We start from the raw sequence: 72,089 nt of genomic DNA, 5'->3' as shown, positions 1-72,089 counted from the left end.
CAAGTCACGTCTATCATTCAGACAATGCAACTCCGAGTCATACATCCTCCATCCACATCTATTATTCAGAAAATGCAACTCCTAGTCAAAAGTCCTCCATCCACGTCTATCATTCAGACAATGAAACTCCTAGTCATACATACTCCATCCACGGCTATCATTCAGACAATGCAACTCCTAGTCATACATACTCCATCCACGTCTATCATTCAGACAATGCAACTCCTAGTCATATATATTCCATCCAATTCTATCATTCAGACAATGCAACTCCTAGTCATACACACTCAAGTCACGTCTATCATTCAGACAATGCAACTCCTATTCATACATACTCCATCCACGTCTATCATTCAGACAATGCAACTCCTAGTCATACATCCTCCATCCACGTCTATCATTCAGACAATGCTACTCCTAGTCATACATCCTCCATCCACGTCTATGATTCATACAATGAAACTTCTAGTCATACATCCTCCATCCATGTCTATCATTCAGACAATGCAACTCCTAGTCATACATACTCCATCCACGTCTATCATTCAGACAATGCAACTCCTAGTCATACACACTCAAGTCACGTCTATCATTCAGACAGTGCAACTCCGAGTCAGTCATACTCCATCCACAGATATCATTCAGACAATGCAAATCCTAGTCATACATCCTCCATCCACGTCTATCATTCAGACAATGCTACTCCTAGTCATACATCCTCCATCCACGTCTATCATTCAGACAATGCAACTCCTAGTCATACACACTCAAGTGACGTCTATCATTCAGACAATGCTACTCCTAGTCATACATACTCCATCCACGTCTATCATTCAGACAATGCAACTCCTAGTCATACATCCTCCATCCACGTCTATCATTCAGACAATGCTACTCCTAGTCATACATCCTCCATCCACGTCTTTCATTCATACAATGAAACTTCTAGTCATACATCCTCCATCCATGTCTATCATTCAGACAATGCAACTCCTAGTCATACATCCTCCATCCATGTCTATCATTCAGACAATGCAACTCCGAGTCATACATCCTCCATCCACGTCTATCATTCAGAAAATGCAACTCCATGTCAAAAATCCTCCATCCACATCTATCATTCAGACAATGCAACTCCTAGTCATACATACTCCACCCACGTCTATCATTCAGACAAAGCAACGCCTAGTCATACATACGCCATCCACGTCTATCATTCAGACAATATAACTCCTAGCCATACATCCGCCAGCCACGTCTATCATTCAGACAATGAAACTCCTAGTCATACATCCTCCATCCAGGTCTATCATTCAGACAATGCAACTCCTAGTCATAAACACTCAAGTCCCGTCTATCATTCAGACAATGCAACTCCTAGTTATACATACTCCATCCACGTCTATCATTCAGACAATGCAACTCCTAGTCATACACACTCAAGTCATGTCTATCATTCAGACAATGCAACTCCTAGTCATACATCCTCCTGCCACGTCTATCATTCAGACAATGCAACTCCTAGTCATACATACTCCATCCACGTCTATCATTCAGACAATGGAACTCCTAGTCATACACACTCAAATCATGTCTATCATTCAGACAATGCAACTCCTAGTCTAAAATACTCCATCAACGTCTATCATTCAGACAATGCAACTCCTAGTCATACATCCTCCATCCACGTCTATCATTCAGACAGTGCAACTCCTAGTCATACATCCTCCATCCACGTCTATCATTCATACAATGCAACTCCTAGTCATACATCCTCCATCCATGTCTATCATTCAGACAATGCAACTCCTAGTCATACATCCTCCATCCACGTCTATCATTCAAACAATGCACTCCTAGTCATACAACCTCCATCCACGTCTATCATTCATACAATGCAACTCCTAGTCATACATCCTCCATCCATGTCTATCATTCAGAAAATGCAACTCCTAGTCATACATACTCCATCCACGTCTATCATTCAGACAATTCAACTCCTAGTCATACACACTCAAGTCACGTCTATCATTCAGACAATGCAACTCCGAGTAATACATCCTCCATCCACGTCTATCATTCAGAAAATGCAACTCCTAGTCAAAACTCCTCCATCCACGTCTATCATTCAGACAATGAAATACCTAGTTATACATACTCCATCCACGGCTATCATTCAGACAATGCAACTCCTAGTCATACATACTCCATCCACGTCTATCATTCAGACAATGCAACTCCTAGTCATATATATTCCATCCACGTCTATCATTCAGACAATGCAACTCCTAGTCATACACACTCAAGTCACGTCTATCATTCAGACAATGCAAATCCGAGTCATACATCCTCCATCCACGTCTATCATTCAGAAAATGCAACTCCTAGTCAAAAGTCCTCCATTCACGTCTATCATTCAGACAATGAAACTCCTAGTCATACATACTTCATCCACGGCTATCATTCAGACAATGAAACTCCTAGTCATACATACTCCACCCACGTCTATCATTCAGACAAAGCAACGCCTAGTCATACATACGCCATCCACGTCTATCATTCAGACAATATAACTCCTAGCCATACATCCGCCAGCCACGTCTATCATTAAGACAATGCAACTCCTAGTCAGACATCCTCCATCCAAGTCTATCATTCAGACAATGCAACTCCTAGTTATACATACTCCATCCACGTCTATCATTCAGACAATGCCACTCCTAGTCATACACACTCAAGTCATGTCTATCATTCAGACAATGCAACTCCTAGTCATACATCCTCCTGCCACGTCTATCATTCAGACAATGCAACTCCTAGTCATACATACTCCATCCACGTCTATCATTAAGACAATGGAACTCCTAGTCATACACACTCAAATCACGTCTATCATTCAGACAATGCAACTCCTAGTCTAAAATACTCCATCAACGTCTATCATTCAGACAATGCAACTCCTAGTCATACATCCTCCATCCACGTCTATCATTCAGACAGTGCAACTCCTAGTCATACATCCTCCATCCACGTCTATCATTCATACAATGCAACTCCTAGTCATACATACTCCATCCACGTCTATCATTCAGACAATACAACTCCTAGTCATACACACTCGAGTCATGTCTATCATTCAGACAATGCAACTCCTAGTCATACATCCTCCAGCCACGTCTATCATTCAGACAATGCAACTCCTAGTCATACATACTCCATCCACGTCTATCATTCAGTCAATGCAACTCCAAGTCATACATACTCCATCCACGTCTATAGTTCAGAAAATGCAACTCCTAGTCATGCATCCTCCATCCACGTCCATCATTCAGACAATGCAACTCCTAGTCATACATAGTCCAACCATGTCTATCATTCAGACAATGCAACTCCTAGTCATACATACTCCATCCACGTCTATCATTCAGACAATGCAACTCCTAGTCATACATCCTCCATCCACATCTATCATTCATACAATGCAACTCCATGTCATACATACTCCATCCACGTCTATCATTCAGACAATGCAACTCCTAGTCATACATACTCCATCCACGTCTATCATTCAGACAATGCACCTCCAAGTCATACATACTCCATCCACGTCTTTAGTTCAGAAAATGCAACTCCTAGTCATGCATCCTCCATCCACGTCCATCATTCAGACAATGCAACTCCTAGTCATACATAGTCCAACCATGTCTATAGTTCAGAAAATGCAACTCCTAGTCATGCATCCTCCATCCACGTCCATCATTCAGACAATGCAACTCCTAGTCATACATAGTCCAACCATGTCTATCATTCAGACAATGCAACTCCTAGTCATACACACTCAAGTCATGTCTATCATTCAGACAATGCAACTCCTAGTCATACAGCCTCCTGCCATGTCTATTATTCAGACAATGCAACTCCTAGTCATACATACTCCATCCACGTCTATCATTCAGACAATGGAACTCCTAGTCATACACACTCAAGTCACGTCTATCATTCAGACAATGCAACTTCTAGTCATACACACTCAAGTCATGTCTATCATTCAGTCAATGGAACTCCTAGTCATACATCCTCCTGCAACGTCTATCATTCAGACAATGCAACTCCTAGTCATACATACTCCATCCACGTCTGTCATTCAGACAATGCAACTCCTAGTCATACATCCTCCATCCACATCTATCATTCAGACAATGCAACTTCTAGTCATACATCCTCCATCCACGTCTATCATTCATACAATGCAACTCCTAGTCATACATCCTCCATCCATGTCTATCATTCAGACAATGCAACTCCTAGTCATACATACTCCATCCACGTCTATCATTCAGACAATGCAATTCCTAGTCATACACACTCAAGTCACGTCTATCATTCAGACAATGCAACTCCGAGTCATACATCCTCCATCCACATCTATTATTCAGAAAATGCAACTCCTAGTCAAAAGTCCTCCATCCACGTCTATCATTCAGACAATGAAACTCCTAGTCATACATACTCCATCCACGGCTATCATTCAGACAATGCAACTCCTAGTCATACATACTCCATCCACGTCTATCATTCAGACAATGCAACTCCTAGTCATATATATTCCATCCAATTCTATCATTCAGACAATGCAACTCCTAGTCATACACACTCAAGTCACGTCTATCATTCAGACAATGCAACTCCTATTCATACATACTCCATCCACGTCTATCATTCAGACAATGCAACTCCTAGTCATACATCCTCCATCCACGTCTATCATTCAGACAATGCTACTCCTAGTCATACATCCTCCATCCACGTCTATGATTCATACAATGAAACTTCTAGTCATACATCCTCCATCCATGTCTATCATTCAGACAATGCAACTCCTAGTCATACATACTCCATCCACGTCTATCATTCAGACAATGCAACTCCTAGTCATACACACTCAAGTCACGTCTATCATTCAGACAGTGCAACTCCGAGTCAGTCATACTCCATCCACAGATATCATTCAGACAATGCAAATCCTAGTCATACATCCTCCATCCACGTCTATCATTCAGACAATGCTACTCCTAGTCATACATCCTCCATCCACGTCTATCATTCAGACAATGCAACTCCTAGTCATACACACTCAAGTGACGTCTATCATTCAGACAATGCTACTCCTAGTCATACATACTCCATCCACGTCTATCATTCAGACAATGCAACTCCTAGTCATACATCCTCCATCCACGTCTATCATTCAGACAATGCTACTCCTAGTCATACATCCTCCATCCACGTCTTTCATTCATACAATGAAACTTCTAGTCATACATCCTCCATCCATGTCTATCATTCAGACAATGCAACTCCTAGTCATACATCCTCCATCCATGTCTATCATTCAGACAATGCAACTCCGAGTCATACATCCTCCATCCACGTCTATCATTCAGAAAATGCAACTCCATGTCAAAAATCCTCCATCCACATCTATCATTCAGACAATGCAACTCCTAGTCATACATACTCCACCCACGTCTATCATTCAGACAAAGCAACGCCTAGTCATACATACGCCATCCACGTCTATCATTCAGACAATATAACTCCTAGCCATACATCCGCCAGCCACGTCTATCATTCAGACAATGAAACTCCTAGTCATACATCCTCCATCCAGGTCTATCATTCAGACAATGCAACTCCTAGTCATAAACACTCAAGTCCCGTCTATCATTCAGACAATGCAACTCCTAGTTATACATACTCCATCCACGTCTATCATTCAGACAATGCAACACCTAGTCATACACACTCAAGTCATGTCTATCATTCAGACAATGCAACTCCTAGTCATACATCCTCCTGCCACGTCTATCATTCAGACAATGCAACTCCTAGTCATACATACTCCATCCACGTCTATCATTCAGACAATGGAACTCCTAGTCATACACACTCAAATCATGTCTATCATTCAGACAATGCAACTCCTAGTCTAAAATACTCCATCAACGTCTATCATTCAGACAATGCAACTCCTAGTCATACATCCTCCATCCACGTCTATCATTCAGACAGTGCAACTCCTAGTCATACATCCTCCATCCACGTCTATCATTCATACAATGCAACTCCTAGTCATACATCCTCCATCCATGTCTATCATTCAGACAATGCAACTCCTAGTCATACATCCTCCATCCACGTCTATCATTCAAACAATGCACTCCTAGTCATACAACCTCCATCCACGTCTATCATTCATACAATGCAACTCCTAGTCATACATCCTCCATCCATGTCTATCATTCAGAAAATGCAACTCCTAGTCATACATACTCCATCCACGTCTATCATTCAGACAATTCAACTCCTAGTCATACACACTCAAGTCACGTCTATCATTCAGACAATGCAACTCCGAGTAATACATCCTCCATCCACGTCTATCATTCAGAAAATGCAACTCCTAGTCAAAACTCCTCCATCCACGTCTATCATTCAGACAATGAAATACCTAGTTATACATCCTCCATCCACGTCTATCATTCATACAATGCAACTCCTAGTCATACATCCTCCATCCATGTCTATCATTCAGACAATGCAACTCCTAGTCATACACACTCAAGTCACGTCTATCATTCAGACAATGCAAATCCGAGTCATACATCCTCCATCCACGTCTATCATTCAGAAAATGCAACTCCTAGTCAAAAGTCCTCCATCCACGTCTATCATTCAGACAATGAAACTCCTAGTCATACATACTTCATCCACGGCTATCATTCAGACAATGAAACTCCTAGTCATACATACTCCACCCACGTCTATCATTCAGACAAAGCAACGCCTAGTCATACATACGCCATCCACGTCTATCATTCAGACAATATAACTCCTAGCCATACATCCGCCAGCCACTTCTATCATTCAGACAATGAAACTCCTAGTCATACATCCTCCATCCAGGTCTATCATTCAGACAATGCAACTCCTAGTCATAAACACTCAAGTCCCGTCTATCATTCAGACAATGCAACTCCTAGTTATACATGCTCATCCACGTCTATCATTCAGACAATGCAACTCCTAGTCATACACACTCAAGTCATGTCTATCATTCAGACAATGCAACTCCTAGTCATACATCCTCCTGCCACGTTTATCATTCAGACAATGCAACTCCTAGTCATACATACTCCATCCATGTCTATCATTCAGACAATGGAACTCCTAGTCATACACACTCAAATCACGTCTATCATTCAGACAATGCAACTCCTAGTCTAAAATACTCCATCAACGTCTATCATTCAGACAATGCAACTCCTAGTCATACATCCTCCATCCACTTCTATCATTCAGACAGTGCAATTCCTAGTCATACATCCTCCATCCACGTCTATCATTCATACAATGCAACTCCTAGTCATACATCCTCCATCCATGTCTATCATTCAGACAATGCAACTCCTAGTCATACATCCTCCATCCACGTCTATCATTCAAACAATGCACTCCTAGTCATACATCCTCCATCCACGTCTATCATTCATACAATGCAACTCCTAGTCATACATCCTCCATCCATGTCTATCATTCAGAAAATGCAACTCCTAGTCATACATACTCCATCCACGTCTATCATTCAGACAATTCAACTCCTAGTCATACACACTCAAGTCACGTCTATCATTCAGACAATGCAACTCCGAGTCATACATCCTCCATCCACGTCTATCATTCAGAAAATGCAACTCCTTGTCAAAACTCCTCCATCCACGTCTATCATTCAGACAATGAAACTCCTAGTCATACATACTCCATCCACGGCTATCATTCAGACAATGCAACTCCTAGTCATACATACTCCATCCACGTCTATCATTCAGACAATGCAACTCCTAGTCATATATATTCCATCCACGTCTATCATTCAGACAATGCAACTCCTAGTCATACACACTCAAGTCACGTCTATCATTCAGACAATGCAAATCCGAGTCATACATCCTCCATCCACGTCTATCATTCAGAAAATGCAACTCCTAGTCAAAAGTCCTCCATCCACGTCTATCATTCAGACAATGAAACTCCTAGTCATACATCCTCCATCCACGTCTATCATTCAGACAATGCAACACCTAGTCATACATCCTCCATCCATGTCTATCATTCAGACAATGCAACTCCTAGTCATACACACTCAAGTCACATCTATCATTCAGACAATGCTACTCCTAGTCATACATACTCCATCCACGTCTATCATTCAGACAATGCAACTCCTAGTCATACATCCTCCATCCACGTCTATCATTCAGACAATGCTACTCCTAGTCATACATCCTCCATCTACGTCTATCATTCATACAATGAAACTTCTAGTCATACATCCTCCATCCTGTCTATCATTCAGACAATGCAACTCCGAGTCATACATCCTCCATCCACATCTATCATTCAGAAAATGCAACTCCATGTCAAAAATCCTCCATCCACATCTATCATTCAGACAATGCAACTCCTAGTCATACATACTACACCCACGTCTATCATTCAGACAATGCAACGCCTAGTCATACATACGCCATCCACGTCTATCATTCAGACAATATAACTCCTAGCCATACATCCGCCAGCCACGTCTATCATTAAGACAATGCAACTCCTAGTCATACATCCTCCATACACTTCTATCATTCAGACAATGCAACTCCTAGTCAGACATCCTCCATCCACGTCTATCATTCAGACAATGCAACTCCTAGTTATACATACTCCATCCACGTCTATCATTCAGACAATGCAACTCCTAGTCATACACACTCAAGTCATGTCTATCATTCAGACAATGCAACTCCTAGTCATACATCCTCCTGCCATGTCTATCATTCAGACAATGCAACTCCTAGTCATACATACTCCATCCACGTCTATCATTCATACAATGCAACTCCTAGTCATACATCCTTTATCCATGTCTATCATTCAGAAAATGCAACTCCTAGTCATACATACTCCATCCACGTCTATCATTCAGACAATTCAACTCCTAGTCATACACACTCAAGTCACGTCTATCATTCAGACAATGCAACTCCGAGTCATACATCCTCCATCCACGTCTATCATTCAGAAAATGCAACTCCTAGTCAAAACTCCTCCATCCACGTCTATCATTCAGACAATGAAACTCCTAGTCATACATACTCCATCCACGGCTATCATTCAGACAATGCAACTCCTAGTCATACATACTCCATCCACGTCTATCATTCAGACAATGCAACTCCTAGTCATATATATTCCATCCACGTCTATCATTCAGACAATGCAACTCCTAGTCATACACACTCAAGTCACGTCTATCATTCAGACAATGGAAATCCGAGTCATACATCCTCCATCCACGTCTATCATTCAGAAAATGCAACTCCTAGTCAAAAGTCCTCCATCCACGTCTATCATTCAGACAATGAAACTCCTAGTCATACATACTCCATCCACGGCTATCATTCAGACAATGAAACTCCTAGTCATACATCCTCCATCCACGTCTATCATTCAGACAATGCTACTCCTAGTCATACATCCTCCATCCACGTCTATCATTCAGACAATGCAACTCCTAGTCATACACACTCAAGTCACATCTATCATTCAGACAATGCTACTCCTAGTCATATATACTCCATCCACGTCTATCATTCAGACAATGCAACTCCTAGTCATACATCCTCCATCCACGTCTATCATTCAGACAATGCTACTCCTAGTCATACATCCTCCATCTACGTCTATCATTCATACAATGAAACTTCTAGTCATACATCCTCCATCCCTGTCTATCATTCAGACAATGCAACTCCGAGTCATACATCCTCCATCCACATCTATCATTCAGAAAATGCAACTCCATGTCAAAAATCCTCCATCCACATCTATCATTCAGACAATGCAACTCCTAGTCATACATACTCCACCCACGTCTATCATTCAGACAATGCAACGCCTAGTCATACATACGCCATCCACGTCTATCATTCAGACAATATAACTCCTAGCCATACATCCGCCAGCCACGTCTATCATTCAGACAATGCAACTCCTAGTCATACATCCTCCATCCACATCTATCATTCAGACAATGCAACTCCTAGTCAGACATCCTCCATCCACGTCTATCATTCAGACAATGCAACTCCTAGTCATACATCCTCAAACCATGTCTATCATTCAGACAATGCAACTCCTAGTCATACATACTCCATCCATGTCTATCATTCAGACAATACGACTCCTAGTCACACATCCTCCTGCCACGTCTATCATTCAGACAATGCAACTCCTAGTCATACATACTCCATGCACGTCTATCATTCAGACAATGCAACTCCTAGTCATACATCCTCCATCCACGTCTATCATTCAGACAATGCAACTCCTAGTCATACATCCTCCATCCACGTCTATCATTCATACAATGCAACTCCTAGTCATACATCTCCATCCATGTCTATCATTCAGACAATGCAACTCCTAATCATACATACTCCATCCAAGTTTATCATTCAGACAATGCAACTCCTAGTCATACACACTCAAGTCACGTCTATCATTCAGACAATGCAACTCCGAGTCATACATCCTCCATCCACGTCTATTATTCAGAAAATGCAACTCCTAGTCAAAAGTCCTCCATCCACGTCTATCATTCAGACAATGAAACTCCTAGTCATACATACTCCATCCACGGCTATCATTCAGACAATGCAACTCCTAGTCATACATACTCCATCCACGTCTATCATTCAGACAATGCAACTCCTAGTCATACATCCTCAATCCACGTCTATCATTCAGACAATGCAACTCCTAGTCATACACACTCAAGTCATGTATATCATTCAGACAATGCAACTCCTAGTCATACATCCTCCAGCCACGTCTATCATTCAGACAATGCAACTCCTAGTCATACATACTCCATCCACGTCTATCATTCAGACAATGCAACTCCTAGTCATACATAGTCGACCTATGTCTATCATTCAGACAATGCAACTCTTAGTCATACATACTCCATCCACGTCTATCATTCAGACTATGCAACTCCTAGTCATACATCCTCCATCCACGTCTATCATTCAGACAATGCAACTCCTAGTCATACATCCTCCATCCACGTCTATCATTCAGACAATGCAACTCCTAGTCATACATACTCCATCCACGTCCATCATTCAGACAATGCAACTCCTAGTCATACATAGTCCAACCACGTCTATCATTCAGACAATGCAACTCCTAGTCATACATACTCCATCCACGTCTATCATTCACACAATATAACTCCTAGCCGTACATCCGCCAGCCACGTCTATCGTTCAGACAATGCAACTCCTAGTCGTACATCCTCCATCCACGTCTATCATTCAGACAATGTAACTCCTAGTAATACATCCTCCATCCACATCTATCATTTAGACAATGCAACTCCTAGTCACACATCCTCAATCCATGTCTATCATTCAGACAATGCAACTCCTAGTCATACACACTCAAGTCACGTCTGTCATTCAAACAATGCAACTCCTAGTCATACATACTCCATCCATGTCTATCATTCAGACAATGCAACTCCTAGTCATAAATCCTCCAGCCACGTCTATCATTCAGACAATGCAACTCCTAGTCATACATACTCCATCCACGTCTTTCATTCGGACAATGCAACTCCTAGTCATACACACTCAATTCACGTCTATCATTCAGACAATGCAACTCCTAGCCATACATACTCCATCCACGTCTATCATTCAGACAATGCAACTCCTAGTCATACATCCTCCATCCACGTCTATCATTCAGACAATGCAACTCCTAGTCATACATCCTCCATCCATGTCTATCATTCAGACAATGCAACTCCTAATCATACATACTCCATCCACGTCTATCATTTAGTCAATGCAACTCCTAGTCCTACACACTCAAGTCACATCTATCATTCAGACAATGCAACTCCGATTCATACATCCTCCATCCACGTCTATCATTCAGAAAATGCAACTCTGTGTCAAAAAACCTCCATCCACGTCTATCATTCTGACAATGCAACTCCTAGTCATACATACTCCATCCACGTCTATCATTCAGACAATGCAACGCCTAGTCATACATACTCCATCCACGTCTATCATTCAGACAATATAACTCCTAGCCATACATCCGCCAGCCACGTCTATCTTTCAGACAATGCAACTCCTAGTCATACATCCTCCATCCACGTCTATCATTCAGACAATGCAACTCCTATTCATACAAACTCCATCCACGTCTATCATTCAGACAATGCAACTCCTAGTCATACATCCTCAATCCACGCCTATCATTCAGACAATGCAACTCCTAGTCATATATCCTCCATCCACGTCTATCATTCAGAAAATGCAACTCCTAGTCATACATCCTCCATCCACGTCTATCATTCAGACAATGCAACTCCTAGTCATACACACTCAAGTCACGTCTATCATTCAGACAATGCAACTCCTAGTCATACATACTCCATCCACGTCTATCGTTCAGACAATGCAACTCCTAGTCATACACACTCAAGTCATGTCTGTCATTCAGACAATGCAACTCCTAGTCATACACACTCAAGTCACGTCTATCGTTCAGACAATGCAACTCCTAGTAATACATCCTCCATCCACGTCCATCATTCAGACAATGCAACTCATAGTCATACCTCCTCCATCCACGTCTATCATTCAGACAATGCAACTCATAGTCATATATCCTCCATCCACGTCTATCATTCAGACAATGCAACTCCTAGTCATACATCCTCCATCCACGTCTATCATTCAGACAATGCAACTCCTAGTCATACACACTCAAGTCACGTCTATCATTCAGACAATGCAACTCCTAGTCATACATACTCCATCCACGTCTATCGTTCAGACAATGCAACTCCTAGTCATACACACTCAAGTCATGTCTGTCATTCAGACAATGCAACTCCTAGTCATACACACTCAAGTCACGTCTATCGTTCAGACAATGCAACTCCTAGTAATACATACTCCATCCAGGTCTAACATTCAGACAATGCAACTCCTAGTCATACATCCTCCATCCACGTCTATCATTCAGACAATGCTACTCCTAGTCATACATCCTCCATCCACGTCTATCATTCATACAATGCAATTTCTAGTCATACATCCTCCATCCATGTCTATAATTCAGACAATGCAACTCCTAGTCATACATACTCCATCCATGTCTATCATTCAGACAATGCAACTCCTAGTCATACACACTCAAGTCACGTCTATCATTCAGACAATGCAACTCCGAGTCATACATCCTCCATCCACATCTATCATTCAGAAAATGCAACTCTGTGTCAAAAATCCTCCATCCACGTCTATCATTCAGACAATGCAACTCCTAGTCATACATACTCCATCTACGTCTATCATTCAGACAATGCAACGCCTAGTCATACATACTCCATCCACGTCTATCATTCAGACAATATAACTCCTAGCCATGCATCCGCCAACCACGTCTATCATTCAGACAATGCACCTCCTATTCATACATCCTCCATCCATGTCTGTCATTCAGACATTGCAACTCCTAGTCATAAATCCTCCATCCACGTCTCCCATTCAGACAATGCAACTCCTAGTCATACATCCTCCATCCACGTCTATCATTCAGACAATGCAACTCCTAGTCATACATACTCCATCCACGTCTATCATTCAGACAATGCAACTTCTAGTCATACACACTCAAGTCATGTCTATCATTCAGAAAATGCAACTCCTAGTCAAAACTCCTCCATCCACGTCTATCATTCAGACAATGAAATACCTAGTTATACATACTCCATCCACGGCTATCATTCAGACAATGCAACTCCTAGTCATACATACTCCATCCACGTCTATCATTCAGACAATGCAACTCCTAGTCATATATATTCCATCCACGTCTATCATTCAGACAATGCAACTCCTAGTCATACACACTCAAGTCACGTCTATCATTCAGACAATGCAAATCCGAGTCATACATCCTCCATCCACGTCTATCATTCAGAAAATGCAACTCCTAGTCAAAAGTCCTCCATCCACGTCTATCATTCAGACAATGAAACTCCTAGTCATACATACTTCATCCACGGCTATCATTCAGACAATGAAACTCCTAGTCATACATACTCCACCCACGTCTATCATTCAGACAAAGCAACGCCTAGTCATACATACGCCATCCACGTCTATCATTCAGACAATATAACTCCTAGCCATACATCCGCCAGCCACGTCTATCATTAAGACAATGCAACTCCTAGTCAGACATCCTCCATCCAAGTCTATCATTCAGACAATGCAACTCCTAGTTATACATACTCCATCCACGTCTATCATTCAGACAATGCCACTCCTAGTCATACACACTCAAGTCATGTCTATCATTCAGACAATGCAACTCCTAGTCATACATCCTCCTGCCACGTCTATCATTCAGACAATGCAACTCCTAGTCATACATACTCCATCCACGTCTATCATTAAGACAATGGAACTCCTAGTCATACACACTCAAATCACGTCTATCATTCAGACAATGCAACTCCTAGTCTAAAATACTCCATCAACGTCTATCATTCAGACAATGCAACTCCTAGTCATACATCCTCCATCCACGTCTATCATTCAGACAGTGCAACTCCTAGTCATACATCCTCCATCCACGTCTATCATTCATACAATGCAACTCCTAGTCATACATACTCCATCCACGTCTATCATTCAGACAATACAACTCCTAGTCATACACACTCGAGTCATGTCTATCATTCAGACAATGCAACTCCTAGTCATACATCCTCCAGCCACGTCTATCATTCAGACAATGCAACTCCTAGTCATACATACTCCATCCACGTCTATCATTCAGTCAATGCAACTCCAAGTCATACATACTCCATCCACGTCTATAGTTCAGAAAATGCAACTCCTAGTCATGCATCCTCCATCCACGTCCATCATTCAGACAATGCAACTCCTAGTCATACATAGTCCAACCATGTCTATCATTCAGACAATGCAACTCCTAGTCATACATACTCCATCCACGTCTATCATTCAGACAATGCAACTCCTAGTCATACATCCTCCATCCACATCTATCATTCATACAATGCAACTCCATGTCATACATACTCCATCCACGTCTATCATTCAGACAATGCAACTCCTAGTCATACATACTCCATCCACGTCTATCATTCAGACAATGCACCTCCAAGTCATACATACTCCATCCACGTCTTTAGTTCAGAAAATGCAACTCCTAGTCATGCATCCTCCATCCACGTCCATCATTCAGACAATGCAACTCCTAGTCATACATAGTCCAACCATGTCTATAGTTCAGAAAATGCAACTCCTAGTCATGCATCCTCCATCCACGTCCATCATTCAGACAATGCAACTCCTAGTCATACATAGTCCAACCATGTCTATCATTCAGACAATGCAACTCCTAGTCATACACACTCAAGTCATGTCTATCATTCAGACAATGCAACTCCTAGTCATACAGCCTCCTGCCATGTCTATTATTCAGACAATGCAACTCCTAGTCATACATACTCCATCCACGTCTATCATTCAGACAATGGAACTCCTAGTCATACACACTCAAGTCACGTCTATCATTCAGACAATGCAACTTCTAGTCATACACACTCAAGTCATGTCTATCATTCAGTCAATGGAACTCCTAGTCATACATCCTCCTGCAACGTCTATCATTCAGACAATGCAACTCCTAGTCATACATACTCCATCCACGTCTGTCATTCAGACAATGCAACTCCTAGTCATACATCCTCCATCCACATCTATCATTCAGACAATGCAACTTCTAGTCATACATCCTCCATCCACGTCTATCATTCATACAATGCAACTCCTAGTCATACATCCTCCATCCATGTCTATCATTCAGACAATGCAACTCCTAGTCATACATACTCCATCCACGTCTATCATTCAGACAATGCAATTCCTAGTCATACACACTCAAGTCACGTCTATCATTCAGACAATGCAACTCCGAGTCATACATCCTCCATCCACATCTATTATTCAGAAAATGCAACTCCTAGTCAAAAGTCCTCCATCCACGTCTATCATTCAGACAATGAAACTCCTAGTCATACATACTCCATCCACGGCTATCATTCAGACAATGCAACTCCTAGTCATACATACTCCATCCACGTCTATCATTCAGACAATGCAACTCCTAGTCATATATATTCCATCCAATTCTATCATTCAGACAATGCAACTCCTAGTCATACACACTCAAGTCACGTCTATCATTCAGACAATGCAACTCCTATTCATACATACTCCATCCACGTCTATCATTCAGACAATGCAACTCCTAGTCATACATCCTCCATCCACGTCTATCATTCAGACAATGCTACTCCTAGTCATACATCCTCCATCCACGTCTATGATTCATACAATGAAACTTCTAGTCATACATCCTCCATCCATGTCTATCATTCAGACAATGCAACTCCTAGTCATACATACTCCATCCACGTCTATCATTCAGACAATGCAACTCCTAGTCATACACACTCAAGTCACGTCTATCATTCAGACAGTGCAACTCCGAGTCAGTCATACTCCATCCACAGATATCATTCAGACAATGCAAATCCTAGTCATACATCCTCCATCCACGTCTATCATTCAGACAATGCTACTCCTAGTCATACATCCTCCATCCACGTCTATCATTCAGACAATGCAACTCCTAGTCATACACACTCAAGTGACGTCTATCATTCAGACAATGCTACTCCTAGTCATACATACTCCATCCACGTCTATCATTCAGACAATGCAACTCCTAGTCATACATCCTCCATCCACGTCTATCATTCAGACAATGCTACTCCTAGTCATACATCCTCCATCCACGTCTTTCATTCATACAATGAAACTTCTAGTCATACATCCTCCATCCATGTCTATCATTCAGACAATGCAACTCCTAGTCATACATCCTCCATCCATGTCTATCATTCAGACAATGCAACTCCGAGTCATACATCCTCCATCCACGTCTATCATTCAGAAAATGCAACTCCATGTCAAAAATCCTCCATCCACATCTATCATTCAGACAATGCAACTCCTAGTCATACATACTCCACCCACGTCTATCATTCAGACAAAGCAACGCCTAGTCATACATACGCCATCCACGTCTATCATTCAGACAATATAACTCCTAGCCATACATCCGCCAGCCACGTCTATCATTCAGACAATGAAACTCCTAGTCATACATCCTCCATCCAGGTCTATCATTCAGACAATGCAACTCCTAGTCATAAACACTCAAGTCCCGTCTATCATTCAGACAATGCAACTCCTAGTTATACATACTCCATCCACGTCTATCATTCAGACAATGCAACTCCTAGTCATACACACTCAAGTCATGTCTATCATTCAGACAATGCAACTCCTAGTCATACATCCTCCTGCCACGTCTATCATTCAGACAATGCAACTCCTAGTCATACATACTCCATCCACGTCTATCATTCAGACAATGGAACTCCTAGTCATACACACTCAAATCATGTCTATCATTCAGACAATGCAACTCCTAGTCTAAAATACTCCATCAACGTCTATCATTCAGACAATGCAACTCCTAGTCATACATCCTCCATCCACGTCTATCATTCAGACAGTGCAACTCCTAGTCATACATCCTCCATCCACGTCTATCATTCATACAATGCAACTCCTAGTCATACATCCTCCATCCATGTCTATCATTCAGACAATGCAACTCCTAGTCATACATCCTCCATCCACGTCTATCATTCAAACAATGCACTCCTAGTCATACAACCTCCATCCACGTCTATCATTCATACAATGCAACTCCTAGTCATACATCCTCCATCCATGTCTATCATTCAGAAAATGCAACTCCTAGTCATACATACTCCATCCACGTCTATCATTCAGACAATTCAACTCCTAGTCATACACACTCAAGTCACGTCTATCATTCAGACAATGCAACTCCGAGTAATACATCCTCCATCCACGTCTATCATTCAGAAAATGCAACTCCTAGTCAAAACTCCTCCATCCACGTCTATCATTCAGACAATGAAATACCTAGTTATACATACTCCATCCACGGCTATCATTCAGACAATGCAACTCCTAGTCATACATACTCCGTCCACGTCTATCATTCAGACAATGCAACTCCTAGTCATATATATTCCATCCACGTCTATCATTCAGACAATGCAACTCCTAGTCATACACACTCAAGTCACGTCTATCATTCAGACAATGCAAATCCGAGTCATACATCCTCCATCCACGTCTATCATTCAGAAAATGCAACTCCTAGTCAAAAGTCCTCCATCCACGTCTATCATTCAGACAATGAAACTCCTAGTCATACATACTTCATCCACGGCTATCATTCAGACAATGAAACTCCTAGTCATACATACTCCACCCACGTCTATCATTCAGACAAAGCAACGCCTAGTCATACATACGCCATCCACGTCTATCATTCAGACAATATAACTCCTAGCCATACATCCGCCAGCCACTTCTATCATTCAGACAATGAAACTCCTAGTCATACATCCTCCATCCAGGTCTATCATTCAGACAATGCAACTCCTAGTCATAAACACTCAAGTCCCGTCTATCATTCAGACAATGCAACTCCTAGTTATACATGCTCATCCACGTCTATCATTCAGACAATGCAACTCCTAGTCATACACACTCAAGTCATGTCTATCATTCAGACAATGCAACTCCTAGTCATACATCCTCCTGCCACGTTTATCATTCAGACAATGCAACTCCTAGTCATACATACTCCATCCATGTCTATCATTCAGACAATGGAACTCCTAGTCATACACACTCAAATCACGTCTATCATTCAGACAATGCAACTCCTAGTCTAAAATACTCCATCAACGTCTATCATTCAGACAATGCAACTCCTAGTCATACATCCTCCATCCACTTCTATCATTCAGACAGTGCAATTCCTAGTCATACATCCTCCATCCACGTCTATCATTCATACAATGCAACTCCTAGTCATACATCCTCCATCCATGTCTATCATTCAGACAATGCAACTCCTAGTCATACATCCTCCATCCACGTCTATCATTCAAACAATGCACTCCTAGTCATACATCCTCCATCCACGTCTATCATTCATACAATGCAACTCCTAGTCATACATCCTCCATCCATGTCTATCATTCAGAAAATGCAACTCCTAGTCATACATACTCCATCCACGTCTATCATTCAGACAATTCAACTCCTAGTCATACACACTCAAGTCACGTCTATCATTCAGACAATGCAACTCCGAGTCATACATCCTCCATCCACGTCTATCATTCAGAAAATGCAACTCCTTGTCAAAACTCCTCCATCCACGTCTATCATTCAGACAATGAAACTCCTAGTCATACATACTCCATCCACGGCTATCATTCAGACAATGCAACTCCTAGTCATACATACTCCATCCACGTCTATCATTCAGACAATGCAACTCCTAGTCATATATATTCCATCCACGTCTATCATTCAGACAATGCAACTCCTAGTCATACACACTCAAGTCACGTCTATCATTCAGACAATGCAAATCCGAGTCATACATCCTCCATCCACGTCTATCATTCAGAAAATGCAACTCCTAGTCAAAAGTCCTCCATCCACGTCTATCATTCAGACAATGAAACTCCTAGTCATACATACTCCATCCACGGCTATCATTCAGACAATGAAACTCCTAGTCATACATCCTCCATCCACGTCTATCATTCAGACAATGCAACACCTAGTCATACATCCTCCATCCATGTCTATCATTCAGACAATGCAACTCCTAGTCATACACACTCAAGTCACATCTATCATTCAGACAATGCTACTCCTAGTCATACATACTCCATCCACGTCTATCATTCAGACAATGCAACTCCTAGTCATACATCCTCCATCCACGTCTATCATTCAGACAATGCTACTCCTAGTCATACATCCTCCATCTACGTCTATCATTCATACAATGAAACTTCTAGTCATACATCCTCCATCCTGTCTATCATTCAGACAATGCAACTCCGAGTCATACATCCTCCATCCACATCTATCATTCAGAAAATGCAACTCCATGTCAAAAATCCTCCATCCACATCTATCATTCAGACAATGCAACTCCTAGTCATACATACTACACCCACGTCTATCATTCAGACAATGCAACGCCTAGTCATACATACGCCATCCACGTCTATCATTCAGACAATATAACTCCTAGCCATACATCCGCCAGCCACGTCTATCATTAAGACAATGCAACTCCTAGTCATACATCCTCCATACACTTCTATCATTCAGACAATGCAACTCCTAGTCAGACATCCTCCATCCACGTCTATCATTCAGACAATGCAACTCCTAGTTATACATACTCCATCCACGTCTATCATTCAGACAATGCAACTCCTAGTCATACACACTCAAGTCATGTCTATCATTCAGACAATGCAACTCCTAGTCATACATCCTCCTGCCATGTCTATCATTCAGACAATGCAACTCCTAGTCATACATACTCCATCCACGTCTATCATTCATACAATGCAACTCCTAGTCATACATCCTTTATCCATGTCTATCATTCAGAAAATGCAACTCCTAGTCATACATACTCCATCCACGTCTATCATTCAGACAATTCAACTCCTAGTCATACACACTCAAGTCACGTCTATCATTCAGACAATGCAACTCCGAGTCATACATCCTCCATCCACGTCTATCATTCAGAAAATGCAACTCCTAGTCAAAACTCCTCCATCCACGTCTATCATTCAGACAATGAAACTCCTAGTCATACATACTCCATCCACGGCTATCATTCAGACAATGCAACTCCTAGTCATACATACTCCATCCACGTCTATCATTCAGACAATGCAACTCCTAGTCATATATATTCCATCCACGTCTATCATTCAGACAATGCAACTCCTAGTCATACACACTCAAGTCACGTCTATCATTCAGACAATGGAAATCCGAGTCATACATCCTCCATCCACGTCTATCATTCAGAAAATGCAACTCCTAGTCAAAAGTCCTCCATCCACGTCTATCATTCAGACAATGAAACTCCTAGTCATACATACTCCATCCACGGCTATCATTCAGACAATGAAACTCCTAGTCATACATCCTCCATCCACGTCTATCATTCAGACAATGCTACTCCTAGTCATACATCCTCCATCCACGTCTATCATTCAGACAATGCAACTCCTAGTCATACACACTCAAGTCACATCTATCATTCAGACAATGCTACTCCTAGTCATATATACTCCATCCACGTCTATCATTCAGACAATGCAACTCCTAGTCATACATCCTCCATCCACGTCTATCATTCAGACAATGCTACTCCTAGTCATACATCCTCCATCTACGTCTATCATTCATACAATGAAACTTCTAGTCATACATCCTCCATCCCTGTCTATCATTCAGACAATGCAACTCCGAGTCATACATCCTCCATCCACATCTATCATTCAGAAAATGCAACTCTGTGTCAAAAATCCTCCATCCACGTCTATCATTCAGACAATGCAACTCCTAGTCATACATACTCCATCTACGTCTATCATTCAGACAATGCAACGCCTAGTCATACATACTCCATCCACGTCTATCATTCAGACAATATAACTCCTAGCCATGCATCCGCCAACCACGTCTATCATTCAGACAATGCACCTCCTATTCATACATCCTCCATCCATGTCTGTCATTCAGACATTGCAACTCCTAGTCATAAATCCTCCATCCACGTCTCCCATTCAGACAATGCAACTCCTAGTCATACATCCTCCATCCACGTCTATCATTCAGACAATGCAACTCCTAGTCATACATACTCCATCCACGTCTATCATTCAGACAATGCAACTTCTAGTCATACACACTCAAGTCATGTCTATCATTCAGAAAATGCAACTCCTAGTCAAAACTCCTCCATCCACGTCTATCATTCAGACAATGAAATACCTAGTTATACATACTCCATCCACGGCTATCATTCAGACAATGCAACTCCTAGTCATACATACTCCATCCACGTCTATCATTCAGACAATGCAACTCCTAGTCATATATATTCCATCCACGTCTATCATTCAGACAATGCAACTCCTAGTCATACACACTCAAGTCACGTCTATCATTCAGACAATGCAAATCCGAGTCATACATCCTCCATCCACGTCTATCATTCAGAAAATGCAACTCCTAGTCAAAAGTCCACCATCCACGTCTATCATTCAGACAATGAAACTCCTAGTCATACATACTTCATCCACGGCTATCATTCAGACAATGAAACTCCTAGTCATACATACTCCACCCACGTCTATCATTCAGACAAAGCAACGCCTAGTCATACATACGCCATCCACGTCTATCATTCAGACAATATAACTCCTAGCCATACATCCGCCAGCCACGTCTATCATTAAGACAATGCAACTCCTAGTCAGACATCCTCCATCCAAGTCTATCATTCAGACAATGCAACTCCTAGTTATACATACTCCATCCACGTCTATCATTCAGACAATGCCACTCCTAGTCATACACACTCAAGTCATGTCTATCATTCAGACAATGCAACTCCTAGTCATACATCCTCCTGCCACGTCTATCATTCAGACAATGCAACTCCTAGTCATACATACTCCATCCACGTCTATCATTAAGACAATGGAACTCCTAGTCATACACACTCAAATCACGTCTATCATTCAGACAATGCAACTCCTAGTCTAAAATACTCCATCAACGTCTATCATTCAGACAATGCAACTCCTAGTCATACATCCTCCATCCACGTCTATCATTCAGACAGTGCAACTCCTAGTCATACATCCTCCATCCACGTCTATCATTCATACAATGCAACTCCTAGTCATACATACTCCATCCACGTCTATCATTCAGACAATACAACTCCTAGTCATACACACTCGAGTCATGTCTATCATTCAGACAATGCAACTCCTAGTCATACATCCTCCAGCCACGTCTATCATTCAGACAATGCAACTCCTAGTCATACATACTCCATCCACGTCTATCATTCAGTCAATGCAACTCCAAGTCATACATACTCCATCCACGTCTATAGTTCAGAAAATGCAACTCCTAGTCATGCATCCTCCATCCACGTCCATCATTCAGACAATGCAACTCCTAGTCATACATAGTCCAACCATGTCTATCATTCAGACAATGCAACTCCTAGTCATACATACTCCATCCACGTCTATCATTCAGACAATGCAACTCCTAGTCATACATCCTCCATCCACATCTATCATTCATACAATGCAACTCCATGTCATACATACTCCATCCACGTCTATCATTCAGACAATGCAACTCCTAGTCATACATACTCCATCCACGTCTATCATTCAGACAATGCACCTCCAAGTCATACATACTCCATCCACGTCTTTAGTTCAGAAAATGCAACTCCTAGTCATGCATCCTCCATCCACGTCCATCATTCAGACAATGCAACTCCTAGTCATACATAGTCCAACCATGTCTATAGTTCAGAAAATGCAACTCCTAGTCATGCATCCTCCATCCACGTCCATCATTCAGACAATGCAACTCCTAGTCATACATAGTCCAACCATGTCTATCATTCAGACAATGCAACTCCTAGTCATACACACTCAAGTCATGTCTATCATTCAGACAATGCAACTCCTAGTCATACAGCCTCCTGCCATGTCTATTATTCAGACAATGCAACTCCTAGTCATACATACTCCATCCACGTCTATCATTCAGACAATGGAACTCCTAGTCATACACACTCAAGTCACGTCTATCATTCAGACAATGCAACTTCTAGTCATACACACTCAAGTCATGTCTATCATTCAGTCAATGGAACTCCTAGTCATACATCCTCCTGCAACGTCTATCATTCAGACAATGCAACTCCTAGTCATACATACTCCATCCACGTCTGTCATTCAGACAATGCAACTCCTAGTCATACATCCTCCATCCACATCTATCATTCAGACAATGCAACTTCTAGTCATACATCCTCCATCCACGTCTATCATTCATACAATGCAACTCCTAGTCATACATCCTCCATCCATGTCTATCATTCAGACAATGCAACTCCTAGTCATACATACTCCATCCACGTCTATCATTCAGACAATGCAATTCCTAGTCATACACACTCAAGTCACGTCTATCATTCAGACAATGCAACTCCGAGTCATACATCCTCCATCCACATCTATTATTCAGAAAATGCAACTCCTAGTCAAAAGTCCTCCATCCACGTCTATCATTCAGACAATGAAACTCCTAGTCATACATACTCCATCCACGGCTATCATTCAGACAATGCAACTCCTAGTCATACATACTCCATCCACGTCTATCATTCAGACAATGCAACTCCTAGTCATATATATTCCATCCAATTCTATCATTCAGACAATGCAACTCCTAGTCATACACACTCAAGTCACGTCTATCATTCAGACAATGCAACTCCTATTCATACATACTCCATCCACGTCTATCATTCAGACAATGCAACTCCTAGTCATACATCCTCCATCCACGTCTATCATTCAGACAATGCTACTCCTAGTCATACATCCTCCATCCACGTCTATGATTCATACAATGAAACTTCTAGTCATACATCCTCCATCCATGTCTATCATTCAGACAATGCTACTCCTAGTCATACATCCTCCATCCACGTCTTTCATTCATACAATGAAACTTCTAGTCATACATCCTCCATCCATGTCTATCATTCAGACAATGCAACTCCTAGTCATACATCCTCCATCCATGTCTATCATTCAGACAATGCAACTCCGAGTCATACATCCTCCATCCACGTCTATCATTCAGAAAATGCAACTCCATGTCAAAAATCCTCCATCCACATCTATCATTCAGACAATGCAACTCCTAGTCATACATACTCCACCCACGTCTATCATTCAGACAAAGCAACGCCTAGTCATACATACGCCATCCACGTCTATCATTCAGACAATATAACTCCTAGCCATACATCCGCCAGCCACGTCTATCATTCAGACAATGAAACTCCTAGTCATACATCCTCCATCCAGGTCTATCATTCAGACAATGCAACTCCTAGTCATAAACACTCAAGTCCCGTCTATCATTCAGACAATGCAACTCCTAGTTATACATACTCCATCCACGTCTATCATTCAGACAATGCAACTCCTAGTCATACACACTCAAGTCATGTCTATCATTCAGACAATGCAACTCCTAGTCATACATCCTCCTGCCACGTCTATCATTCAGACAATGCAACTCCTAGTCATACATACTCCATCCACGTCTATCATTCAGACAATGGAACTCCTAGTCATACACACTCAAATCATGTCTATCATTCAGACAATGCAACTCCTAGTCTAAAATACTCCATCAACGTCTATCATTCAGACAATGCAACTCCTAGTCATACATCCTCCATCCACGTCTATCATTCAGACAGTGCAACTCCTAGTCATACATCCTCCATCCACGTCTATCATTCATACAATGCAACTCCTAGTCATACATCCTCCATCCATGTCTATCATTCAGACAATGCAACTCCTAGTCATACATCCTCCATCCACGTCTATCATTCAAACAATGCACTCCTAGTCATACAACCTCCATCCACGTCTATCATTCATACAATGCAACTCCTAGTCATACATCCTCCATCCATGTCTATCATTCAGAAAATGCAACTCCTAGTCATACATACTCCATCCACGTCTATCATTCAGACAATTCAACTCCTAGTCATACACACTCAAGTCACGTCTATCATTCAGACAATGCAACTCCGAGTAATACATCCTCCATCCACGTCTATCATTCAGAAAATGCAACTCCTAGTCAAAACTCCTCCATCCACGTCTATCATTCAGACAATGAAATACCTAGTTATACATACTCCATCCACGGCTATCATTCAGACAATGCAACTCCTAGTCATACATACTCCGTCCACGTCTATCATTCAGACAATGCAACTCCTAGTCATATATATTCCATCCACGTCTATCATTCAGACAATGCAACTCCTAGTCATACACACTCAAGTCACGTCTATCATTCAGACAATGCAAATCCGAGTCATACATCCTCCATCCACGTCTATCATTCAGAAAATGCAACTCCTAGTCAAAAGTCCTCCATCCACGTCTATCATTCAGACAATGAAACTCCTAGTCATACATACTTCATCCACGGCTATCATTCAGACAATGAAACTCCTAGTCATACATACTCCACCCACGTCTATCATTCAGACAAAGCAACGCCTAGTCATACATACGCCATCCACGTCTATCATTCAGACAATATAACTCCTAGCCATACATCCGCCAGCCACTTCTATCATTCAGACAATGAAACTCCTAGTCATACATCCTCCATCCAGGTCTATCATTCAGACAATGCAACTCCTAGTCATAAACACTCAAGTCCCGTCTATCATTCAGACAATGCAACTCCTAGTTATACATGCTCATCCACGTCTATCATTCAGACAATGCAACTCCTAGTCATACACACTCAAGTCATGTCTATCATTCAGACAATGCAACTCCTAGTCATACATCCTCCTGCCACGTTTATCATTCAGACAATGCAACTCCTAGTCATACATACTCCATCCATGTCTATCATTCAGACAATGGAACTCCTAGTCATACACACTCAAATCACGTCTATCATTCAGACAATGCAACTCCTAGTCTAAAATACTCCATCAACGTCTATCATTCAGACAATGCAACTCCTAGTCATACATCCTCCATCCACTTCTATCATTCAGACAGTGCAATTCCTAGTCATACATCCTCCATCCACGTCTATCATTCATACAATGCAACTCCTAGTCATACATCCTCCATCCATGTCTATCATTCAGACAATGCAACTCCTAGTCATACATCCTCCATCCACGTCTATCATTCAAACAATGCACTCCTAGTCATACATCCTCCATCCACGTCTATCATTCATACAATGCAACTCCTAGTCATACATCCTCCATCCATGTCTATCATTCAGAAAATGCAACTCCTAGTCATACATACTCCATCCACGTCTATCATTCAGACAATTCAACTCCTAGTCATACACACTCAAGTCACGTCTATCATTCAGACAATGCAACTCCGAGTCATACATCCTCCATCCACGTCTATCATTCAGAAAATGCAACTCCTTGTCAAAACTCCTCCATCCACGTCTATCATTCAGACAATGAAACTCCTAGTCATACATACTCCATCCACGGCTATCATTCAGACAATGCAACTCCTAGTCATACATACTCCATCCACGTCTATCATTCAGACAATGCAACTCCTAGTCATATATATTCCATCCACGTCTATCATTCAGACAATGCAACTCCTAGTCATACACACTCAAGTCACGTCTATCATTCAGACAATGCAAATCCGAGTCATACATCCTCCATCCACGTCTATCATTCAGAAAATGCAACTCCTAGTCAAAAGTCCTCCATCCACGTCTATCATTCAGACAATGAAACTCCTAGTCATACATACTCCATCCACGGCTATCATTCAGACAATGAAACTCCTAGTCATACATCCTCCATCCACGTCTATCATTCAGACAATGCAACACCTAGTCATACATCCTCCATCCATGTCTATCATTCAGACAATGCAACTCCTAGTCATACACACTCAAGTCACATCTATCATTCAGACAATGCTACTCCTAGTCATACATACTCCATCCACGTCTATCATTCAGACAATGCAACTCCTAGTCATACATCCTCCATCCACGTCTATCATTCAGACAATGCTACTCCTAGTCATACATCCTCCATCTACGTCTATCATTCATACAATGAAACTTCTAGTCATACATCCTCCATCCTGTCTATCATTCAGACAATGCAACTCCGAGTCATACATCCTCCATCCACATCTATCATTCAGAAAATGCAACTCCATGTCAAAAATCCTCCATCCACATCTATCATTCAGACAATGCAACTCCTAGTCATACATACTACACCCACGTCTATCATTCAGACAATGCAACGCCTAGTCATACATACGCCATCCACGTCTATCATTCAGACAATATAACTCCTAGCCATACATCCGCCAGCCACGTCTATCATTAAGACAATGCAACTCCTAGTCATACATCCTCCATACACTTCTATCATTCAGACAATGCAACTCCTAGTCAGACATCCTCCATCCACGTCTATCATTCAGACAATGCAACTCCTAGTTATACATACTCCATCCACGTCTATCATTCAGACAATGCAACTCCTAGTCATACACACTCAAGTCATGTCTATCATTCAGACAATGCAACTCCTAGTCATACATCCTCCTGCCATGTCTATCATTCAGACAATGCAACTCCTAGTCATACATACTCCATCCACGTCTATCATTCATACAATGCAACTCCTAGTCATACATCCTTTATCCATGTCTATCATTCAGAAAATGCAACTCCTAGTCATACATACTCCATCCACGTCTATCATTCAGACAATTCAACTCCTAGTCATACACACTCAAGTCACGTCTATCATTCAGACAATGCAACTCCGAGTCATACATCCTCCATCCACGTCTATCATTCAGAAAATGCAACTCCTAGTCAAAACTCCTCCATCCACGTCTATCATTCAGACAATGAAACTCCTAGTCATACATACTCCATCCACGGCTATCATTCAGACAATGCAACTCCTAGTCATACATACTCCATCCACGTCTATCATTCAGACAATGCAACTCCTAGTCATATATATTCCATCCACGTCTATCATTCAGACAATGCAACTCCTAGTCATACACACTCAAGTCACGTCTATCATTCAGACAATGGAAATCCGAGTCATACATCCTCCATCCACGTCTATCATTCAGAAAATGCAACTCCTAGTCAAAAGTCCTCCATCCACGTCTATCATTCAGACAATGAAACTCCTAGTCATACATACTCCATCCACGGCTATCATTCAGACAATGAAACTCCTAGTCATACATCCTCCATCCACGTCTATCATTCAGACAATGCTACTCCTAGTCATACATCCTCCATCCACGTCTATCATTCAGACAATGCAACTCCTAGTCATACACACTCAAGTCACATCTATCATTCAGACAATGCTACTCCTAGTCATATATACTCCATCCACGTCTATCATTCAGACAATGCAACTCCTAGTCATACATCCTCCATCCACGTCTATCATTCAGACAATGCTACTCCTAGTCATACATCCTCCATCTACGTCTATCATTCATACAATGAAACTTCTAGTCATACATCCTCCATCCCTGTCTATCATTCAGACAATGCAACTCCGAGTCATACATCCTCCATCCACATCTATCATTCAGAAAATGCAACTCCATGTCAAAAATCCTCCATCCACATCTATCATTCAGACAATGCAACTCCTAGTCATACATACTCCACCCACGTCTATCATTCAGACAATGCAACGCCTAGTCATACATACGCCATCCACGTCTATCATTCAGACAATATAACTCCTAGCCATACATCCGCCAGCCACGTCTATCATTCAGACAATGCAACTCCTAGTCATACATCCTCCATCCACTTCTATCATTCAGACAATGCAACTCCTAGTCAGACATCCTCCATCCACGTCTATCATTCAGACAATGCAACTCCTAGTCATACATCCTCAAACCATGTCTATCATTCAGACAATGCAACTCCTAGTCATACATACTCCATCCATGTCTATCATTCAGACAATACGACTCCTAGTCACACATCCTCCTGCCACGTCTATCATTCAGACAATGCAACTCCTAGTCATACATACTCCATGCACGTCTATCATTCAGACAATGCAACTCCTAGTCATACATCCTCCATCCACGTCTATCATTCAGACAATGCAACTCCTAGTCATACATCCTCCATCCACGTCTATCATTCATACAATGCAACTCCTAGTCATACATCTCCATCCATGTCTATCATTCAGACAATGCAACTCCTAATCATACATACTCCATCCAAGTTTATCATTCAGACAATGCAACTCCTAGTCATACACACTCAAGTCACGTCTATCATTCAGACAATGCAACTCCGAGTCATACATCCTCCATCCACGTCTATTATTCAGAAAATGCAACTCCTAGTCAAAAGTCCTCCATCCACGTCTATCATTCAGACAATGAAACTCCTAGTCATACATACTCCATCCACGGCTATCATTCAGACAATGCAACTCCTAGTCATACATACTCCATCCACGTCTATCATTCAGACAATGCAACTCCTAGTCATACATCCTCAATCCACGTCTATCATTCAGACAATGCAACTCCTAGTCATACACACTCAAGTCATGTATATCATTCAGACAATGCAACTCCTAGTCATACATCCTCCAGCCACGTCTATCATTCAGACAATGCAACTCCTAGTCATACATACTCCATCCACGTCTATCATTCAGACAATGCAACTCCTAGTCATACATAGTCGACCTATGTCTATCATTCAGACAATGCAACTCTTAGTCATACATACTCCATCCACGTCTATCATTCAGACTATGCAACTCCTAGTCATACATCCTCCATCCACGTCTATCATTCAGACAATGCAACTCCTAGTCATACATCCTCCATCCACGTCTATCATTCAGACAATGCAACTCCTAGTCATACATACTCCATCCACGTCCATCATTCAGACAATGCAACTCCTAGTCATACATAGTCCAACCACGTCTATCATTCAGACAATGCAACTCCTAGTCATACATACTCCATCCACGTCTATCATTCACACAATATAACTCCTAGCCGTACATCCGCCAGCCACGTCTATCGTTCAGACAATGCAACTCCTAGTCGTACATCCTCCATCCACGTCTATCATTCAGACAATGTAACTCCTAGTCATACATCCTCCATCCACATCTATCATTTAGACAATGCAACTCCTAGTCACACATCCTCAATCCATGTCTATCATTCAGACAATGCAACTCCTAGTCATACACACTCAAGTCACGTCTGTCATTCAAACAATGCAACTCCTAGTCATACATACTCCATCCATGTCTATCATTCAGACAATGCAACTCCTAGTCATAAATCCTCCAGCCACGTCTATCATTCAGACAATGCAACTCCTAGTCATACATACTCCATCCACGTCTTTCATTCGGACAATGCAACTCCTAGTCATACACACTCAATTCACGTCTATCATTCAGACAATGCAACTCCTAGCCATACATACTCCATCCACGTCTATCATTCAGACAATGCAACTCCTAGTCATACATCCTCCATCCACGTCTATCATTCAGACAATGCAACTCCTAGTCATACATCCTCCATCCATGTCTATCATTCAGACAATGCAACTCCTAATCATACATACTCCATCCACGTCTATCATTTAGTCAATGCAACTCCTAGTCCTACACACTCAAGTCACATCTATCATTCAGACAATGCAACTCCGATTCATACATCCTCCATCCACGTCTATCATTCAGAAAATGCAACTCTGTGTCAAAAATCCTCCATCCACGTCTATCATTCTGACAATGCAACTCCTAGTCATACATACTCCATCCACGTCTATCATTCAGACAATGCAACGCCTAGTCATACATACTCCATCCACGTCTATCATTCAGACAATATAACTCCTAGCCATACATCCGCCAGCCACGTCTATCTTTCAGACAATGCAACTCCTAGTCATACATCCTCCATCCACGTCTATCATTCAGACAATGCAACTCCTATTCATACAAACTCCATCCACGTCTATCATTCAGACAATGCAACTCCTAGTCATACATCCTCAATCCACGCCTATCATTCAGACAATGCAACTCCTAGTCATATATCCTCCATCCACGTCTATCATTCAGAAAATGCAACTCCTAGTCATACATCCTCCATCCACGTCTATCATTCAGACAATGCAACTCCTAGTCATACACACTCAAGTCACGTCTATCATTCAGACAATGCAACTCCTAGTCATACATACTCCATCCACGTCTATCGTTCAGACAATGCAACTCCTAGTCATACACACTCAAGTCATGTCTGTCATTCAGACAATGCAACTCCTAGTCATACACACTCAAGTCACGTCTATCGTTCAGACAATGCAACTCCTAGTAATACATCCTCCATCCACGTCCATCATTCAGACAATGCAACTCATAGTCATACCTCCTCCATCCACGTCTATCATTCAGACAATGCAACTCATAGTCATATATCCTCCATCCACGTCTATCATTCAGACAATGCAACTCCTAGTCATACATCCTCCATCCACGTCTATCATTCAGACAATGCAACTCCTAGTCATACACACTCAAGTCACGTCTATCATTCAGACAATGCAACTCCTAGTCATACATCCTCCATCCACGTCTATAATTCAGACAATGCAACTCCTAGTCATACATACTCCATCCACGTCTATCATTCAGACAATGCAACGCCTAGTCATACATACTCCATCCACGTCTATCATTCAGACAATATAACTCCTAGCCATACATCCGCCAGCCACGTCTATCTTTCAGACAATGCAACTCCTAGTCATACATCCTCCATCCACGTCTATCATTCAGACAATGCAACTCCTATTCATACAAACTCCATCCACGTCTATCATTCAGACAATGCAACTCCTAGTCATACATCCTCAATCCACGTCTATCATTCAGACAATGCAACTCCTAGTCATATATCCTCCATCCACGTCTATCATTCAGAAAATGCAACTCCTAGTCATACATCCTCCATCCACGTCTATCATTCAGACAATGCAACTCCTAGTCATACACACTCAAGTCACGTCTATCATTCAGACAATGCAACTCCTAGTCATACATACTCCATCCACGTCTATCGTTCAGACAATGCAACTCCTAGTCATACACACTCAAGTCATGTCTGTCATTCAGACAATGCAACTCCTAGTCATACACACTCAAGTCACGTCTATCGTTCAGACAATGCAACTCCTAGTAATACATCCTCCATCCACGTCCATCATTCAGACAATGCAACTCATAGTCATACCTCCTCCATCCACGTCTATCATTCAGACAATGCAACTCATAGTCATATATCCTCCATCCACGTCTATCATTCAGACAATGCAACTCCTAGTCATACATCCTCCATCCACGTCTATCATTCAGACAATGCAACTCCTAGTCATACACACTCAAGTCACGTCTATCATTCAGACAATGCAACTCCTAGTCATACATACTCCATCCACGTCTTTCGTTCAGACAATGCAACTCCTAGTCATACACACTCAAGTCATGTCTGTCATTCAGACAATGCAACTCCTAGTCATACACACTCAAGTCACGTCTATCGTTCAGACAATGCAACTCCTAGTAATACATACTCCATCCAGGTCTAACATTCAGACAATGCAACTCCTAGTCATACATCCTCCATCCACGTCTATCATTCAGACAATGCTACTCCTAGTCATACATCCTCCATCCACGTCTATCATTCATACAATGCAATTTCTAGTCATACATCCTCCATCCATGACTATCATTCAGACAATGCAACTCCTAGTCATACATACTCCATCCATGTCTATCATTCAGACAATGCAACTCCTAGTCATACACACTCAAGTCACGTCTATCATTCAGACAATGCAACTCCGAGTCATACATCCTCCATCCACATCTATCATTCAGAAAATGCAACTCTGTGTCAAAAATCCTCCATCCACGTCTATCATTCAGACAATGCAACTCCTAGTCATACATACTCCATCTACGTCTATCATTCAGACAATGCAACGCCTAGTCATACATTCTCCATCCACGTCTATCATTCAGACAATATAACTCCTAGCCATGCATCCGCCAGCCACGTCTATCATTCAGACAATGCACCTCCTATTCATACATCCTCCATCCATGTCTATCATTCAGACAATGCAACTCCTAGTCATACATACTCCATCCACGTCTATCATTCAGACAATGCAACTCCTAGTCATACACACTCAAGTCACGTCTATCATTCAGACAATGCAACTCCGAGTCATATATATTCCATCCACGTCTATCATTCAGACAATGCAACTCCTAGTCATACACACTCAAGTCACGTCTATCATTCAGACAATGCAACTCCTATTCATACATACTCCATCCACGTCTATCATTCAGACAATGCAACTCCTAGTCATACATCCTCCATCCACATCTATCATTCAGACAATGCTACTCCTAGTCATACATCCTCCATCCAGGTCTATGATTCATACAATGCAACGCCTAGTCATACATGCGCCATCCACGTCTATCATTCAGACAATGCTACTCCTAGTCATACATACTCCACCCACGTCTATCATTCAGACAATGCAACGCCTAGTCATACATGCGCCATCCACGTCTATCATTCAGACAATATAACTCCTAGCCATACATCCGCCAGCCACGTCTATCATTCAGACAATGCAACTCCTAGTCATACATCCTCCATCCACGTCTATCATTCAGACAATGCAACTCCTAGTCATACATCCTCCATCCAGGTCTATCATTCATACAATGCAACTCCTAGTCATTAACACTCAAGTCACGTCTATCATTCAGACAATGCAACTCCTAGTTATACATACTCCATCCACGTCTATCATTCAGACAATGCAACTCCTAGTCATACGCACTCAAGTCATGTCTATCATTCAGACAATGCAACTCCTAGTCATACATCCTCCTGCCACGTCTATCATTCAGACAATGCAACTCCTAGTCATACATACTCCATCCACATCTATCATTCAGACAATGGAACTCCTAGTCATACACACTCAAATCACGTCTATCATTCAGACAATGCAATTCCTAGTCATACATACTCCATCAACGTCTATCATTCAGACAATGCAACTCCTAGTCATACATCCTCCATCCACGTCTATCATTCAGACAATGCAACTCCTAGTCATACATCCTCCATCCACGTCTGTCATTCATACAATGCAACTCCTAGTCATACATCCTCCATCCATGTCTATCATTCAGACAATGCAACTCCTAGTCATACATCCTCCATCCAAGTCTATCATTCAGACAATGCAACTCCTAGTCATACATCCTCCATCCACGTCTATCATTCATACAATGCAACTCCTAGTCATACATCCTCCATCCATGTCTATCATTCAGAAAATGCAACTCCTAGTCATACATACTCCATCCACGTCTATCATTCAGACAATTCAACTCCTAGTCATACACACTCAAGTCACTTCTATCATTCAGACAATGCAACTCCGAGTCATACATCCTCCATCCACGTCTATCATTCAGAAAATGCAACTCCTAGTCAAAACTCCTCCATCCACGTCTATCATTCAGACAATGAAACTCCTAGTCATACATACTCCATCCACGTCTATCATTCAGACAATGCAACTCCTAGTCATATATATTCCGTCCACGTCTATCATTCAGACAATGCAACTCCTAGTCATACACACTCAAGTCACGTCTATCCTTCAGACAATGCAACTCCTAGTCATACATACTCCATCCATGTCTATGATTCAGACAATGCAACTCCTTGTCATACACACTCAAGTCATGTCTATCATTCAGACAATGCAACTCCTAGTCATAAATCCTCCAGCCACGTCTATCATTCAGACAATGCAACTCCTAGTCATACATACTCCATCCACGTCTTTCATTCGGACAATGCAACTCCTAGTCATACACACTCAAGTCACGTCTATCATTCAGACAATGCAACTCCTAGCCATACATACTCCATCCACGTCTATCATTCAGACAATGCAACTCCTAGTCATACATCCTCCATCCACGTCTATCATTCAGACAATGCTACTCCTAGTCATACATCCTCCATCCACGTCTATCATTCATTCAATGAAATTTCTAGTCATACATCCTCCATCCATGTCTGTCATTCAGACAATGCAACTCCTAATCATACATACTCCATCCACGTCTATCATTTAGTCAATGCAACTCCTAGTCCTACACACTCAAGTCACATCTATCATTCAGACAATGCAACTCCGATTCATACATCCTCCATCCACGTCTATCATTCAGAAAATGCAACTATGTGTCAAAAATCCTCCATCCACGTCTATCATTCAGACAATGCAACTCCTAGTCATACATACTCCATCCACGTCTATCATTCAGACAATGCAACGCCTAGTCATACATACTCCATCCACGTCTATCATTCAGACAATATAACTCCTAGCCATACATCCGCCAGCCACGTCTATCTTTCAGACAATGCAACTCCTAGTCATACATCCTCCATCCACGTCTATCATTCAGACAATGCAACTCCTATTCATACAAACTCCATCCACGTCTATCATTCAGACAATGCAACTCCTAGTCATACATCCTCAATCCACGTCTATCATTCAGACAATGCAACTCCTAGTCATATATCCTCCATCCACGTCTATCATTCAGAAAATGCAACTCCTAGTCATACATCCTCCATCCACGTCTATCATTCAGAAAATGCAACTCCTAGTCATACACACTCAAGTCACGTCTATCATTCAGACAATGCAACTCCTAGTCATACATACTCCATCCACGTCTATCGTTCAGACAATGCAACTCCTAGTCATACACACTCAAGTCATGTCTGTCATTCAGACAATGCAACTCCTAGTCATACACACTCAAGTCACGTCTATCGTTCAGACAATGCAACTCCTAGTAATACATCCTCCATCCACGTCCATCATTCAGACAATGCAACTCATAGTCATACCTCCTCCATCCACGTCTATCATTCAGACAATGCAACTCATAGTCATATATCCTCCATCCACGTCTATCATTCAGACAATGCAACTCCTAGTCATACATCCTCCATCCACGTCTATCATTCAGACAATGCAACTCCTAGTCATACACACTCAAGTCACGTCTATCATTCAGACAATGCAACTCCTAGTCATACATACTCCATCCACGTCTATCGTTCAGACAATGCAACTCCTAGTCATACACACTCAAGTCATGTCTGTCATTCAGACAATGCAACTCCTAGTCATACACACTCAAGTCACGTCTATCGTTCAGACAATGCAACTCCTAGTAATACATACTCCATCCAGGTCTAACATTCAGACAATGCAACTCCTAGTCATACATCCTCCATCCACGTCTATCATTCAGACAATGCTACTCCTAGTCATACATCCTCCATCCACGTCTATCAATTCATACAATGCAATTTCTAGTCATACATCCTCCATCCATGTCTATCATTCAGACAATGCAACTCCTAGTCATACATACTCCATCCACGTCTATCATTCAGACAATGCAACGCCTAGTCATACACACTCAAGTCACGTCTATCATTCAGACAATGCAACTCCGAGTCATACATCCTCCATCCACATCTATCATTCAGAAAATGCAACTCTGTGTCAAAAATCCTCCATCCACGTCTATCATTCAGACAATGCAACTCCTAGTCATACATACTCCATCTACGTCCTTCATTCAGACAATGCAACTCCTAGTCATACATAGTCCAACCACGTCTATCATTCAGACAATGCAACTCCTAGTCATACATACTCCATCCACGTCTATCATTCACACAATATAACTCCTAGCCGTACATCCGCCAGCCACGTCTATCGTTCAGACAATGCAACTCCTAGTCGTACATCCTCCATCCACGTCTATCATTCAGACAATGTAACTCCTAGTCATACATCCTCCATCCACATCTATCATTTAGACAATGCAACTCCTAGTCACACATCCTCAATCCATGTCTATCATTCAGACAATGCAACTCCTAGTCATATACACTCAAGTCACGTCTGTCATTCAGACAATGCAACTCCTAGTCATACATACTCCATCCATGTCTATCATTCAGACAATGCAACTCCTAGTCATACACACTCAAGTCATGTCTATCATTCAGACAATGCAACTCCTAGTCATAAATCCTCCAGCCACGTCTATCATTCAGACAATGCAACTCCTAGTCATACATACTCCATCCACGTCTTTCATTCGGACAATGCAACTCCTAGTCATACACACTCAAGTCACGTCTATCATTCAGACAATGCAACTCCTAGCCATACATACTCCATCCACGTCTATCATTCAGACAATGCTACTCCTAGTCATACATCCTCCATCCACGTCTATCAATTCATACAATGCAATTTCTAGTCATACATCCTCCATCCATGTCTATCATTCAGACAATGCAACTCCTAGTCATACAAACTCCATCCACGTCTATCATTCAGACAATGCAACTCCTAGTCATACACACTCAAGTCACGTCTATCATTCAGACAATGCAACTCCGAGCCATACATCCTCCATCCACATCTATCATTCAGAAAATGCAACTCTGTGTCAAAAATCCTCCATCCACGTCTATCATTCAGACAATGCAACTCCTAGTCATACATACTCCATCTACGTCCTTCATTCAGACAATGCAACTCCTAGTCATACATAGTCCAACCACGTCTATCATTCAGACAATGCAACTCCTAGTCATACATACTCCATCCACGTCTATCATTCACACAATATAACTCCTAGCCGTAAATCCGCCAGCCACGTCTATCGTTCAGACAATGCAACTCCTAGTCGTACATCCTCCATCCACGTCTATCATTCAGACAATGTAACTCCTAGTCATACATCCTCCATCCACATCTATCATTTAGACAATGCAACTCCTAGTCACACATCCTCAATCCATGTCTATCATTCAGACAATGCAACTCCTAGTCATACACACTCAAGTCACGCCTGTCATTCAGACAATGCAACTCCTAGTCATACATACTCCATCCATGTCTATCATTCAGACAATGCAACTCCTAGTCATACACACTCAAGTCATGTCTATCATTCAGACAATGCAACTCCTAGTCATAAATCCTCCAGCCACGTCTATCATTCAGACAATGCAACTCCTAGTCATACATACTCCATCCACGTCTTTCATTCGGACAATGCAACTCCTAGTCATACACACTCAAGTCACGTCTATCATTCAGACAATGCAACTCCTAGCCATACATACTCCATCCACGTCTATCATTCAGACAATGCAACTCCTAGTCATACATCCTCCATCCACGTCTATCATTCAGACAATGCAACTCCTAGTCATACATCCTCCATCCATGTCTATCATTCAGACAATGCAACTCCTAATCATACATACTCCATCCACGTCTATCATTTAGTCAATGCAACTCCCAGTCCTACACACTCAAGTCACATCTATCATTCAGACAATGCAACTCCGATTCATACATCCTCCATCCACGTCTATCATTCAGAAAATGCAACTCCTAGTCATACATCCTCCATCCACGTCTATCATTCAGACAATGCAACTCCTAGTCATACATACTCCATCCACGTCTATCATTCAGACAATGCAACGCCTAGTCATACATACTCCATCCACGTCTATCATTCAGACAATATAACTCCTAGCCATACATCCGCCAGCCACGTCTATCTTTCAGACAATGCAACTCCTAGTCATACATCCTCCATCCACGTCTATCATTCAGACAATGCAACTCCTATTCATACAAACTCCATCCACGTCTATCATTCAGACAATGCAACTCCTAGTCATACATCCTCAATCCACGTCTATCATTCAGACAATGCAACTCCTAGTCATATATCCTCCATCCACGTCTATCATTCAGAAAATGCAACTCCTAGTCATACATCCTCCATCCACGTCTATCATTCAGACAATGCAACTCCTAGTCATACACACTCAAGTCACGTCTATCATTCAGACAATGCAACTCCTAGTCATACATACTCCATCCACGTCTATCGTTCAGACAATGCAACTCCTAGTCATACACACTCAAGTCATGTCTGTCATTCAGACAATGCAACTCCTAGTCATACACACTCAAGTCACGTCTATCGTTCAGACAATGCAACTCCTAGTAATACATCCTCCATCCACGTCCATCATTCAGACAATGCAACTCATAGTCATACCTCCTCCATCCACGTCTATCATTCAGACAATGCAACTCATAGTCATATATCCTCCATCCACGTCTATCATTCAGACAATGCAACTCCTAGTCATACATCCTCCATCCACGTCTATCATTCAGACAATGCAACTCCTAGTCATACACACTCAAGTCACGTCTATCATTCAGACAATGCAACTCCTAGTCATACATACTCCATCCACGTCTATCGTTCAGACAATGCAACTCCTAATCATACACACTCAAGTCATGTCTGTCATTCAGACAATGCAACTCCTAGTCATACACACTCAAGTCACGTCTATCGTTCAGACAATGCAACTCCTAGTAATACATACTCCATCCAGGTCTAACATTCAGACAATGCAACTCCTAGTCATACATCCTCCATCCACGTCTATCATTCAGACAATGCTACTCCTAGTCATACATCCTCCATCCACGTCTATCATTCATACAATGCAATTTCTAGTCATACATCCTCCATCCATGTCTATCATTCAGACAATGCAACTCCTAGTCATACATACTCCATCCATGTCTATCATTCAGACAATGCAACTCCGAGTCATACATCCTCCATCCACATCTATCATTCAGAAAATGCAACTCTGTGTCAAAAATCCTCCATCCACGTCTATCATTCAGACAATGCAACTCCTAGTCATACATACTCCATCTACGTCTATCATTCAGACAATGCAACGCCTAGTCATACATACTCCATCCACGTCTATCATTCAGACAATATAACTCCTAGCCATGCATCCGCCAGCCACGTCTATCATTCAGACAATGCACCTCCTATTCATACATCCTCCATCCATGTCTGTCATTCAGACATTGCAACTCCTAGTCATAAATCCTCCATCCACGTCTCCCATTCAGACAATGCAACTCCTAGTCATACATCCTCCATCCACGTCTATCATTCAGACAATGCAACTCCTAGTCATACATACTCCATCCACGTCTATCATTCAGACAATGCAACTCCTAGTCATACACACTCAAGTCATGTCTATCATTCAGACAATGCAACTCCTAGTCATACATCCTCCAGCCACGTCTATCATTCAGACAATGCAACTCCTAGTCATACATACTCCATCCACGTCTATAGTTCAGAAAATGTACCTCCTAGTCATGCATCCTCCATCCACGTCCATCATTCAGACAATGCAACTCCTAGTCATACATAGTCCAACCATGTCTATCATTCAGACAATGCAACTCCTAGTCATACATACTCCATCCACGTCTATCATTCAGACAATGCAACTCCTAGTCATACATCCTCCATCCACATCTATCATTCATACAATGCAACTCCTAGTCATACATCCTCCATCCACGTCTATCATTCAGACAATGCAACTCCTAGTCATACATACTCCATCCACATCTATCATTCAGACAATATAAATGATAGCCATACATCCGCCAGCCACGTCTATCATTCAGACAATGCAACTCCTAGTCATACATCCTCCATCCATGTCTATCATTCAGACAATGCAACTCCTAGTCATACATCCTCCATCCAGGTCTATCATTCAGACAATGCAACTCCTAGTCATAAACACTCAAGTCACGTCTATCATTCAGACAATGCAACTCCTAGTTATACATAATCCATCCAAGTCTATCATTCAGACAATGCAACTCCTAGTCATACACACTAAAGTCATGTCAATCATTCAGCAATGCAACTCCTAGTCATACATCCTCCTGCCACATCTATCATTTAGACAATGCAACTCCTAGTCATACATACTCCATCCACGTCTATCATTCAGACAATGGAACTCCTAGTCATACACACTCAAGTCACGTCTATCATTCAGACAATGCAACTCCTAGTCATACACACTCAAGTCATGTCTATCATTCAGACAATGCAACTCCTAGTCATACATCCTCCTGCCACGTCTATCATTCAGACAATGCAACTCCTAGTCATACATACTCCATCCACGTCTATCATTCAGACAATGGAACTCCTAGTCATACACACTCAAGTCACGTCTATCATTCAGACAATGCAGCTCCTAGTCATACATACTCCATCCACGTCTATCATTCAGACAATGCAACTCCTAGTCATACATCCTCCATCCACGTCTATCATTCAGACAATGCAACTCCTAGTCATACATCCTCCATCCACGTCTATCATTCATACAATGCAACTCCTAGTCATACATCCTCCATCCATGTCTATCATTCAGACAGTGCAACTCCTAGTCATACATACTCCATCCACGTCTATCATTCAGACAATGCAACTCCTAGTCATACACACTCAAGTCACGTCTATCATTCAGACAATGCAACTCCGAGTCATACATCCTCCATCCACGTCTATTATTCAGAAAATGCAACTCCTAGTCAAAAGTCCTCCATCCACGTCTATGATTCAGACAATGAAACTCCTATTTATACATACTCCATCCACGGCTATCATTCAGACAATGCAACTCCTAGTCATACATACTCCATCCACGTCTATCATTCAGACAATGCAACTCCTAGTCATATATATTCCATCCACGTCTATCATTCAGACAATGCAACTCCTAGTCATACACACTCAAGTCACGTCTATCATTCAGACAATGCAACTCCTATTCATACATACTCCATCCACGTCTATCATTCAGACAATGCAACTCCTAGTCATACATCCTCCATCCACATCTATCATTCAGACAATGCTACTCCTAGTCACACATCCTCCATCCACGTCTATGATTCATACAATGCAACGCCTAGTCATACATGCGCCATCCACGTCTATCATTCAGACAATGCTACTCCTAGTCATACATACTCCACCCACGTCTATCATTCAGACAATGCAACGCCTAGTCATACATGCGCCATCCACGTCTATCATTCAGACAATATAACTCCTAGCCATACATCCGCCAGCCACGTCTATCATTCAGACAATGCAACTCCTAGTCATACATCCTCCATCCACGTCTATCATTCAGACAATGCAACTCCTAGTCATACATCCTCCATCCAGGTCTATCATTCATACAATGCAACTCCTAGTCATAAACACTCAAGTCACGTCTATCATTCAGACAATGCAACTCCTAGTTATACATACTCCATCCACGTCTATCATTCAGACAATGCAACTCCTAGTCATACACACTCAAGTCATGTCTATCATTCAGACAATGCAACTCCTAGTCATACATCCTCCTGCCACGTCTATCATTCAGACAATGCAACTCCTAGTCATACATACTCCATCCACATCTATCATTCAGACAATGGAACTCCTAGTCATACACACCCAAATCACGTCTATCATTCAGACAATGCAACTCCTAGTCATACATACTCCATCAACGTCTATCATTCAGACAATGCAACTCCTAGTCATACATCCTCCATCCACGTCTATCATTCAGACAATGCAACTCCTAGTCATACATCCTCCATCCACTTCTGTCATTCATACAATGCAACTCCTAGTCATACATCCTCCATCCATGTCTATCATTCAGACAATGCAACTCCTAGTCATACATCCTCCATCCAAGTCTATCATTCAGACAATGCAACTCCTAGTCATACATCCTCCATCCACATCTATCATTCATACAATGCAACTCCTAGTCATACATCCTCCATCCACGTCTATCATTCAGACAATGCAACTCCTAGTCATACATACTCCATCCACATCTATCATTCAGACAACATAACTAATAGCCATACATCCGCCAGCCACGTCTATCATTCAGACAATGCAACTCCTAGTCATACATCCTCCATCCATGTCTATCATTCAGACAATGCAACTCCTAGTCATACATCCTCCATCCAGGTCTATCATTCAGACAATGCAACTCCTAGTCATAAACACTCAAGTCACGTCTATCATTCAGACAATGCAACTCCTAGTTATACATACTCCATCCACGTCTATCATTCAGACAATGCAACTCCTAGTCATACACACTAAAGTCATGTCTATCATTCAGCAATGCAACTCCTAGTCATACATCCTCCTGCCACGTCTATCATTTAGACAATGCAACTCCTAGTCATACATACTCCATCCACGTCTATCATTCAGACAATGGAACTCCTAGTCATACACACTCAAGTCACGTCTATCATTCAGACAATGCAACTCCTAGTCATACACACTCAAGTCATGTCTATCATTCAGACAATGCAACTCCTAGTCATACATCCTCCTGCCACGTCTATCATTCAGACAATACAACTCCTAGTCATACATACTCCATCCACATCTATCATTCAGACAATGGAACTCCTAGTCATACACACTCAAGTCACGTCTATCATTCAGACAATGCAGCTCCTAGTCATACATACTCCATCCACGTCTATCATTCAGACAATGCAACTCCTAGTCATACATCCTCCATCCACGTCTATCATTCAGACAATGCAACTCCTAGTCATACATCCTCCATCCACGTCTATCATTCATACAATGCAACTCCTAGTCATACATCCTCCATCCATGTCTATCATTCAGACAATGCAACTCCTAGTCATACATACTCCATCCACGTCTATCATTCAGACAATGCAACTCCTAGTCATACACACTCAAGTCACGTCTATCATTCAGACAATGCAACTCCGAGTCATATATATTCCATCCACGTCTATCATTCAGACAATGCAACTCCTAGTCATACACACTCAAGTCACGTCTATCATTCAGACAATGCAACTCCTATTCATACATACTCGATCCACGTCTATCATTCAGACAATGCAACTCCTAGTCATACATCCTCCATCCACATCTATCATTCAGACAATGCTACTCCTAGTCATACATCCTCCATCCAGGTCTATGATTCATACAATGCAACGCCTAGTCATATATGCGCCATCCACGTCTATCATTCAGACAATGCTACTCCTAGTCATACATACTCCACCCACGTCTATCATTCAGACAATGCAACGCCTAGTCATACATGCGCCATCCACGTCTATCATTCAGACAATATAACTCCTAGCCATACATCCGCCAGCCACGTCTATCATTCAGACAATGCAACTCCTAGTCATACATCCTCCATCCACGTCTATCATTCAGACAATGCAACTCCTAGTCATACATCCTCCATCCAGGTCTATCATTCATACAATGCAACTCCTAGTCATTAACACTCAAGTCACGTCTATCATTCAGACAATGCAACTCCTAGTTATACATACTCCATCCACGTCTATCATTCAGACAATGCAACTCCTAGTCATACGCACTCAAGTCATGTCTATCATTCAGACAATGCAACTCCTAGTCATACATCCTCCTGCCACGTCTATCATTCAGACAATGCAACTCCTAGTCATACATACTCCATCCACATCTATCATTCAGACAATGGAACTCCTAGTCATACACACTCAAATCACGTCTATCATTCAGACAATGCAACTCCTAGTCATACATACTCCATCAACGTCTATCATTCAGACAATGCAACTCCTAGTCATACATCCTCCATCCACGTCTATCATTCAGACAATGCAACTCCTAGTCATACATCCTCCATCCACGTCTGTCATTCATACAATGCAACTCCTAGTCATACATCCTCCATCCATGTCTATCATTCAGACAATGCAACTCCTAGTCATACATCCTCCATCCAAGTCTATCATTCAGACAATGCAACTCCTAGTCATACATCCTCCATCCACGTCTATCATTCATACAATGCAACTCCTAGTCATACATCCTCCATCCATGTCTATCATTCAGAAAATGCAACTCCTAGTCATACATACTCCATCCACGTCTATCATTCAGACAATTCAACTCCTAGTCATACACACTCAAGTCACTTCTATCATTCAGACAATGCAACTCCGAGTCATACATCCTCCATCCACGTCTATCATTCAGAAAATGCAACTCCTAGTCATACACACTCAAGTCACGTCTATCATTCAGACAATGCAACTCCTAGCCATACATACTCCATCCACGTCTATCATTCAGACAATGCAACTCCTAGTCATACATCCTCCATCCACGTCTATCATTCAGACAATGCTACTCCTAGTCATACATCCTCCATCCACGTCTATCATCCATTCAATGAAATTTCTAGTCATACATCCTCCATCCATGTCTGTCATTCAGACAATGCAACTCCTAATCATACATACTCCATCCACGTCTATCATTTAGTCAATGCAACTCCTAGTCCTACACACTCAAGTCACATCTATCATTCAGACAATGCAACTCCGATTCATACATCCTCCATCCACGTCTATCATTCAGAAAATGCAACTCTGTGTCAAAAATCCTCCATCCACGTCTATCATTCAGACAATGCAACTCCTAGTCATACATACTCCATCCACGTCTATCATTCAGACAATGCAACGCCTAGTCATACATACTCCATCCACGTCTATCATTCAGCCAATATAACTCCTAGCCATACATCCGCCAGCCACGTCTATCTTTCAGACAATGCAACTCCTAGTCATACATCCTCCATCCACGTCTATCATTCAGACAATGCAACTCCTATTCATACAAACTCCATCCACGTCTATCATTCAGACAATGCAACTCCTAGTCATACATCCTCAATCCACGTCTATCATTCAGACAATGCAACTCCTAGTCATATATCCTCCATCCACGTCTATCATTCAGAAAATGCAACTCCTAGTCATACATCCTCCATCCACGTCTATCATTCAGAAAATGCAACTCCTAGTCATACACACTCAAGTCACGTCTATCATTCAGACAATGCAACTCCTAGTCATACATACTCCATCCACGTCTATCGTTCAGACAATGCAACTCCTAGTCATACACACTCAAGTCATGTCTGTCATTCAGACAATGCAACTCCTAGTCATACACACTCAAGTCACGTCTATCGTTCAGACAATGCAACTCCTAGTAATACATCCTCCATCCACGTCCATCATTCAGACAATGCAACTCATAGTCATACCTCCTCCATCCACGTCTATCATTCAGACAATGCAACTCATAGTCATATATCCTCCATCCACGTCTATCATTCAGACAATGCAACTCCTAGTCATACATCCTCCATCCACGTCTATCATTCAGACAATGCAACTCCTAGTCATACACACTCAAGTCACGTCTATCATTCAGACAATGCAACTCCTAGTCATACATACTCCATCCACGTCTATCGTTCAGACAATGCAACTCCTAGTCATACACACTCAAGTCATGTCTGTCATTCAGACAATGCAACTCCTAGTCATACACACTCAAGTCACGTCTATCGTTCAGACAATGCAACTCCTAGTAATACATACTCCATCCAGGTCTAACATTCAGACAATGCAACTCCTAGTCATACATCCTCCATCCACGTCTATCATTCAGACAATGCTACTCCTAGTCATACATCCTCCATCCACGTCTATCAATTCATACAATGCAATTTCTAGTCATACATCCTCCATCCATGTCTATCATTCAGACAATGCAACTCCTAGTCATACATACTCCATCCACGTCTATCATTCAGACAATGCAACTCCTAGTCATACACACTCAAGTCACGTCTATCATTCAGACAATGCAACTCCGAGTCATACATCCTCCATCCACATCTATCATTCAGAAAATGCAACTCTGTGTCAAAAATCCTCCATCCACGTCTATCATTCAGACAATGCAACTCCTAGTCATACATACTCCATCTACGTCCTTCATTCAGACAATGCAACTCCTAGTCATACATAGTCCAACCACGTCTATCATTCAGACAATGCAACTCCTAGTCATACATACTCCATCCACGTCTATCATTCACACAATATAACTCCTAGCCGTACATCCGCCAGCCACGTCTATCGTTCAGACAATGCAACTCCTAGTCGTACATCCTCCATCCACGTCTATCATTCAGACAATGTAACTCCTAGTCATACATCCTCCATCCACATCTATCATTTAGACAATGCAACTCCTAGTCACACATCCTCAATCCATGTCTATCATTCAGACAATGCAACTCCTAGTCATACACACTCAAGTCACGTCTGTCATTCAGACAATGCAACTCCTAGTCATACATACTCCATCCATGTCTATCATTCAGACAATGCAACTCCTAGTCATACACACTCAAGTCATGTCTATCATTCAGACAATGCAACTCCTAGTCATAAATCCTCCAGCCACGTCTATCATTCAGACAATGCAACTCCTAGTCATACATACTCCATCCACGTCTTTCATTCGGACAATGCAACTCCTAGTCATACACACTCAAGTCACCTCTATCATTCAGACAATGCAACTCCTAGCCATACATACTCCATCCACGTCTATCATTCAGACAATGCAACTCCTAGTCATACATCCTCCATCCACGTCTATCATTCAGACAATGCAACTCCTAGTCATACATCCTCCATCCATGTCTATCATTCAGACAATGCAACTCCTAATCATACATACTCCATCCACGTCTATCATATAGTCAATGCAACTCCTAGTCCTACACACTCAAGTCACATCTATCATTCAGACAATGCAACTCCGATTCATACATCCTCCATCCACGTCTATCATTCAGAAAATGCAACTCCTAGTCATACATCCTCCATCCACGTCTATAATTCAGACAATGCAACTCCTAGTCATACATACTCCATCCACGTCTATCATTCAGACAATGCAACGCCTAGTCATACATACTCCATCCACGTCTATCATTCAGACAATATAACTCCTAGCCATACATCCGCCAGCCACGTCTATCTTTCAGACAATGCAACTCCTAGTCATACATCCTCCATCCACGTCTATCATTCAGACAATGCAACTCCTATTCATACAAACTCCATCCACGTCTATCATTCAGACAATGCAACTCCTAGTCATACATCCTCAATCCACGTCTATCATTCAGACAATGCAACTCCTAGTCATATATCCTCCATCCACGTCTATCATTCAGAAAATGCAACTCCTAGTCATACATCCTCCATCCACGTCTATCATTCAGACAATGCAACTCCTAGTCATACACACTCAAGTCACGTCTATCATTCAGACAATGCAACTCCTAGTCATACATACTCCATCCACGTCTATCGTTCAGACAATGCAACTCCTAGTCATACACACTCAAGTCATGTCTGTCATTCAGACAATGCAACTCCTAGTCATACACACTCAAGTCACGTCTATCGTTCAGACAATGCAACTCCTAGTAATACATCCTCCATCCACGTCCATCATTCAGACAATGCAACTCATAGTCATACCTCCTCCATCCACGTCTATCATTCAGACAATGCAACTCATAGTCATATATCCTCCATCCACGTCTATCATTCAGACAATGCAACTCCTAGTCATACATCCTCCATCCACGTCTATCATTCAGACAATGCAACTCCTAGTCATACACACTCAAGTCACGTCTATCATTCAGACAATGCAACTCCTAGTCATACATACTCCATCCACGTCTTTCGTTCAGACAATGCAACTCCTAGTCATACACACTCAAGTCATGTCTGTCATTCAGACAATGCAACTCCTAGTCATACACACTCAAGTCACGTCTATCGTTCAGACAATGCAACTCCTAGTAATACATACTCCATCCAGGTCTAACATTCAGACAATGCAACTCCTAGTCATACATCCTCCATCCACGTCTATCATTCAGACAATGCTACTCCTAGTCATACATCCTCCATCCACGTCTATCATTCATACAATGCAATTTCTAGTCATACATCCTCCATCCATGACTATCATTCAGACAATGCAACTCCTAGTCATACATACTCCATCCATGTCTATCATTCAGACAATGCAACTCCTAGTCATACACACTCAAGTCACGTCTATCATTCAGACAATGCAACTCCGAGTCATACATCCTCCATCCACATCTATCATTCAGAAAATGCAACTCTGTGTCAAAAATCCTCCATCCACGTCTATCATTCAGACAATGCAACTCCTAGTCATACATACTCCATCTACGTCTATCATTCAGACAATGCAACGCCTAGTCATACATTCTCCATCCACGTCTATCATTCAGACAATATAACTCCTAGCCATGCATCCGCCAGCCACGTCTATCATTCAGACAATGCACCTCCTATTCATACATCCTCCATCCATGTCTGTCATTCAGACATTGCAACTCCTAGTCATAAATCCTCCATCCACGTCTCCCATTCAGACAATGCAACTCCTAGTCATACATCCTCCATCCACGTCTATCATTCAGACAATGCAACTCCTAGTCATACATACTCCATCCACGTCTATCATTCAGACAATGCAACTCCTAGTCATACACACTCAAGTCATGTCTATCATTCAGACAATGCAACTCCTAGTCATACATCCTCCAGCCACGTCTATCATTCAGACAATGCAACTCCTAGTCATACATACTCCATCCACGTCTATCATTCAGACAATGCAACTCCTAGTCATACATACTCCATCCACCTCTATAGTTCAGAAAATGTACCTCCTAGTCATGCATCCTCCATCCACGTCCATCATTCAGACAATGCAACTCCTAGTCATACATAGTCCAACCATGTCTATCATTCAGACAATGCAACTCCTAGTCATACATACTCCATCCACGTCTATCATTCAGACAATGCAACTCCTAGTCATACATCCTCCTTCCACATCTATCATTCATACAATGCAACTCCTAGTCATACATCCTCCATCCACGTCTATCATTCAGACAATGCAACTCCTAGTCATACATACTCCATCCACATCTATCATTCAGACAATGTAAATGATAGCCATACATCCGCCAGCCACGTCTATCATTCAGACAATGCAACTCCTAGTCATACATCCTCCATCCATGTCTATCATTCAGACAATGCAACTCCTAGTCATACATCCTCCATCCAGGTCTATCATTCAGACAATGCAACTCCTAGTCATAAACACTCAAGTCACGTCTATCATTCAGACAATGCAACTCCTAGTTATACATAATCCATCCAAGTCTATCATTCAGACAATGCAACTCCTAGTCATACACACTAAAGTCATGTCAATCATTCAGCAATGCAACTCCTAGTCATACATCCTCCTGCCACGTCTATCATTTAGACAATGCAACTCCTAGTCATACATACTCCATCCACGTCTATCATTCAGACAATGGAACTCCTAGTCATACACACTCAAGTCACGTCTATCATTCAGACAATGCAATTCCTAGTCATACACACTCAAGTCATGTCTATCATTCAGACAATGCAACTCCTAGTCATACATCCTCCTGCCACGTCTATCATTCAGACAATGCAACTCCTAGTCATACATACTCCATCCACGTCTATCATTCAGACAATGGAACTCCTAGTCATACACACTCAAGTCACGTCTATCATTCAGACAATGCAGCTCCTAGTCATACATACTCCATCCACGTCTATCATTCAGACAATGCAACTCCTAGTCATACATCCTCCATCCACGTCTATCATTCAGACAATGCAACTCCTAGTCATACATCCTCCATCCACGTCTATCATTCATACAATGCAACTCCTAGTCATACATCCTCCATCCATGTCTATCATTCAGACAGTGCAACTCCTAGTCATACATACTCCATCCACGTCTATCATTCAGACAATGCAACTCCTAGTCATACACACTCAAGTCACGTCTATCATTCAGACAATGCAACTCCGAGTCATACATCCTCCATCCACGTCTATTATTCAGAAAATGCAACTCCTAGTCAAAAGTCCTCCATCCACGTCTATGATTCAGACAATGAAACTCCTATTTATACATACTCCATCCACGGCTATCATTCAGACAATGCAACTCCTAGTCATACATACTCCATCCACGTCTATCATTCAGACAATGCAACTCCTAGTCATATATATTCCATCCACGTCTATCATTCAGACAATGCAACTCCTAGTCATACACACTCAAGTCACGTCTATCATTCAGACAATGCAACTCCTATTCATACATACTCCATCCACGTCTATCATTCAGACAATGCAACTCCTAGTCATACATCCTCCATCCACATCTATCATTCAGACAATGCTACTCCTAGTCACACATCCTCCATCCACGTCTATGATTCATACAATGCAACGCCTAGTCATACATGCGCCATCCACGTCTATCATTCAGACAATGCTACTCCTAGTCATACATACTCCACCCACGTCTATCATTCAGACAATGCAACTCCTAGTCATACATCCTCCATCCAGGTCTATCATTCATACAATGCAACTCCTAGTCATAAACACTCAAGTCACGTCTATCATTCAGACAATGCAACTCCTAGTTATACATACTCCATCCACGTCTATCATTCAGACAATGCAACTCCTAGTCATACACACTCAAGTCATGTCTATCATTCAGACAATGCAACTCCTAGTCATACATCCTCCTGCCACGTCTATCATTCAGACAATGCAACTCCTAGTCATACATACTCCATCCACATCTATCATTCAGACAATGGAACTCCTAGTCATACACACTCAAATCACGTCTATCATTCAGACAATGCAACTCCTAGTCATACATACTCCATCAACGTCTATCATTCAGACAATGCAACTCCTAGTCATACATCCTCCATCCACGTCTATCATTCAGACAATGCAACTCCTAGTCATACATCCTCCATCCACTTCTGTCATTCATACAATGCAACTCCTAGTCATACATCCTCCATCCATGTCTATCATTCAGACAATGCAACTCCTAGTCATACATCCTCCATCCAAGTCTATCATTCAGACAATGCAACTCCTAGTCATACATCCTCCATCCACATCTATCATTCATACAATGCAACTCCTAGTCATACATCCTCCATCCACGTCTATCATTCAGACAATGCAACTCCTAGTCATACATACTCCATCCACATCTATCATTCAGACAATATAACTAATAGCCATACATCCGCCAGCCACGTCTATCATTCAGACAATGCAACTCCTAGTCATACATCCTCCATCCATGTCTATCATTCAGACAATGCAACTCCTAGTCATACATCCTCCATCCAGGTCTATCATTCAGACAATGCAACTCCTAGTCATAAACACTCAAGTCACGTCTATCATTCAGACAATGCAACTCCTAGTTATACATACTCCATCCACGTCTATCATTCAGACAATGCAACTCCTAGTCATACACACTAAAGTCATGTCTATCATTCAGCAATGCAACTCCTAGTCATACATCCTCCTGCCACGTCTATCATTTAGACAATGCAACTCCTAGTCATACATACTCCATCCACGTCTATCATTCAGACAATGGAACTCCTAGTCATACACACTCAAGTCACGTCTATCATTCAGACAATGCAACTCCTAGTCATACACACTCAAGTCATGTCTATCATTCAGACAATGCAACTCCTAGTCATACATCCTCCTGCCACGTCTATCATTCAGACAATACAACTCCTAGTCATACATACTCCATCCACGTCTATCATTCAGACAATGGAACTCCTAGTCATACACACTCAAGTCACGTCTATCATTCAGACAATGCAGCTCCTAGTCATACATACTCCATCCACGTCTATCATTCAGACAATGCAACTCCTAGTCATACATCCTCCATCCACGTCTATCATTCAGACAATGCAACTCCTAGTCATACATCCTCCATCCACGTCTATCATTCATACAATGCAACTCCTAGTCATACATCCTCCATCCATGTCTATCATTCAGACAATGCAACTCCTAGTCATACATACTCCATCCACGTCTATCATTCAGACAATGCAACTCCTAGTCATACACACTCAAGTCACGTCTATCATTCAGACAATGCAACTCCGAGTCATATATATTCAATCCACGTCTATCATTCAGACAATGCAACTCCTAGTCATACACACTCAAGTCACGTCTATCATTCAGACAATGCAACTCCTATTCATACATACTCCATCCACGTCTATCATTCAGACAATGCAACTCCTAGTCATACATCCTCCATCCACATCTATCATTCAGACAATGGAACTCCTAGTCATACACACTCAAATCACGTCTATCATTCAGACAATGCAACTCCTAGTCATACATACTCCATCAACGTCTATCATTCAGACAATGCAACTCCTAGTCATACATCCTCCATCCACGTCTATCATTCAGACAATGCAACTCCTAGTCATACATCCTCCATCCACTTCTGTCATTCATACAATGCAACTCCTAGTCATACATCCTCCATCCATGTCTATCATTCAGACAATGCAACTCCTAGTCATACATCCTCCATCCAAGTCTATCATTCAGACAATGCAACTCCTAGTCATACATCCTCCATCCACATCTATCATTCATACAATGCAACTCCTAGTCATACATCCTCCATCCACGTCTATCATTCAGACAATGCAACTCCTAGTCATACATACTCCATCCACATCTATCATTCAGACAATATAACTAATAGCCATACATCCGCCAGCCACGTCTATCATTCAGACAATGCAACTCCTAGTCATACATCCTCCATCCATGTCTATCATTCAGACAATGCAACTCCTAGTCATACATCCTCCATCCAGGTCTATCATTCAGACAATGCAACTCCTAGTCATAAACACTCAAGTCACGTCTATCATTCAGACAATGCAACTCCTAGTTATACATACTCCATCCACGTCTATCATTCAGACAATGCAACTCCTAGTCATACACACTAAAGTCATGTCTATCATTCAGCAATGCAACTCCTAGTCATACATCCTCCTGCCACGTCTATCATTTAGACAATGCAACTCCTAGTCATACATACTCCATCCACGTCTATCATTCAGACAATGGAACTCCTAGTCATACACACTCAAGTCACGTCTATCATTCAGACAATGCAACTCCTAGTCATACACACTCAAGTCATGTCTATCATTCAGACAATGCAACTCCTAGTCATACATCCTCCTGCCACGTCTATCATTCAGACAATACAACTCCTAGTCATACATACTCCATCCACGTCTATCATTCAGACAATGGAACTCCTAGTCATACACACTCAAGTCACGTCTATCATTCAGACAATGCAGCTCCTAGTCATACATACTCCATCCACGTCTATCATTCAGACAATGCAACTCCTAGTCATACATCCTCCATCCACGTCTATCATTCAGACAATGCAACTCCTATTCATACATACTCCATCCACGTCTATCATTCAGACAATGCAACTCCTAGTCATACATCCTCCATCCACATCTATCATTCAGACAATGCTACTCCTAGTCATACATCCTCCATCCAGGTCTATGATTCATACAATGCAACGCCTAGTCATACATGCGCCATCCACGTCTATCATTCAGACAATGCTACTCCTAGTCATACATACTCCACCCACGTCTATCATTCAGACAATGCAATGCCTAGTTATACATGCGCCATCCACGTCTATCATTCAGACAATATAACTCCTAGCCATACATCCGCCAGCCACGTCTATCATTCAGACAATGCAACTCCTAGTCATACATCCTCCATCCACGTCTATCATTCAGACAATGCAACTCCTAGTCATACATCCTCCATCCAGGTCTATCATTCATACAATGCAACTCCTAGTCATTAACACTCAAGTCACGTCTATCATTCAGACAATGCAACTCCTAGTTATACATACTCCATCCACGTCTATCATTCAGACAATGCAACTCCTAGTCATACGCACTCAAGTCATGTCTATCATTCAGACAATGCAACTCCTAGTCATACATCCTCCTGCCACGTCTATCATTCAGACAATGCAACTCCTAGTCATACATACTCCATCCACATCTATCATTCAGACAATGGAACTCCTAGTCATACACACTCAAATCACGTCTATCATTCAGACAATGCAACTCCTAGTCATACATACTCCATCAACGTCTATCATTCAGACAATGCAACTCCTAGTCATACATCCTCCATCCACGTCTATCATTCAGACAATGCAACTCCTAGTCATACATCCTCCATCCACGTCTGTCATTCATACAATGCAACTCCTAGTCATACATCCTCCATCCATGTCTATCATTCAGACAATGCAACTCCTAGTCATACATCCTCCATCCAAGTCTATCATTCAGACAATGCAACTCCTAGTCATACATCCTCCATCCACGTCTATCATTCATACAATGCAACTCCTAGTCATACATCCTCCATCCATGTCTATCATTCAGAAAATGCAACTCCTAGTCACACATACTCCATCCACGTCTATCATTCAGACAATTCAACTCCTAGTCATACACACTCAAGTCACTTCTATCATTCAGACAATGCAACTCCGAGTCATACATCCTCCATCCACGTCTATCATTCAGAAAATGCAACTCCTAGTCAAAACTCCTCCATCCACGTCTATCATTCAGACAATGAAACTCCTAGTCATACATACTCCATCCACGTCTATCATTCAGACAATGCAACTCCTAGTCATATATATTCCGTCCACGTCTATCATTCAGACAATGCAACTCCTAGTCATACACACTGAGGTCATGTCTATCATTCAGACAATGCAACTCCTAGTCATAAATCCTCCAGCCACGTCTATCATTCAGACAATGCAACTCCTAGTCATACATACTCCATCCACGTCTTTCATTCGGACAATGCAACTCCTAGTCATACACACTCAAGTCACGTCTATCATTCAGACAATGCAACTCCTAGCCATACATACTCCATCCACGTCTATCATTCAGACAATGCAACTCCTAGTCATACATCCTCCATCCACGTCTATCATTCAGACAATGCTACTCCTAGTCATACATCCTCCATCCACGTCTATCATTCATTCAATGAAATTTCTAGTCATACATCCTCCATCCATGTCTGTCATTCAGACAATGCAACTCCTAATCATACATACTCCATCCACGTCTATCATTTAGTCAATGCAACTCCTAGTCCTACACACTCAAGTCACATCTATCATTCAGACAATGCAACTCCGATTCATACATCCTCCATCCACGTCTATCATTCAGAAAATGCAACTCTGTGTCAAAAATCCTCCATCCACGTCTATCATTCAGACAATGCAACTCCTAGTCATACATACTCCATCCACGTCTATCATTCAGACAATGCAACGCCTAGTCATACATACTCCATCCACGTCTATCATTCAGACAATATAACTCCTAGCCATACATCCGCCAGCCACGTCTATCTTTCAGACAATGCAACTCCTAGTCATACATCCTCCATCCACGTCTATCATTCAGACAATGCAACTCCTATTCATACAAACTCCATCCACGTCTATCATTCAGACAATGCAACTCCTAGTCATACATCCTCAATCCACGTCTATCATTCAGACAATGCAACTCCTAGTCATATATCCTCCATCCACGTCTATCATTCAGAAAATGCAACTCCTAGTCATACATCCTCCATCCACGTCTATCATTCAGAAAATGCAACTCCTAGTCATACACACTCAAGTCACGTCTATCATTCAGACAATGCAACTCCTAGTCATACATACTCCATCCACGTCTATCGTTCAGACAATGCAACTCCTAGTCATACACACTCAAGTCATGTCTGTCATTCAGACAATGCAACTCCTAGTCATACACACTCAAGTCACGTCTATCGTTCAGACAATGCAACTCCTAGTAATACATCCTCCATCCACGTCCATCATTCAGACAATGCAACTCATAGTTATACCTCCTCCATCCACGTCTATCATTCAGACAATGCAACTCATAGTCATATATCCTCCATCCACGTCTATCATTCAGACAATGCAACTCCTAGTCATACATCCTCCATCCACGTCTATCATTCAGACAATGCAACTCCTAGTCATACACACTCAAGTCACGTCTATCATTCAGACAATGCAACTCCTAGTCATACATACTCCATCCACGTCTATCGTTCAGACAATGCAACTCCTAGTCATACACACTCAAGTCATGTCTGTCATTCAGACAATGCAACTCCTAGTCATACACACTCAAGTCACGTCTATCGTTCAGACAATGCAACTCCTAGTAATACATACTCCATCCAGGTCTAACATTCAGACAATGCAACTCCTAGTCATACATCCTCCATCCACGTCTATCATTCAGACAATGCTACTCCTAGTCATACACACTGAGGTCATGTCTATCATTCAGACAATGCAACTCCTAGTCATAAATCCTCCAGCCACGTCTATCATTCAGACAATGCAACTCCTAGTCATACATACTCCATCCACGTCTTTCATTCGGACAATGCAACTCCTAGTCATACACACTCAAGTCACGTCTATCATTCAGACAATGCAACTCCTAGCCATACATACTCCATCCACGTCTATCATTCAGACAATGCAACTCCTAGTCATACATCCTCCATCCACGTCTATCATTCAGACAATGCTACTCCTAGTCATACATCCTCCATCCACGTCTATCATTCATTCAATGAAATTTCTAGTCATACATCCTCCATCCATGTCTGTCATTCAGACAATGCAACTCCTAATCATACATACTCCATCCACGTCTATCATTTAGTCAATGCAACTCCTAGTCCTACACACTCAAGTCACATCTATCATTCAGACAATGCAACTCCGATTCATACATCCTCCATCCACGTCTATCATTCAGAAAATGCAACTCTGTGTCAAAAATCCTCCATCCACGTCTATCATTCAGACAATGCAACTCCTAGTCATACATACTCCATCCACGTCTATCATTCAGACAATGCAACGCCTAGTCATACATACTCCATCCACGTCTATCATTCAGACAATATAACTCCTAGCCATACATCCGCCAGCCACGTCTATCTTTCAGACAATGCAACTCCTAGTCATACATCCTCCATCCACGTCTATCATTCAGACAATGCAACTCCTATTCATACAAACTCCATCCACGTCTTTCATTCAGACAATGCAACTCCTAGTCATACATCCTCAATCCACGTCTATCATTCAGACAATGCAACTCCTAGTCATATATCCTCCATCCACGTCTATCATTCAGAAAATGCAACTCCTAGTCATACATCCTCCATCCACGTCTATCATTCAGAAAATGCAACTCCTAGTCATACACACTCAAGTCACGTCTATCATTCAGACAATGCAACTCCTAGTCATACATACTCCATCCACGTCTATCGTTCAGACAATGCAACTCCTAGTCATACACACTCAAGTCATGTCTGTCATTCAGACAATGCAACTCCTAGTCATACACACTCAAGTCACGTCTATCGTTCAGACAATGCAACTCCTAGTAATACATCCTCCATCCACGTCCATCATTCAGACAATGCAACTCATAGTCATACCTCCTCCATCCACGTCTATCATTCAGACAATGCAACTCATAGTCATATATCCTCCATCCACGTCTATCATTCAGACAATGCAACTCCTAGTCATACATCCTCCATCCACGTCTATCATTCAGACAATGCAACTCCTAGTCATACACACTCAAGTCACGTCTATCATTCAGACAATGCAACTCCTAGTCATACATACTCCATCCACGTCTATCGTTCAGACAATGCAACTCCTAGTCATACACACTCAAGTCATGTCTGTCATTCAGACAATGCAACTCCTAGTCATACACACTCAAGTCACGTCTATCGTTCAGACAATGCAACTCCTAGTAATACATACTCCATCCAGGTCTAACATTCAGACAATGCAACTCCTAGTCATACATCCTCCATCCACGTCTATCATTCAGACAATGCTACTCCTAGTCATACATCCTCCATCCACGTCTATCAATTCATACAATGCAATTTCTAGTCATACATCCTCCATCCATGTCTATCATTCAGACAATGCAACTCCTAGTCATACATACTCCATCCACGTCTATCATTCAGACAATGCAACTCCTAGTCATACACACTCAAGTCACGTCTATCATTCAGACAATGCAACTCCGAGTCATACATCCTCCATCCACATCTATCATTCAGAAAATGCAACTCTGTGTCAAAAATCCTCCATCCACGTCTATCATTCAGACAATGCAACTCCTAGTCATACATACTCCATCTACGTCTATCATTCAGACAATGCAACGCCTAGTCATACATACTCCATCCACGTCTATCATTCAGACAATATAACTCCTAGCCATGCATCCGCCAGCCACGTCTATCATTCAGACAATGCACCTCCTATTCATACATCCTCCATCCATGTCTGTCATTCAGACATTGCAACTCCTAGTCATAAATCCTCCATCCACGTCTCCCATTCAGACAATGCAACTCCTAGTCATACATCCTCCATCCACGTCTATCATTCAGACAATGCAACGCCAAGTCATGCATACTCCATCCACGTCTATCATTCAGAAAATGTGACTCCTAGTCATGCATCCTCCATCCACGTCCATCATTCAGACAATGAACTCCTAGTCATACCTCATCCACCCACGTCTATCATTCAGACAATGCAACCCCTAGTCATACACACTCAAGTCACGTCTATCATTCAGACAATGCAACTCCTAGTCATACATACTCCATCCACGTCTATCATTCATACAATGCAACTCCTAGTCATACACACTCAAGTCATGTCTATCATTCAGACAATGCAACTCCTAGTCATACATCCTCCAGCCACGTCTATCATTCAGACAATGCAACTCCTAGTCATACATACTCCATCCACGTCTATCATTCAGACAATGCAACTCCTAGTCATACATACTCCATCCACGTCTATAGTTCAGAAAATGTACCTCCTAGTCATGCATCCTCCATCCACGTCCATCATTCAGACAATGCAACTCCTAGTCATACATAGTCCAACCATGTCTATCATTCAGACAATGCAACTCCTAGTCATACATACTCCATCCACGTCTATCATTCAGACAATGCAACTCCTAGTCATACATCCTCCATCCACATCTATCATTCATACAATGCAACTCCTAGTCATACATCCTCCATCCACGTCTATCATTCAGACAATGCAACTCCTAGTCATACATACTCCATCCACATCTATCATTCAGACAATATAAATGATAGCCATACATCCGCCAGCCACGTCTATCATTCAGACAATGCAACTCCTAGTCATACATCCTCCATCCATGTCTATCATTCAGACAATGCAACTCCTAGTCATACATCCTCCATCCAGGTCTATCATTCAGACAATGCAACTCCTAGTCATAAACACTCAAGTCACGTCTATCATTCAGACAATGCAACTCCTAGTTATACATACTCCATCCACGTCTATCATTCAGACAATGCAACTCCTAGTCATACACACTAAAGTCATGTCTATCATTCAGCAATGCAACTCCTAGTCATACATCCTCCTGCCACGTCTATCATTTAGACAATGCAACTCCTAGTCATACATACTCCATCCACGTCTATCATTCAGACAATGGAACTCCTAGTCATACACACTCAAGTCACGTCTATCATTCAGACAATGCAACTCCTAGTCATACACACTCAAGTCATGTCTATCATTCAGACAATGCAACTCCTAGTCATACATCCTCCTGCCATGTCTATCATTCAGACAATGCAACTCCTAGTCATACATACTCCATCCACGTCTATCATTCAGACAATGGAACTCCTAGTCATACACACTCAAGTCACGTCTATCATTCAGACAATGCAGCTCCTAGTCATACATACTCCATCCACGTCTATCATTCAGACAATGCAACTCCTAGTCATACATCCTCCATCCACGTCTATCATTCAGACAATGCAACTCCTAGTCATACATTCTCCATCCACGTCTATCATTCATACAATGCAACTCCTAGTCATACATCCTCCATCCATGTCTATCATTCAGACAATGCAACTCCTAGTCATACATACTCCATCCACGTCTATCATTCAGACAATGCAACTCCTAGTCATACACACTCAAGTCACGTCTATCATTCAGACAATGCAACTCCGAGTCATACATCCTCCATCCACGTCTATTATTCAGAAAATGCAACTCCTAGTCAAAAGTCCTCCATCCACGTCTATGATTCAGACAATGAAACTCCTATTCATACATACTCCATCCACGGCTATCATTCAGACAATGCAACTCCTAGTCATACATACTCCATCCACGTCTATCATTCAGACAATGCAACTCCTAGTCATATATATTCCATCCACGTCTATCATTCAGACAATGCAAATCCTAGTCATACACACTCAAGTCACGTCTATCATTCAGACAATGCTACTCCTAGTCATACATCCTCCATCCACGTCTATGATTCATACAATGCAACGCCTAGTCATACATGCGCCATCCACGTCTATCATTCAGACAATGCTACTCCTAGTCATACATACTCCACCCACGTCTATCATTCAGACAATGCAACGCCTAGTCATACATGCGCCATCCACGTCTATCATTCAGACAATATAACTCCTAGCCATACATCCGCCAGCCACGTCTATCATTCAGACAATGCAACTCCTAGTCATACATCCTCCATCCACGTCTATCATTCAGACAATGCAACTCCTAGTCATACATCCTCCATCCAGGTCTATCATTCATACAATGCAACTCCTAGTCATACATCCTCCATCCAGGTCTATCATTCATACAATGCAACTCCTAGTCATACATCCTCCATCCAGGTCTATCATTCATACAATGCAACTCCTAGTCATAAACACTCAAGTCACGTCTATCATTCAGACAATGCAACTCCTAGTTATACATACTCCATCCACGTCTATCATTCAGACAATGCAACTCCTAGTCATACATATTCCTTCCACGTCTATCATTCAGACAATGCAACTCCTAGTCATACATACTCCATCCACATCTATCATTCAGACAATGGAACTCCTAGTCATACACACTCAAATCACGTCTATCATTCAGACAATGCAACTCCTAGTCATACATACTCCATCAACGTCTATCATTCAGACAATGCAACTCCTAGTCATACATCCTCCATCCACGTCTATCATTCAGACAATGCAACTCCTAGTCATACATCCTCCATCCACTTCTGTCATTCATACAATGCAACTCCTAGTCATACATCCTCCATCCATGTCTATCATTCAGACAATGCAACTCCTAGTCATACATCCTCCATCCAAGTCTATCATTCAGACAATGCAACTCCTAGTCATACATCCTCCATCCACATCTATCATTCATACAATGCAACTCCTAGTCATACATCCTCCATCCACGTCTATCATTCAGACAATGCAACTCCTAGTCATACATACTCCATCCACATCTATCATTCAGACAATATAACTAATAGCCATACATCCGCCAGCCACGTCTATCATTCAGACAATGCAACTCCTAGTCATACATCCTCAATCCACGTCTATCATTCAGACAATGCAACTCCTAGTCATATATCCTCCATCCACGTCTATCATTCAGAAAATGCAACTCCTAGTCATACATCCTCCATCCACGTCTATCATTCAGAAAATGCAACTCCTAGTCATACACACTCAAGTCACGTCTATCATTCAGACAATGCAACTCCTAGTCATACATACTCCATCCACGTCTATCGTTCAGACAATGCAACTCCTAGTCATACACACTCAAGACATGTCTGTCATTCAGACAATGCAACTCCGAGTCATACACACTCAAGTCACGTCTATCGTTCAGACAATGCAACTCCTAGTAATACATCCTCCATCCACGTCCATCATTCAGACAATGCAACTCATAGTCATACCTCCTCCATCCACGTCTATCATTCAGACAATGCAACTCATAGTCATATATCCTCCATCCACGTCTATCATTCAGACAATGCAACTCCTAGTCATACATCCTCCATCCACGTCTATCATTCAGACAATGCAACTCCTAGTCATACACACTCAAGTCACGTCTATCATTCAGACAATGCAACTCCTAGTCATACATACTCCATCCACGTCTATCGTTCAGACAATGCAACTCCTAGTCATACACACTCAAGTCATGTCTGTCATTCAGACAATGCAACTCCTAGTCATACACACTCAAGTCACGTCTATCGTTCAGACAATGCAACTCCTAGTAATACATACTCCATCCAGGTCTAACATTCAGACAATGCAACTCCTAGTCATACATCCTCCATCCACGTCTATCATTCAGACAATGCTACTCCTAGTCATACATCCTCCATCCACGTCTATCAATTCATACAATGCAATTTCTAGTCATACATCCTCCATCCACGTCTATCATTCAGACAATGCAACTCCTAGTCATACATACTCCATCTACGTCTATCATTCAGACAATGCAACGCCTAGTCATACATACTCCATCCACGTCTATCATTCAGACAATATAACTCCTAGCCATGCATCCTCCAGCCACGTCTATCATTCAGACAATGCACCTCCTATTCATACATCCTCCATCCATGTCTGTCATTCAGACATTGCAACTCCTAGTCATAAATCCTCCATCCACGTCTCCCATTCAGACAATGCAACTCCTAGTCATACATCCTCCATCCACGTCTATCATTCAGACAATGCAACGCCAAGTCATGCATACTCCATCCACGTCTATCATTCAGAAAATGTGACTCCTAGTCATGCATCCTCCATCCACGTCCATCATTCAGACAATGAACTCCTAGTCATACCTCATCCACCCACGTCTATCATTCAGACAATGCAACCCCTAGTCATACACACTCAAGTCACGTCTATCATTCAGATAATGCAACTCCTAGTCATACATACTCCATCCACGTCTATCATTCAGACAATGCAACTCCTAGTCATACACACTCAAGTCATGTCTATCATTCAGACAATGCAACTCCTAGTCATACATCCTCCAGCCACGTCTATCATTCAGACAATGCAACTCCTAGTCATACATACTCCATCCACGTCTATCATTCAGACAATGCAACTCCTAGTCATAGATACTCCATCCACGTCTATAGTTCAGAAAATGTACCTCCTAGTCATGCATCCTCCATCCACGTCCATCATTCAGACAATGCAACTCCTAGTCATACATAGTCCAACCATGTCTATCATTCAGACAATGCAACTCCTAGTCATACATACTCCATCCACGTCTATCATTCAGACAATGCAACTCCTAGTCATACATCCTCCATCCACATCTATCATTCATACAATGCAACTCCTAGTCATACATCCTCCATCCACGTCTATCATTCAGACAATGCAACTCCTAGTCATACATACTCCATCCACATCTATCATTCAGACAATATAAATGATAGCCATACATCCGCCAGCCACGTCTATCATTCAGACAATGCAACTCCTAGTCATACATCCTCCATCCATGTCTATCATTCAGACAATGCAACTCCTAGTCATACATCCTCCATCCAGGTCTATCATTCAGACAATGCAACTCCTAGTCATAAACACTCAAGTCACGTCTATCATTCAGACAATGCAACTCCTAGTTATACATACTCCATCCACGTCTATCATTCAGACAATGCAACTCCTAGTCATACACACTAAAGTCATGTCTATCATTCAGCAATGCAACTCCTAGTCATACATCCTCCTGCCACGTCTATCATTTAGACAATGCAACTCCTAGTCATACATACTCCATCCACGTCTATCATTCAGACAATGGAACTCCTAGTCATACACACTCAAGTCACGTCTATCATTCAGACAATGCAACTCCTAGTCATACACACTCAAGTCATGTCTATCATTCAGACAATGCAACTCCTAGTCATACATCCTCCTGCCACGTCTATCATTCAGACAATGCAACTTCTAGTCATACATACTCCATCCACGTCTATCATTCAGACAATGGAACTCCTAGTCATACACACTCAAGTCACGTCTATCATTCAGACAATGCAGCTCCTAGTCATACATACTCCATCCACGTCTATCATTCAGACAATGCAACTCCTAGTCATACATCCTCCATCCACGTCTATCATTCAGACAATGCAACTCCTAGTCATACATTCTCCATCCACGTCTATCATTCATACAATGCAACTCCTAGTCATACATCCTCCATCCATGTCTATCATTCAGACAATGCAACTCCTAGTCATACATACTCCATCCACGTCTATCATTCAGACAATGCAACTCCTAGTCATACACACTCAAGTCACGTCTATCATTCAGACAATGCAACTCCGAGTCATACATCCTCCATCCACGTCTATTATTCAGAAAATGCAACTCCTAGTCAAAAGTCCTCCATCCACGTCTATGATTCAGACAATGAAACTCCTATTCATACATACTCCATCCACGGCTATCATTCAGACAATGCAACTCCTAGTCATACATACTCCATCCACGTCTATCATTCAGACAATGCAACTCCTAGTCATATATATTCCATCCACGTCTATCATTCAGACAATGCAACTCCTAGTCATACACACTCAAGTCACGTCTATCATTCAGACAATGCTACTCCTAGTCATACATCCTCCATCCACGTCTATGATTCATACAATGCAACGCCTAGTCATACATGCGCCATCCACGTCTATCATTCAGACAATGCTACTCCTAGTCATACATACTCCACCCACGTCTATCATTCAGACAATGCAACGCCTAGTCATACATGCGCCATCCACGTCTATCATTCAGACAATATAACTCCTAGCCATACATCCGCCAGCCACGTCTATCATTCAGACAATGCAACTCCTAGTCATACATCCTCCATCCACGTCTATCATTCAGACAATGCAACTCCTAGTCATACATCCTCCATCCAGGTCTATCATTCATACAATGCAACTCCTAGTCATAAACACTCAAGTCACGTCTATCATTCAGACAATGCAACTCCTAGTTATACATACTCCATCCACGTCTATCATTCAGACAATGCAACTCCTAGTCATACGCACTCAAGTCATGTCTATCATTCAGACAATGCAACTCCTAGTCATACATATTCCTTCCACGTCTATCATTCAGACAATGCAACTCCTAGTCATACATACTCCATCCACATCTATCATTCAGACAATGGAACTCCTAGTCATACACACTCAAATCACGTCTATCATTCAGACAATGCAACTCCTAGTCATACATACTCCATCAACGTCTATCATTCAGACAATGCAACTCCTAGTCATACATCCTCCATCCACGTCTATCATTCAGACAATGCAACTCCTAGTCATACATCCTCCATCCACTTCTGTCATTCATACAATGCAACTCCTAGTCATACATCCTCCATCCATGTCTATCATTCAGACAATGCAACTCCTAGTCATACATCCTCCATCCAAGTCTATCATTCAGACAATGCAACTCCTAGTCATACATCCTCCATCCACATCTATCATTCATACAATGCAACTCCTAGTCATACATCCTCCATCCACGTCTATCATTCAGACAATGCAACTCCTAGTCATACATACTCCATCCACATCTATCATTCAGACAATATAACTAATAGCCATACATCCGCCAGCCACGTCTATCATTCAGACAATGCAACTCCTAGTCATACATCCTCCATCCATGTCTATCATTCAGACAATGCAACTCCTAGTCATACATCCTCCATCCAGGTCTATCATTCAGACAATGCAACTCCTAGTCGTAAACACTCAAGTCACGTCTATCATTCAGACAATGCAACTCCTAGTTATACGTACTCCATCCACGTCTATCATTCAGACAATGCAACTCCTAGTCATACACAGTAAAGTCATGTCTATCATTCAGCAATGCAACTCCTAGTCATACATCCTCCTGCCACGTCTATCATTTAGACAATGCAACTCCTAGTCATACATACTCCATCCACGTCTATCATTCAGACAATGGAACTCCTAGTCATACACACTCAAGTCACGTCTATCATTCAGACAATGCAACTCCTAGTCATACACACTCAAGTCATGTCTATCATTCAGACAATGCAACTCCTAGTCATACATCCTCCTGCCACGTCTATCATTCAGACAATACAACTCCTAGTCATACATACTCCATCCACGTCTATCATTCAGACAATGGAACTCCTAGTCATACACACTCAAGTCACGTCTATCATTCAGACAATGCAGCTCCTAGTCATACATACTCCATCCACGTCTATCATTCAGACAATGCAACTCCTAGTCATACATCCTCCATCCACGTCTATCATTCAGACAATGCAACTCCTAGTCATACATCCTCCATCCACGTCTATCATTCATACAATGCAACTCCTAGTCATACATCCTCCATCCATGTCTATCATTCAGACAATGCAACTCCTAGTCATACATACTCCATCCACGTCTATCATTCAGACAATGCAACTCCTAGTCATACACACTCAAGTCACATCTATCATTCAGACAATGCAACTCCGAGTCATACATCCTCCATCCACGTCTATTATTCAGAAAATGCAACTCCTAGTCAAAAGTCCTCCATCCACGTCTATGATTCAGACAATGAAACTCCTATTCATACATACTCCATCCACGGCTATCATTCAGACAATGCAACTCCTAGTCATACATACTCCATCCACGTCTATCATTCAGACAATGCAACTCCTAGTCATATATATTCCATCCACGTCTATCATTCAGACAATGCAACTCCTAGTCATACACACTCAAGTCACGTCTATCATTCAGACAATGCAACTCCTATTCATACATACTCCATCCACGTCTATCATTCAGACAATGCAACTCCTAGTCATACATCCTCCATCCACATCTATCATTCAGACAATGCTACTCCTAGTCATACATCCTCCATCCAGGTCTATGATTCATACAATGCAACGCCTAGTCATACATGCGCCATCCACGTCTATCATTCAGACAATGCTACTGCTAGTCATACATACTCCACCCACGTCTATCATTCAGACAATGCAACGCCTAGTCATACATGCGCCATCCACGTCTATCATTCAGACAATATAACTCCTAGCCATACATCCGCCAGCCACGTCTATCATTCAGACAATGCAACTCCTAGTCATACATCCTCCATCCACGTCTATCATTCAGACAATGCAACTCCTAGTCATACATCCTCCATCCAGGTCTATCATTCATACAATGCAACTCCTAGTCATTAACACTCAAGTCACGTCTATCATTCAGACAATGAAACTCCTAGTTATACATACTCCATCCACGTCTATCATTCAGACAATGCAACTCCTAGTCATACGCACTCAAGTCATGTCTATCATTCAGACAATGCAACTCCTAGTCATACATCCTCCTGCCACGTCTATCATTCAGACAATGCAACTCCTAGTCATACATACTCCATCCACATCTATCATTCAGACAATGGAACTCCTAGTCATACACACTCAAATCACGTCTATCATTCAGACAATGCAACTCCTAGTCATACATACTCCATCAACGTCTATCATTCAGACAATGCAACTCCTAGTCATACATCCTCCATCCACGTCTATCATTCAGACAATGCAATTCCTAGTCATACATCCTCCATCCACGTCTGTCATTCATACAATGCAACTCCTAGTCATACATCCTCCATCCATGTCTATCATTCAGACAATGCAACTCCTAGTCATACATCCTCCATCCAAGTCTATCATTCAGACAATGCAACTCCTAGTCATACATCCTCCATCCACGTCTATCATTCATACAATGCAACTCCTAGTCATACATCCTCCATCCATGTCTATCATTCAGAAAATGCAACTCCTAGTCATACATACTCCATCCACGTCTATCATTCAGACAATTCAACTCCTGGTCATACACACTCAAGTCACTTCTATCATTCAGACAATGCAACTCCGAGTCATACATCCTCCATCCACGTCTATCATTCAGAAAATGCAACTCCTAGTCAAAACTCCTCCATCATTGTCTATCATTCAGACAATGAAACTCCTAGTCATACATACTCCATCCACGTCTATCATTCAGACAATGCAACTCCTAGTCATATATATTCCGTCCACGTCTATCATTCAGACAATGCAACTCCTAGTCATACACACTCAAGTCACGTCTATCCTTCAGACAATGCAAATCCGAGTCATACATCCTCCATCCACGTCTATCATTCAGAAAATGCAACTCCTAGTCAAAAGTCCTCCATCCACGTCTATCATTCAGACAATGAAACTCCTAGTCATACATACTCCATCCACGGCTATCATTCAGACAATGCAACTCCTAGTCATACATCCTCCATCCACGTCTATCATTCAGACAATGCTACTCCTAGTCATACATCCTCCATCCACGTCTATCATTCAGACAATGGAACTCCTAGTCATACACACTCAAGTCACGTCTATCATTCAGACAATGCTACTCCTAGTCATACATACTCCATCCACGTCTATCATTCAGACAATGCAACTCCTAGTCATACATCCTCCATCCACGTCTATCATTCAGACAATGCTACTCCTAGTCATACATCCTCCATCCACGTCTATCATTCATACAATGAAACTTCTATTCATACATCCTCCATCCCTGTCTATCATTCAGACAATGCAACTCCTAGTCACACATCCTCCAACCATGTCTATCATTCAGACAATGCAACTCCGAGTCATACATCCTCCATCCACGTCTATCATTCAGAAAATGCAACTCCATGTCAAAAATCCTCCATCCACATCTATCATTCAGACAATGCAACTCCTAGTCATACATACTCCACCCACGTCTATCATTCTGACAATGCAACGCCTAGTCATACATACGCCATCCATGTCTATCATTCAGACAATATAACTCATAGCCATACATCCGCCAGCCACGTCTATCATTCAGACAATGCAACTCCTAGTCATACATCCTCCATCCACTTCTATCATTCAGACAATGCAACTCCTAGTCAGACATCCTCCATCCACGTCTATCATTCAGAAAATGCAACTCCTAGTCATACATCCTCAATCCACGTCTATCATTCAGACAATGCAACTCCTAGTCATACATACTCCATCCACATCTATCATTCAGAAAATGCAACTCCAAGTCATGCATACTCCATCCACGTCTATCATTCAGAAAATGCAACTCCTAGTCATGCATCCTCCATCCACGTCCATCATTCAGACAATGCAACTCCTAGTCATACATCCTCCATTCACGTCTATCATTCAGACAATGCAACTCCTAGTCATGCATCCTCCATCCACGTCTATCATTCAGACAATGCAACTCCTAGTCATGCATCCTCCATCCACGTCTATCATTCAGACAATGCAACTCCTAGTCATACACACTCAAGTCACATCTATCATTCAGAAAATTCAACTCCTAGTCATACATACTCCATCCACGTCTATCTTTCAGACAATGGAACTCCTAGTCATACACACTCAAGTCATGTCTATCATTCAGACAATGCAACTCCTAGTCATACATACTCCATCCACGTCTATCATTCAGACAATGCAACTCCTAGTCATACATACTCCATCCACGTCTATCATTCAGACAATGCAACTCATAGTCATACATACTCCATCCACGTCTA

The sequence above is a fragment of the Ambystoma mexicanum genome, chromosome 7q, assembly GCF_040938575.1.
Source record: "Ambystoma mexicanum isolate Mex_15411 chromosome 7q, UKY_AmexF1_1, whole genome shotgun sequence".
NCBI lineage: Eukaryota > Metazoa > Chordata > Amphibia > Caudata > Ambystomatidae > Ambystoma > Ambystoma mexicanum.
Note: the sequence above shows the minus strand (reverse complement) of the source record.